This window comes from Monodelphis domestica, chromosome 6 (assembly GCF_027887165.1).
Source record: "Monodelphis domestica isolate mMonDom1 chromosome 6, mMonDom1.pri, whole genome shotgun sequence".
Classification (NCBI taxonomy): Eukaryota; Metazoa; Chordata; class Mammalia; order Didelphimorphia; family Didelphidae; genus Monodelphis; species Monodelphis domestica.
Genome location: NC_077232.1, coordinates 135,111,792 through 135,183,372, shown reverse-complemented (window position 1 = coordinate 135,183,372; position 71,581 = coordinate 135,111,792). Strand labels below are relative to the sequence as shown.

The window sequence follows — 71,581 nt, the reverse complement described above, 5'->3', positions numbered from 1 at the left end:
TCTTTTCAGCAGCACATGGCAAATTCACAAAGATTGGCCATATACTATGTCATAAAAACATGGCATACAACTGTAGAAAAGCAGAAATAATGAATGCAAACTTTTCAGATCATAAGGGAATAAAAATGATCAATAAGGGAACATGGAGATCCAAATAAAAAATTAATTGGAAATTAAATACTATGATACTCCAAAATCAACTAGTCAGAGAACAGATCATGGAAAGAATTAATAATTTCATTGAAAAAAAATGAGAATGATAAGACATCCTTTCAAACTCTATGGAATGCAGCCAAAGCAGAACTGAGGGGAAATTTTATATCCTTGAGTTCATATATTACCAAATTAGGGAGGGCAGAGGTCAATGATTTGGACATGCAAACCAATGACTTGAAAGTGAACAAATTAAAAACCCCCAAAAGAAAACCAAATTAGAGATCCTAAAAATTAAGGGAGAAATTAATAAAATCGAAAATTACAGAACTCTTGAACTAATAAATGACTAGAAGCTGGTATTTTGAAAAAAAACCAAACAAAATATAGGTCAATCTAATAAAAAAGAGGAAAGAAGAAAATCAAATTAACAGTATCAGGGATGAAAAGAGAGAACTCACCTCCAATGAAGAGGAAATTAAGGCAATCACTAAAAACAATTTTGCCTAATTATATGATAATAAATATGCCAATATAGGTAATATAGATGAATATTTACAAAAATATAAATTACCTAGATTAACATAAGAAGAAACAGAATTCTTAAATAATCCCATATCATAAAAAGAAATTGAACAAGCCGTCAAAGAACTCCCCAAGGAAAAATCCCCAGTGCCTGATGGATTCACAAGTGGATTCTATCAAACATTCAAAGAACAGCTAATCCCAATACTATACAAACTATTTGACATAACAAGCAAAGAGGGAGTTCTACTAAATTCCTTTCATGACACAAACATGGTACTGATTCCAAAGTCAGGCAGATCAAAAATGGAAAAAGAAAACTACAGATCAATCTCTTTAATGAACATAGATGCAAAAATTTTAAGTAGAATACTAGCAAAAAGACTCCAGCAAGTAAACATGAGGGTTATTCACTATGATCAGATGGGTTTTATACCAGGAATTCAAGGATGGTTCAATATCAGGAAAACCATTCACATAATTGACCATATCAACAAGCAAACCAAAGAAAATCACATGATTATCTCAATAGACACAGAAAAAGCATTTGACAAAATACAACACACATTCCTATTAAAAACATTAGAATGTATAGGAATAGAAGGGTCTTTCCTAAAAATAATAAACAATATCTATCTAAAACAATCAGCCAACATCATCTGCAATGGGGATGAACTAGATGCATTCCCAATAAGATCAGGAGTGAAACAAGGATGCCCATTATCACCTCTACTATTTGACATTATACTAGAAACACTAGCAGTAGCATTTAGAGAAGAAAAAGAAATTGAGGGTATTAAAATAGGCAACGAGGAGTCCTAGCTATCACTCTTTGAAGAAGACATGATGTTCTACTTAAAGAATCCTAGAGAATCAACTAAAAAGCTAGTGGAAATAATCAACAACTTTAGCAAAGTTGTAGGATACAAAATAAAACCACATAAGTCATCAGTATTTCTATATATCTCCAACACATCTCAGCAGCAGGAATTAGAAGGAGAAATTCCATTCAAAAACACCTTAGACAATATAAATTACTTAGGAATCTATCTGCTGAGACAAACACAGGAACTATATGAACACAACTACAAAACACTTTCCACAAAACTAAAACTAGATTTGAGCAATTGGAAAAACATTAAGTACTCATGGGTAGGATGAGCTAATATAATAAAAATAAACATCCTACCCAAACTTATTATTATTAGAATAGCACTCTTAGTGCCATACCCATTGAAATTCCAAAAACCTTTTTTACTGAATTATAAAAAAGCCCATAACAAAGTTCACTTGGAAGAACAAAAGATCAAGGATACCCAGGGAAATAATGAAAAAAAATAAAATGGAAGGGGGCCTTGCAGTCCCAGATCTCAAAATATATTATAAAGCAGTGGTCATAAAAGCAATTTGGCACTGGCTAAGAGACAGAAAGGAAGATCAGTGGAATAGACTTGGTGTAAGTGACCTCAGCAAGGCAGTCCATGACAAACCCAAAGACACCAGTTTTGGGAACAAAAATCCACTTTGGATTCCCACTGCTGGGAAAATTGGAAGACAGTATGGAAGCGATTAGGTTTGTATCAACACCTCACTCCCTACACCAAGATAAACTCAGAATTGGTGAATGACTTGAACATAAAGAAGGAAACAATAAGAAAATTATGTGAACACAGAATAGTATACATGTTAGACCTTTGGGATGGGAAAGATTTTAAAACCGAGCAAGACTTAGAAAGAGTCACAAAATGTAAAATAAATAATTTTGACTACATCAAATTAAAAAGTTTTTTTTACAAACAAAACCAATGTAACTAAAATCAGAAGGGAAGCAACAAATTGGGAAACAATCTTCATAAGAAAAACTTCTGACTTCTGGTCAAGATGGTGGCTTAGAGAAAGCTAAAGTTCAGATCTCCAGAAACCCTTCCCTACCTATCTCAAACTATATGCTCCTAGGGCGCTGAAATTCAAAACGATCAACAGCATAGACCCTGGGAATCCTCCTCCTGGACCTGGACCTGGATCAAAATGTACGGCCCCCCTCAAAATCCAGAACCCGAGATCACTCTGACCTAAGGGGTAGGGGTGCTGAGTCCAAGGCTACAGAGGGAAACTTAGACCCGAGATTGTAACCCCCTGGCCGGATCTTTCCATCCAAGTTCCAGTGAAAGTCACTGCCCTCTGAGTTCCAGGAAGCCACGGCCCCTCCCCCCTCAGAGAGCAGGGTTGTCTGAAACAACAGTAACCCTCAGGGCCAGCAAGACAGCCTCATGGCCAGCTATTCTGAAGGAAACTTCTAGAAAGCAACCCAACCCAGTCGAGGGGGCACCCAATCATCAGGGAAACAGAGAGAGGCAGGGGAGAGTGAAACCCCCTGGCCAGATGCTTCTATCCGAGTCTCAGTGAAAGTCACTGCCATCTGAGCTCCAGGAAGCCTCGGCCCCTCCCCCCTCAGAGAGCAGGGTTGTCTGAAACAACAGTAACCCTCAGGGCCGGCAAGACAGCCTCATGGCCAGCTATTCTGAAGGAAACTTCTAGAAAGCAACCCAACCCAGTCGAGGGGGCACCCAATCATCAGGGAAACAGAGAGAGGCAGGGGAGAGTGAAACCCCCTGGCCAGATGCTTCTATCCGAGTCTCAGTGAAAGTCACTGCCATCTGAGCTCCAGGAAGCCTCGGCCCCTCCCCCCTCAGAGAGCAGGGTCTTCTGAAACAACAGTAACCCTCAGGGCCAAAAAGACAGCCTCACGGCCAGCTATTCTGAAGGAAACTTCCGGAAAGTATCCCGACCCAGTCGAGGGGGCACCCAAACAGCAGGGAAACAGAGAGAGCTGGGGTAGAGTGTAACCCCCTGGCTGGATCCTTCCATTCCAGTTCCAGTAAAAGTCACTGTCGTAAGGCATACTCAGTTCAACCCAGGGAAAGGTCATAGAACCAACAATCTGCCCAGGACTAAAACCTCTGAACACCAGACAGAGAAAAGAAAAGCTAATACTCCCCATTCAGAAAAGACAAACTGCAGAGAAGCACAGAAGCCCCAAAATCCCAAGAAAAATAAGAAGAAAGGGGAGACTTTGGACACATTCTACGGAGCCAAAATACAAAATACAGAGGAGATAGAAGACGATACACAAGAAAATGCTCCGAAACCTTCCAAAGGAAATGGAAACTCTCCACAAACCCAGGAAGAATTTGAATCAGAAATGACCAAAAGAATGGAAGCCTTCTGGGAGGAAAAGTGGGAAACAATGCAAAAGAAAATCACGCATCTACAAAACCGGTGTGACCAAACTGAAAAGGAAAACCAGTCTTTAAAGGTCAGAATCAGGCAACTAACTGGAAGACAATGACCGTGTAAAAGAGCAAGAATTAATAAAGCAAAGCCAAAATACCAAGAAATTAGAAGAGAACATAAAATATCTCACCGACAAGTTGACAGGTCTGGAAAATAGAGGGAGAAGAGATAATTTAAGAATATTTGGACTTCCAGAAAAGCCAGAAATAAACACCAAACTCGACATCGTGATACAAGATATAATTAAAGAAAATTGCCCAGAGATTCTTGAACAAGGGGGTAATACAGCCACTGACAGAGCTCACAGAACACCTTCTACACTAAACCCCCAAAAGACAACTCCCAGGAATGTAATTGCCAAATTCCAAAGCTCTCAAGCAAAAGAAAAAATCCTACAGGAAGCAAGAAAAAGACAATTTAGATATAAAGGAATGCCAATCAGGGTCACACAAGACCTTGCAAGTTCTACTCTGAATGATCGTAAGGCATGGAACATGATCTTCAGAAAGGCAAGAGAGCTGGGTCTTCAACCAAGAATCAGCTATCCATCAAAACTGACTATATACTTCCAAGAGAAAGTATGGGCATTCAACAAAATAGAAGACTTCCAACTTTTTGCAAAGAAAAGCCCAGAGATCTGTGGAAAGTTTGATACCAAAAAAACAAAGAGAAAGGATTACCTGAAAATGTAAATATTAAGGAAAAGGGAAAGGAGAAAAATGTTATCTTCTTCTTTTACTCAAACTCTCTTCTATAAGGACTACATTTATATCAATCTATGAATACTAACATGTGGGGAAAATGTAATGTATAAATAGGGGGTAAAGAAAGACCAAATAGAATAATCTTTCTCACACAAAGATTCACATGGGGAGGGGAGGGGAAGAAAACTCCTTTAAGAAGGAGAGGAAGAGAGGGTTTTTTACTTAAACCTTAATCTCAGGGAAATCAACTCTGAGAGGGAAAAACATCCAGATCCATTGGGATCTTGAATTCTATCTTACCCAACAAGGGTAGGGAGAAGGGAAAACCAAGGGGGCGAGGGGGAGAGGGAAAACAAAAAGGGAGGGAAAGAGAGGGGGGAGGGGAAGTGAACAAAAAGGGAGGGACTAAAAAGGGAAACATCAAGGGAGGGGACAAGGGGGACTGATTCAAAGTAAATCACAGGACTAAAAGGTAGAGCCAAAGAAGAAAAGGTTAGAATTAGGGAAGGCTATCAAAATGCCAGGGAGTCCACAAATGACAATCATAATTTTGAACTTGAATGGGATGAACTCACCCATAAAAAAGCAGAGGATAAACTGTGGGAGTAGAAACACCAAGGAAAAGCAACTGCTTGAATACAGTGGTTGAGTGGACATGACAGAGGAGAGACGCTAAATGAACACTCTAATGCAAATATCATCAATATAGCAGTGGGTTCAAATCAAGAAAACATGTAATGACCAGTGGATTTACGCGTTGGCTATGGGGGGTTGGGGGGAGAAAAATAAAATGATCTATGTCTTTAATGAATAATGCTTGGAAATGATCAAATAAAATATTTAAAAAAAAAAAGAAAAAACTTCTGACAAAGGCTTAATTACTCAAATTTACCAAGAGCTAAATCAATTGTACAAAAAAACCAAGCCATTCCCAATTGATAAATGGACAAGGGACATGAATAGGCTATTTACAGTCAATGAAATCAAAACCATTAATAAGCACATGAAAAAGTGTTCCAAATCTCTGATAATCAGAGAGATGCAAATCAAAACAACTCTGAGGTATCACCTCACACCTAGGAGATTGGCTAACATTACAGCTATGGAAAGTAACGAATGCTGGAGGGATGTGGCAAAGTCGGGACATCAATGCATTGCTGGTGGAGTTGTGAATTGTTCCAACCATTCTGGAGGGCAATGTGTAACTATGCCCAAAGAGTGCTAAAAGACTGTCTGCCCTTTGATCCAGCCATAGCACTGCTGGGTTTGTACCCCAAATAGATAGTAAGAAAAAAGACTTGTACAAGAATATTCATAGCTGCGCTCTTTGTGGTTGCCAAAAATTGGAAAATGAGGTTATGCAGTTCAATTGGGGAATGGCTGAACAAATTGTGGTATATGTTGGTGATGGAATACTATTGTGCTCAAAGAAATAATAAAGTGGAGGTATTCCATGGGGACTGGAACAACCTCCAGGAAGTGATACAAAATGAAAGGAGCCAAACCAGGAGAACATTGTATATAGAGACTGATACACTCTGGTACAATCGAACATAATGGACTTCTCCACTAGTGTCAATGCAATATCCCTGAACAATTTGCAGGGATCTATGAGAAAAAAAAAAACTATCCACAAGCAGAGGACAAACTTTGGGAGTAAAAGACGCCAAGGAAAAGCAACTGCTTGACTACAGGGGCCAAGAGGATATGATTGGGGATGTGGACTCCAAATGAACATCCTAGTGCAAATACCAACAACATGGAAATGGGTTCTGATCAAGGACACATGTAATACCCAGTGGAATTGCAAGTTGGCTATGGGAGGAAGGGGTGGGAGGGGAGAGGAGGGAAGAAAAGAAAATAGTTTTTGTATCCAATGAATAATGTTTGAAATTAAACAAATATAAATAATGTTTATTTAAAAAAAAGAAAGAAAGTTGCTTGAGCTACTGAAGTGAGGTGACTTTCTGGGAGTTACTCAAGGAAAGGAATAATGGTGTAAGCACTTATGTAACATCTACTATGTGGCAGGGACAGTAGTATAAGTTTTTCCTTTGACATATTTGCTCTGTCGAGAAATCAAATGAGATAATATACGTAAAAGCATAAAGTATTGTCCCTACCAGGAAAATATTCTTGACTCAGGATAGGGAACTTTAATTATCACTTCTCTTATCTTATGATCCTCATTATCAACTGGGATTTATTAAGTATTTATTATATTACACATATGTAGTAGGCATCTAGTAAATACCTATTGAATCACAAATCAATGGTGAATTACTCTGTGCACTGGTGGGCTTCATTTTCCATTTTACCATTTGTAAAATTTTACATTTGACATTGTAAAGTAGGAATCTTTCAATATTTTTCACCAAAAGATAATTGCATTTCTGCTTTTCCTTTTATCCTAAAAAAGAAAGAAAAAAGAATAAAAAAAGGGAAAATCACCTCTAATGAAGAGGAAATTAAGGTAATCATTAAAAACTATTATGCCCAATTACATGGTGGTAACATGGCAATGTAGGTAATAAGGATGAATATTTACAAAAACATAAATTGCCTAGATTAACATAAGAAGAAATAGAATACCCAAATAACCCCATATCAGAAAAAGAAATTGAACAAGCCATCAAAGAAATCCCCAAGAAAAAATCCCAAGGGCCTGATGGATTCACAAGTGGATTCTATCAAACATTCAAAGAACAGCTAATCCCAGTAGTATACAAACTATTTGACATAACAAGCAAAGAGGGAGTTCTACTAAATTCCTTTCATAACACAAACATGGTACTGATTCCAAAGTCAGGCAGGTCAAAAATGGAGAAATAAAGCTACAGATCAATCTCCTTAATGAACATAGATGCAAAAATTGTAAATAGAATACTAGCAAAAAGATTCCAGGAAGCGATCACAAGGATTATTCATTTTGATCAAGTGGGATTTATACCAGGAATGTAAGGATTGTTCATTATTAGGGAAACCATCCCCATATTTGACCATATCAATAAGGAAATGAACAAAAATCACATGATTATCTCAATAGATGAAGAAAAAAACTTTGACAAAATTCAACCCTAATTCCTATTGAAAACACTAAAACCATTAGAATGTATAGGAATAGAAGGGTCTTTCCTAAAAATAATAAACAATATCTATCTAAAACAATCAGCCAACATCATCTGCAATGGGGATGAACTAGATGCATTCCCAATAAGATCAGGAGTGAAACAAAGATGCTCATTATCACCTATATAATTTGACTTTGTACTAAAACACTAGCAGTAGCAATTAAAGAAGAAAAAAGAAATTAAAGTCATTGAAATAGGCAATGAGGAGACTAAGCTATCACTCTATACAGATGGTATGATGGTCTACTTAAAGAATCCTAGAGAATCAACTAAAAAACTAGTAGAAATAACCAATAACTTTAGCAAAGTTGTAGCATACAAAATAAGCCAACACAAGTCATCAGTATTTCTATATATCTCCAACACATCTCATCAGCAAGAATTAGAAAGAGAAATTCCATTTAAAATCACCCTAGACAAAATAAAATACTTAGGAATCTATCTGCCAAGACAAACACAGGAACTATATGAGCACAACTACAAAACACTTTCCTCATAATTAAAACAAAATCTAAATAATTGGAAAAAAACATTAATTGAGCTAACATAATAAAAATGACAGTCCTACCCAAAATAATTTACTTATTTAGTGCCATAGCCATTGAACTACCAAAAAACTTTTATACTGAATTAGAAAAAAAACAATAACACAATTCATTAGGAAGAACAAAAGATCAAAGATATCCAGCAGTATCAGATATCAAACTATACTATAAAGCAGTGGTCATCCAAACAATATGGTACTGGCTAAGAGACAAAAAGGAGGATCAGTGGAATAGGCTTGGGGTAAGTGACCTCAGCAAGACAGTCAATGATAAACCCAAAGATCCCAGCTTTGGGGACCTAAATCCACTATTTGGCAAAAAACTGCTGGGAAAATTGGAAGCCAGTATGGGAGATATTGTGTTTGAATCAACATCTCACACTCTACACTAAGACAAACTCGGAATGGGTGAATGACTTGAATATAAAGAAGGAAATTATAAGAAAATTAGGTGAACACAGAATAGTATACTTGTCAGATCTTTGTTAAAGGAAAAATTTTAAGACTAAGCAAGAAGTAGAAAAAAATATAAAATGTAAAATAAATAATTTTGATTACATTAAACTAAAAAGTTTTTGTACAAACAAAACCAATGTAACCAAAATTAGAAGAGAAGCAACAAATTGAGAAACGTCCATAGCACTATGGGATTTGTACCCCAAAAAGATAATAAGGAAACTAATATGTACAAGAATATGCATAGCTGTACTCTTTGGAGTGGCAAAGAATTGGTAACTGAAGGGATACCCTTAAATTGGGGAATAGCTGAACAAATTGTGGTATCTGTTTGTGATGGAATACTATAGTGTCCAAAGGAATAATAAACTGGAATAATTCCATGTGAACTGGAACGACTTCCAGGAATTGATGCAGAGTGAGAGGTGCAGAACCAGGAGAACATTTTATGAAGAGACTGATACACTGTGGTACAAACGAATGTAATGGACTTCTCCATTAGTGGCAATGCAGTGATCCAGGATGATTCTGAGGGACTTAGGAGAATGAACACTATCCACATTCAGAAGAAAAACTGTGGTAGTAGAAACACAGAAGAAAAACAACTGATCAATTACATGGGTTGATGGGGATATTATTAGGGATGTAGACTCTAAATTATCATCTTAGTGCAAACATCCACAACATGGAAATAGGTTTTTATCAAGGACATATGTAAAATGCAGTGGAATTGTGCTTTGGTTTCAGGAAGATGTTGGGAGTGGAGGTAAAGAGTATGATTCTTGTAACTAAGGGAAATATTCTAAATTGACTAATTAAATAAAATTTTCAGAAGAAAAATAATAAATTGGTTCAAGAGAAAAATATAACTGTATATAAAAGAATATGTATCTATTTCTATATATCTTTATCTCTACATTCAAATGGTGATAGAAATCTCTCTTGCACCACAACAAAATAGGAGGAAAGAGAATAAGCGGGAAATGGGGTAATTAAAGAAAGGATAGTAGTTAGAAGACTTTCAGACTTTCAAGGAGGAATAGGATAAAGTGAGAGAGAGAAGGCTAAACAAAAGAAAACTGGGTGGAGAGAAATTCAATTAGAAATTATAACTAAATGTGAATGAGATGAACTCACTAATAAAATAGAAGTAGATACATTAATAGAATAGAACACAGAATTCAATAATACATTGTATAGAAAAAATCATGTATGAAACAAAGACATAGTTGAATTAAAGATGCTGAAGTAAATAAAATTATAATTCATCTAAGGATAAAAAAATACACAGGAATAGACTACATAATCTCAGAAAAAGAAAAAGCAAAACTAGACCTATTAAAATATTCAAAGGGAAATCACATAAACAGTGGAGTCATATCAACAAAAAATAATGTTGGTGTTCAGTCATTTCAGTAATTCCCCATTCTTTGTGATCCCATGTGAGTTTTTCTTGGCAAAGATGTTGGAGTAGTTTTTATTGCTTCTAATTCTTCTAGTACTTCAAATACTTCATTTCTGCAACTCATTTTATATCTGAGAAAACTTAGGAAAACAAGGTTAAGTAACTTAGCCAGGATCACACACTTAGAAAATGTCTGAGGTCAGATTTGAACTAATGGTTCCCTGATTCCAAGGCTGGCACTCTAGCCACAGCACTACCTAATCGTTCAATACAAAACATAAATGTCTCAAATGGCAAAGAATCCCAGTTTTTAGAGGAAATGTTAAGTGGAATACAGGAGAAAACAAATAAAACTATATTAGTGGGAGACCTCATCTTTTGCCTCTCTGAGCTAGGTAAGTATAACCACAAATATATATAAGAACTTTAGGAAATTAATAGAAAATGTATATACAATAAGGTTCCTTTATTCAATATTTATTGCATTCACTAATTTCCACATAAGTTTTCCAAAATCATATGATCCATATTTTCTCCCTCTATACTTCCCTTCACACTCCAGGAACAAACAAGCAATTCAGTCTGGGTTCTACATGTATTATCACATAAAACATGTTTCCATATGTTAAAATTAATTGTGTTTGGACTTTGAATATATCATTATGTGGTCACCAGGGATTTAATTTCTAAATCCCAAAATGAATTTCTAAAGTAAATGGAATTTATGGTAGTTCATTTATAATATTTAAAATAGAAGGAAGATATTAAGGAATGAGAGGGAGAGAAAAAAAAAAACCTCTGGCTTCTTCTGTCATCAGTTAGAATTTCTAAGCCTCAGCCAGGGGAAGAGAGTCTCAAGAAGATCTGCCTTACCTGGAGACTTCATGCCTGAATCCCTCTTTTTGAAGATCTTTTTCTCTTGTGTCCCATCCCTAAATTTCACATCTACCAATCAGAATAGACACTTTTCTCCAGGACTGCACATTCTTTAGTTCTCACCTTCTCTGGTTAGATTATATCTTTTTGGGTTACTTAATACCTCTTTTGTTAAGTTCACCTTTTGTAGTTAACACCTTTTTGTGATTAATGAACCTTTTGTAGTTACTTAACACCTTTCTGTAGTTAAAATCTAGAAATAGATTGTATCTTACAATTCTAGCTTCACTATAAAGGAAGAGCTAAGTATCTTCATTGTTACAATCAGGAGATAGCTAAATCCAATCTTCACACATATTATTCATTTTTGTAAGCAAATAATCTTATAGATCCCAAATTCCAAAACATATACCCAAAGAACTCCACTGTTTATTTGTTTTCCTTTGAATCTCTTTTAAATTTATTAAAATAAATGACAACAATTAGACAATATTCCAAAATTGGAAGCATAAAGCAAAAATAGTATTTAGGAGAAATTTTATATCTCTAAATATATACATCTTCAAAAGACAGAAAGAACATGTCAATGAATTAGATATGTAACTAAAATAATAAAACAAATTTAAGTTTTCTAATAAGATACCAAAATGAAAATCCTGAAAACCAGGAGTGATATTAATAAAATTAAAATAAAATAAAATATTGAACTTATAAAAATAGGTGGTTTATGAAAAAAAATTAAATAATTTAAATTGGTTAACAAGGAAAGGAAACCAAGTTAATAGTATAAAAAGCGAGAAAAGTGAATGTTCCAGCAAAGGAGATGAAATGAATTATCATAAATTATTTATTTGCCCAATTGTATGGAATAAAGCAGACAATCTTATTGAAATGGATGAATATTTTTATGAGTTTAATTTTTCCAAACTATACATCAACATAATTTAAAAATATTTTTTCTCATGTTTTGCAATTCATGCCTTCTGTCTCTCTCCCACCCATTCCTTCTACTCAAGAAGACAGGCAATATGATATGGGTTGTACATAAATATATTGAAATATATATGTATATATAGTTGTATGTATGTACGTATGATAATATATACATATCTCCATATTTGTCATGTTGTGAAAGAAGACAAATGCTCTTTACACTAGAGAAAAATTCATAAAGGAAATAAAATAAAGTGGTATATTTCAATTTGCATTCAGAGATCATTTGTTCCTTATATAGCAATGGATGAAATGGATGGATATTTATAGCATATAAACTGCCCAGATTAAGAGAAGTAGAAATAGAATACTTAAATAGTTATATCTTGGAAAAATAAACTGAGCCAAGTATCTAAGGAAAAAATTCCCAGGATAAGATAAATTTATAAGTGAAATTTTTGTAATAATTTTTATTCACCCCAATTATAGTAAAAAGAAGTTTAACCTTCTTTTTTTTTAATTTTGAGTTCTGAATTTTCTTGCTCTCTTCTTTTGCCTTCCCTGAGATGGTAAGTAAAGTTATATAGAATTTACATATGCTTTCATGTAAAACATTTTACCACATTAGTCTTTTTGTATAAGAAAACTAAAAAAAGGAAGAAAGAAGTGAAATATCATGTGTTTTCATCTTTATTCAGACTCCATCAGTTCTTGCTTTGATGTCAGGTGACATTTGTTTGTTATGAGTGCTTTAGGATTGTCTTGGATCATTGTTTTGCTGAAAATACCAAACTTTATTGCTGATACTATATACAATGTGCTCTTGTTTTCTTCATATCACTCTACTTAAGTTCATATAAGTGCAGGTTTTTTTTTTCTGAAATCATCTTTCTCATCATTTCTTAAAGTATTCCATTTACATATACTATTACAAGTTCAGCCATTGCCCTATCGATGGTCATCTCAGCAGTTTACAAATCTTTGCCACACAAAAAGAGCAGCTATAAATATTTTTGTACAAATAGGTCCTTTTCCTTTTTTTTTTATCTATTGCTAGATGGAATCATATGCATGTCTTTATAACCCTATGGGCATAGTTCCACATGTTCTCCATAATGACCAAATCAGTTCATATTTTCCCCAATAGTGCATGTGTCTCGATTTTCCCATGTACACTCCAACATTTGTCATTTTCCTTTTCTGTCATAATAGTCAATCAGATTAGAATGAGGTGGTGTCTAAGAGTTGTTTTAACTCACATTTTTCTAAATCAATAGTACATTAGATCATTTTTCAGATGGGTATAAACAACTTTCCTTACTTTATCAAAAAACTACCTATTTGTATCTTTTGATCATTCACCAACTGGACAAGAACTTGTTTTTTTTTTAAATACATTTGGCTCATTTCTCTCTGTATTTGAGAAATGAAGCACTTATTAGAGAAAATTCCTATGATTTTTTCATAGTTATGGTTGCTGTATGTTCCTATCCATCCCATTTCCACCTATTTACCCTACTCTCTCTCATTTATTTCTTATTGACCAGATTTATGATCTCATCTATCTATGTACAGGATCTAAGTAAAGATCATCTTCCAACAATGCCGATCAACAAATGAGATAATAGCATTTAGGGAGATTAGACAGAAAATAGATATTCAGATCCTCTTTCATTTCTCAGCATTTCATGGTTCAGTGTGTCAGTCACTACTGGAAAATAAGAATAGAATTTTCAAATCAAGTTAGAGGAGATATATTATTGAAATTGAATTAGGAATGAGAGCAGCATGGCATAATGTATCCTCAGTTTCATGAAGACCTGGTTTAAAGTTCAGCTTCTACAAAACATTGGCTGTGTGATCCTGAAAGTGGCACTTAAGCCACAACTCTAAGTTCTAGAGGCAATTTTTTATTATTTCTAATATAGAGAATATCTGTTGATTTTCATGGGTTGAAAAAGTTTTTTCTAAGACCCTCTAGATATATGAAATCACAATTCTGGCTTTTTAAAAAGGGAATAAAAATAAAATGTTAGGTAAAGGCTGGAAATATCTATTTGAGAACCATCTCCATCCTGATGGGATTTGAAACCACAAGAAGAGATGCAAATTCTGAGACAATGTTGATCAAGGTAGAACTAAATTCAAGAAAGTATTTTATATTTGAGCAAGATGAGCATTAGAACCTCAGAACTGTAGTGTATCTCAAGATATCTATCTAAAAATAAACATCTAGAGACACCTATAATCATATAGACAGATGTCTACCTATATATATATATATATACTATATATAATATTTTATGTATCTTTATCTGTGTTAATAATGTGGTCAAGGAATATTCTAGAAAGACAATATAATCTTTTTAATGTAATTTTTTTTTGTAACTCATATTTGGTGATTTTGTGAATGAGAAAAGGATGAATTTTGGGTTATGGTATGTGCTTCCTCACAAGTTGCCCTGTTAGAATAGGAGCTCACCTGGAACATAGACAGGAAAAAGGAAAGACACAAAACTGGTTAGATTAGATAAAACAGGATTGAAGACACAAATCATAGACTCAGGATCAAGAAATAGTGATGAAAAGCCTTAAAAAAATCTGTTAGCTTTTTGAAATTTGCAACAAAAGAGAAAAAAAGTGAGTATTCACTGAAATGAGAGGTTTTCCCTAACTATAAAAATCAATCCCTTTTGCAAAAAGTCCGAACAGAACAAAGGAAAAGATTTTAAGCAAATAATTTTCAGGCCCATTGAAAAGATAATGGACTGTGTAGTTAGTTGTCTCTTGGCACAAACAACAGCTCACTCTGTCCAGAAAATTATAGGGCAGCTATACAGAACACTGGGGCTTCGTTAAGAGACACACATCACCCTGTGATTTGAGAAATAAGTAGCTACGTGAAAGTAAAACTCATTACATCATCTCAAAAGTCTTTTACCCTTCCTCTAAAAGTCAGTCTTAAAATATTGACATTTTGGGGGCAGCTGGGTAGATCAGTGGATTGAGAGCCAGCCCTAGAGATGGGAGGTCCTAGGTTCAAATCTGGCCTCAGACACTTCCCAGCTGTGGGACCCTGGGCAAGTCACTTGACCCCCCATTGCCTAGCCCTTACCACTCTTCTGCCTTGGAGCCAATACACAGTAATGACTCCAAGACGGAAGGTAAGGGTTTAAAAAAATATTGACATTTCAAAATATTTCATTTAGTGTTTCTGAGTTTTGCAAGGTAGTTAGCCACAATAATGCCTTCTTTTAGGAAAGGTATTTTTTAAATTTATGTTATTATTTTTCAGTTAACAAAAATCATAATTTTTCTTCTTTCAATCCACTCAAACCTCTGCCCTTTAGAAGGAAAAAAGGAAATAAAATTCCTGTAATACATATGCATAGTCCTCACACAATAGAAAGGAAAATATAAATATTAATGTCTTTTGTATTTCCTCCTCTCAGTTCATTCTCTGGAGATGAACATTCACAAGTATTCTTAAATCCATAGTTGTATATAATGTTGTTTTGGTTGTACTTGTTTTAATTTACATTATCTCATATAGATCTTAACAAGTTGTTTCTTTTTTAATTAATTTGCTCATTGTTTCTTATGGCACAAAAGTTCTATCATAATCAAGTACTATAATCTGTTTGGTCATTACCCAGCTAATGGACATTCCCTCAATTTCCAGTTCTTTGCCACCACAAACAGAGCTGCTCTAAATATTTTTTAACATATATGTTCTTTTCTTTTTTCCCTAATGTCCTTGGGAAATAGACTCATTAATGGTATTACTGGGTAAAAGGATATACATAATTTTATAGCTCTTTTTGTTATAATTTTAAATTGCTCTACAAAATGGTTGGATCAGCACACAGTTCCACCCACAGGTATTAATGTCCACATTTTTCCACATCCCCTCTAATATCTGTCATTTTCCCTTCCTCATTTTAGCCAATCTGATGGATATGAGAAGATAACTAAGAAAATTTTCTTTGCATTTCCTTAATTAGAAATGATTTAGAGCATTTTTCAAGTTCTTATATATGGTTTTATTTTCTTTATCCAAAAAGTATTCATGTCTTTTGCCCATCACTTCCTGTTTCTTACATGTACCAATGGTGGCTTAACTTGGCTTTGGATGGCCCAAGGGGTCAGTCAGCTGTTTCTGATTTGTCACTTGCTAGCACACACAGGTCATAGACCTTCCTCCCCCACACTTAATCTTTAAGTAGAGGTGTATACTTTCCTAATTGCTAGAATTCTAAAGACTAAGCAGGGTGGAGTAATTTAAAATTCACAGTGGAACAAAACAGACATACAACTTGACTTTTCTGGAATCACTAAAGAGACCCCTTGGCTGAGGCCTCTTAACTCCTGCCTGTTTCAGATCAGGCCAGGGCAACTATCCTTCCCTTTTTCCTCTCTCTCATTCTTAATATTTTCCTTCTAATGTAAATAAACCACTATAAAATTCCATTCTGATCTAAGTATTTCATTGGGATTTAGAATTTAAATCCCTGGCAACCAACTAAAAAATATATATATATATATATTCAGTCCAACCATAAAATTTACTCATTATACCACTGATAAATCTTTCTATCCATTGGACAATAGCAGATACTTTTCATAATTCCTTTTTATAGCACAATTTTAAGTCTGGTACAACTAGAACACCATCCTTTATATAAATATATACATATATATATATATTTCTTTTTTATAAATCTATTTATTGAATTAATTTAAAATATTTTTCTGTGCTTACATGATTCATGTTCTTCTCCTCCCTTATTCCCCCTCCCATAGGCAAAGAGTAATTCCACTGGTTTTTACATGTATCACTGATGAAGACCTATTTCCATATTATTAATATTTGCAGTGGAGTAATAATTTAGAGTCTACATCACCACTCATATCCCCATCAAACTATGTGATCAAGCAAAGGTTGTTTTTCTTTTTTCTTTCTGTGTTTCACCTCCCATAGTTCTTCTCTGGATGTGGATAGCATTCTTTCTCTTAAGTTCCTCAGAATTGTCCTAGATCATTACATTGCTGCTAGTAAAAAACTATTACATTCAATTGTGCCACAATGTATCAGTTTCTCTGTTCAACATTCTTGTGGTTCTACTCCTTTTTTGTGCTTCAATTCTTAAATGTCATTCCAGTTCACATGGAATTACTACAGTTCATTATTCCTTTTAGTACAATAGTATTCCATCACCAACAGATACCACAATTTGTTCAGCCATTCCCCAATTAAAGGGCATACCCTCAGTTACCAATTCTTTGCCGCCACAAAGAGCGTGACTATAAATATTTTTGTACACATATTTTTCCTTATTATCTCTATGGGGTACAAATTCAGCAGTGGTATGGCTGGATCAAAGAGCAGGCAGTCGTTTAATGCCTTTTGGGCATAATTCCAAATTGCCTTCCAGAATGGTTGGATCAATGGACAATTCTATCAGCAATGCATTAATATCCCACCTTAGCCATATCCATTCCAACATTCATTACTTTCCTTTACTGTCATGTTAGCCAATCTGCTAGGTGTGAGGTGGTACCTCAGAGTTCTTTTGGATTGTAACTCTATAATTATAAGAGATTTAGAACTCTTTCATGTGCTTATTGATAGTTTTGATTTCTTTATCAGAAAATTGCCTATTGACATCCCTTGCCCATTTATCATTTGGAGAATGGCTTGATTTTTTGTACAAATGATTTATCTCTTTATAAATTTGAGTAATTAGACCTTTGTCAGAGGTTTTTGTTGTAAAGATTTTTCCCCAATTTGTTGCTTCCCTTCAAATTTTGGTTGCATTAGTTTTGTTTGTACAAAAGTTCTTAATTTATTGTAATTAAATTATTCATTTTTAATTTTGTAATATTCTCTATTACCTGCTTGGTCTCAATATACTTATAGTTTCCTTCTTTCCCATTCTGAACTTATCTTGGTATAGTATGTGAGATACTGATCTAAACCTAATCTCTGCCATACTGTTTTTCAATTTTCCCAGGAGCATTTGTCAAACAGCCAGTCATTTTCTGAAAAGCTGGGATCCTTGGATTTATTGTAGACTATCTTGGAGAGGACATTTACCCCAAGTCTATTCCATTGATATTCCCTTCTATCTCTTCCCCAGGATCACATTGTTTTGATGACAACTGCTTTATTTTTTAATTTTATTGTGGGCACTATATTACTTTTTAAATTTTATTTAATTGAATAATTTAGAGTATTTTTCCTGGATTACAAAAATCAAGCCCTTTTCCTCCTCTCCCCCTCACTTTCTCCCAAAGCTGATGCATAATTCCACTGGGTTTTAAATATGATATTGGTCAAGACCTATTTCCATATTATTGATATTTGCACTAGCGTAATCATTTAGAGTTTATAAATCCAATTGTATCCCCATTGACCCATTTGATCAAGCAGTTGTTTTGTTTGTTTGTTTGTTTGTTTGTTCCTACTCCCACAGATCTTCCTCTGAATGTGGATACTGTTCTTTCTCCTAAATAATTCACAATTATCCTGGATCATTGCATTGCTATTAATGGAGAAGCCAATTACTTTCGATTGTACCAGAGTGTATCAGTCTCTCTGTATTATGTTCTGGTTCTGCTCCTCTCACTCTACATCAATTCTTAGAGGTCATTCCAGTTCACATGGAATTCCTCCAGTTCATTGTTTCTTTGATAATGATAATATTCCATCCACCAAAAGATACCACAATTTGTTCAGCCATTCCCCAATTGAAAGGCATCCCCTCATTTTCCAATTCTTTTCTGCCACAAAGAGCGCAGCTATGAATTATTCTTTTACATGTCTTTTTCCTTATTATCTCATTGGGGGTAAAAACCCAGCAGTGCTATGGCTGGATCAGAGGGCAGACAGTCTTTTAGTGCCCTTTGGGCATAGTTCCAAATTGCCTTTCAGAATGGTTGGATCCTCCACCAGCAACACATTAATGTCCCAATTTTGCCACATCCCTTCCAACATTCACTACTTTTCTTTGCTGTCATGTTAGCCAATCTCCTAGGTGTGAGGTGATACCCTAGAGTTTTTTTATTTGAAATTCTCTGATTATAAGAGATTTAGAACATTTTTTTCATATGTTTATTGATAGTTTTGATTTCTTTATCTGAAAATTGCCTATTCATGTCCCTTGCCCATTTATCAACTAGAAAATGGATTTATTTTTTTGTACAATTGATTTAGCTCTTTATAAATTTGAGCAATTAGACCTTTGTCAGAATTTTTACTTATGAAGTTTTTCCCAATTTTTTTTGCTTCCCTTCTAATTTTAGTTGCATTGGCTTTGTTTGTGTCAAAACTTTTTAATTTAATGTAATCAAAATTATTTATTTTACATTTTGTAATTTTTTCTAACTCTTGCTTGGTCTTAAAATCTTTCCTTTCCCAAAAATCTAACTTGTATACTATTCTGTGTTCAATTAATTTACTTATAGTTTCCTTCTTTACATTCAATTCATTCACCCATTCTGAGTTTGTCTTGGTGTATGGTGTTAGATGTTGATCTAAACTTAATCTCTCCCATAATGTTTTCAATTTCCCTAGTAGTTTTTATCAAATAGTGGGGTTTTGTCCCAAAAGCTGGGATTTGGGAGTTTATCATAGACCATCTTGCTGAGGTCACTTATCCCCAAGGCTATTCCACTGATCCTCCCTTCTGTCTCTTAGCCAGTGCTATATTGTTTTGAAGACCACTGCTTTATACTATAGTTTAACATCTGGTACTGTTAGGCCCCCATCCTTCATATTATATTTCATTATTTCCCTTGACATTCTTGATCTTTTGTTATGCCAAATCAATTTTGCTATAATATTTTCTATTTGAATAAAAACATTTTTGGTAGTTGGATAGTTATGGCACTGAATAAGCAAATTAATTTGAGTAAAATTGTCATTTTTTTAATAATAGCTCATCCTACTCATGAGCAATTAATGTTTTCCCAATTATTTTGATAAGGTTTTAATTAATGTAGTTAATGTAAATTAATGTAAATCAATGTAATTATTAATGTAAATTAATTAATTATAAAAATAAATAAAAATAAATTAATGTAAATTAATGTAAATTAATGTAAAAATGTAAAAAAATAAATAATGTAAATTAATGTAAATAATGTAATTAATGTAAAAAGAATTAATTTAATTAATGTAATAAATATTAATTTAATTAATGGAAAGAGTTTTGTAATTATGATTACTGCATTCCTATGTCTTTCTTGGCAAATAGATAACTAAATATTTTATATTATGTAAGGTGATTTAAATGGAATTTCTCTTTCTAACTCTTGCTGCTAAGATATATTGGAAATATATAGAAATGCTAATGATTTGTGTGGGTTCATTTTGTATCCTGCAAATTTGCTAAAGTTGTTGATTATTTCCACTAGCTTTTTAGTTGATTCTCTCGGATTCTTTAAGTAGACCATCATATCATCTGCAAAGAATGATACCTTAGTCTCCTCATTGCCTATTTTAATACCTTTAATTTCTTTTTCTTCTCTAATTGCTACTGCTAGTGTTTCTAGTACAATGCTAAATGATACAGATGATAATGAGCATCCTGGCCTTCTCCTGATCTTATTGGGAAGTCTTCGAACTTATCCCCATAGCAGATTTTACTTGCTGATGGTTTTAAATATATATTGTTTATTACTTTGAGGAAAGCCTATCTATTCCTATACTTTCTAATGTTTTCAGTAGAAATGAGTATTGTATTTACTTAAAGGCTTTTTCTGCATCTATTGAGATAATCATATGATTTCTGTTAAATTGGTTGCTAACATGGTCAATTATGAGGGTGGTTTTCCTAACAATAAACTATTCTTGCCTTCATGATATAAATTCCACTTGATCATAGTGAATAATCCATGTGATGACTTGCTGTAATCTTTTTGCTAGTATTCTATTTAAGATTTTTGCATCTACGTTTATTAGGATTTCCAATTTAGTTTTTATCTGGGAATTTTTAATTTGTTCTCTTTCTAGTTTTTTTTTAAGTTGCATGCCCAATTCATTGATCTATTCTCTCTCTGATCTGTTGATATATGCACTTAGTGAAATACATTTTCCCCTGAGTATTTTTAACTATATCCCATAGATTTTGATATGTTGTTTTCTCATTGTTTGTCTTCAATGAAATCATTATTTCTATGATTTGTTTTTTAACCAACCAATAATGAAGAATCATATTATTTAATTTCCAATTAACTTTTGATTTACCTCTCCATGTATCCTTACTTATTATAACTTTATTACATTATGAACTGAAAAAGATCCATTTATTATTTCTGTTTTTTGCCTTTTTTCTCAGTGTTTTTATGCCCTAGTACATGGTAAATCTTTGTGAAGGTACAATGTGCTCCTGAAAAGAATATGTGTTCCATTTTTCTCCCTATTTATTTTTCTAGATACATCTATTAACTCTAATTTTTCTAAGATTTCATTCACATTCCTTATGTCTTATTTTTTTGCTTGACTTATCTATATCTGATAAAGGAAGGTTCAAGTCTCCCACTAGTATAGTTTTACTATCTATTACCTCCTTAAGCTCCAATAGTTTCTCCTTTTAAAATCAGGATCCCATACCATTTGGTGCATACATGTTGGGTACTTCTATTTCCTCATTGTCTATACTGTTTTATTTTTAAATCAGGATGCAATTACCTTCCCTCTTTCTTTTAATCAGATCTATTTTTACTTTGGCTTTCTCAGATATTGTGATTGTGACTCCTGCCTTCTTTTTCTCAGTTGATGCCCAATATATTTTGCTCCAACCTCTTACCTTTACTTTATGTGTGTCTACCTGTCCCATGTGTGCTTCTTATAGACAACATATGGTAGGATTTTAGTTTCTAATCCACTCTGCTATCTGCTTTCATTTTATGGGTGAATTCATCACATTCACATTCTCACATTCAGAGTTATGATTACTACCTTTCTATTCATTTTGATTTCCTCTTTGAGTCCTGTCCTTTCTTCTTTCACTATCACCAGATCAGTTTAGTTAGAATTGTAATCTTAATTATATTGACTCTGACCATCCATGAACCATCAATATTTCTCTAATTATTTATATTTATTTTATTTATGTAAAAAGTGGTTTATAATTAGGTTCATATATTTCCTAGGTTTATTTTTACTTCCAGGTGTTTTATTTTATCTATGATTAATTTAAGTGGAGTATATCTTTCTATTTATTTCTTCTTGCTGGATTATTTATTAAGAATATATATATATATATACACATATATATGCTGGAAATTTCTGTGAATTTCTTTTATATACTTTTTGCTAAAACTACTATAATTTTACTTAAATTTTAGTCAAATTAGTAATTTTTATGTTAGTCTATCTCAGTGTAAGGTGCTTATTATCAGTGATCATGTAGAAAATAATCATTTTCTAAGTGAAATCATGGATTTTTGAAGTTTGAAGTAATAACTATAGTGAGCTTCATACAAATACAAAGGATGTTTTGCTCTACAAAATTTGCATGAGTTCATATTAAGGGATTTGCACTTGTCATATGACATCTTTTACTAAATTGCAGTTTTATATTTACCAGTTACATGGTGATGAGCAAATCATTTAACCACTGTTACTTTCATTTTTATCATCTAAAAAAAGGATAGTAAAATAAACATTTTTCTAGAACTGTAATAATGAAAATACTTTGAACCACCATGTCATCATCATTACTATAATGATAAAGATTTTTTAATATATTGATTTGTTATGGAAATCAGGGTAGCATATAGGAGAAAACTGAGACAAAATAAGGAGTAACTGGAAATACAGGATTAAGAAAATCTGACATGCTTGGACAAGTGTATGTATTTCTCTGTGTGTATGTTTGTTTGTGTGTGTTGTGAATTTTAGATCTATTCCACCCTGCTTAGTCTAACAAAACAGGAATGTCTATACCCCTACTTAAGTATTAAGTGTTGAGAAGGATGACCTATGACAAACATGTGCTATCAAGTGATAAATCAGAAACAACTGATAGACCCCTAGGCTGTCCTAAGTCAAGCTTAAGCTACCATTGGTACATTTGAGTTGCAGGAAAGTGATGTAAAAACGGTCTATATATTTCACATCACTTCCTTTCTCAGGCCTCTTTTGGCAGAGAAATGGCTTTGTTTGCAGTGTGCTGAGCATCTTGGAATCTTGGCATGGTAACAGCTATTGGCCGCGGTTGGTGGTGAGTTTCTTTGATACAATACTGGGAAAAGATTAGCAGCCTAGTTCAGGTGAGGCATCTCCACTGATCTCTCTTGGAGTTTAGGCTGATTCTTTTTTCCTTTACCTTCCAAACACTATCCTCTTAGGAAAGCCTCTAATCTTTTCCAAATACTTCACAGTGGAGGTCTTTGAACTCCCCCTGGCACAGGCCAGGCTGGAGAAATCCTATACCCTCTCCCTCTCTCTTCTCCTTTATTCCTTCAATCTATATTAATTAAACAACCATAAAATTTCCAAACTGAAGGGTATTTTATTTGGGATATACTCTGGTGACCAAATTAATTTAGATTAAGTCACAATCCTAAAATTACCCTTACAGTGTGTGTGTGTGTGTGTGTGTGTGTGTTGTGTTTGTAGTCTTCCAGTACATTAGCACTAGAAGTAGCTAAAAATTTCCCATTGCTTCTTTTTTAGTATATTTGGAAATTTTCCCCTGCCTTGCCAGTGTTAGGAGAGAAGTAAAGTGAGAGATTACAGAATAAATGGAAAGAATATAGACATCTTTCCTTTAGCCATTGGATGCCAAGGAATGCACTGACATGAGTAAAAACACCAATTTCTCTTGATGCAGTAGAAAAAGAAGCTAACTTTCAAGTTATTCTAAAATTACATGGAGTTGGAAACAGAATTATTTTTGAATTCAAAATAAATCATTCCTTTAGCCTCAAAAGATCTTTGATAGAAGAGATCTAAATTGTAAGACTGAGAGGCTCAGAATTGTAAGAATAAAAAAAAGGAATGAGTGGGGATATTTAAATCTAGCCTTTAATCACTATTAAACAAAAAGAAAAAAGAGGAGACTTGTATAAGGGTAACGGTGACTAAAAAAGAAAGAAAAGAAATAGCATGTTTACAAAAAATAAAATAAGGAACACTAACAGTGAGTATGGGCAAATGAATGTACCTTAAGACATATTATAACATTAACTAAGTGTTTTGAAATTTTCCCTCCCCATCTGTAAAATTCTTCAGTACCCTTAAAGCTTTTGGATTTGTCTAGGCCTATGATGGCAAACCAATGGAAGGAATGCCAATGATGGCACACAGACACCTCTCTGTGGTCATGTGGAGACCCCTTGCTTAGACAGTTGGGAGCCTGTTCCCACCCTGAATGCATGGGGCGGAGCATTCTAGCCTCCGTCTACCATCTCACGTGTAAAGATTAAAATTAGGGAATATGGGGAGACTGAGGCAGGTAGATATTAGTTTCTCTCTGCAAGGAGTATTATATTTTTTAGAGGTTTATTAAGGATTAAAGATTAAAGAAAATACAGAATAAGAAAAAACACATGCCTAGGCCTAGAAGAGATGCATCTGCTCCAAAACAGAAGTCCAAATGAGCACCCAAAAACCTATGCCACCAGCTTAAATCCTTCCTCGATCTCGGCCCACCTCAGAATTCCCATGAGATTACAAAGCATTTTGGGGAAGTAGAGCAAAGGCTTGTGGGGATTGTAGTCCTGTATTCGAGTCTATTTTTTACACAGGGCCAAAGTAAGACATCCCTCAGAAGCCCCAGGGACTGATCCCGACAGGTTTGCCAAGCTCACAGCAGCATAGCAATGACTACCCTGCACCCAGATTTTGCCAGCCAGAGTAGCAGTGTGGACATGCTTGACCCACCTCTTACCAGAATAGGCCAAACCCCAAGCCTATAGTCCAGCTTTGACCCCTGACCCCTCCCAAGTTTTCCCTGATATTATTTGTAATATGATGTGCAGGCATTTTTTTAATTGTTGTTTCAGGTATTCTGATGATTCTTATATATCTTTTCTGGATCTATATTTAAGACTGGCAATTTTTCCAGTGAAGCATTTTACATTTTCTTTATTTTTCTAATTTTATTATTTTGTCTTATTGTTTCCTATTGTCTTACAGACTCCTTAGCTTCTATAGGTCAAATCTACTTTTTAGAGTTATTTTCTTCCTTCCGTTTTTATGTTTTCTTTTCTATTTGGCCAAATTTGCTCTTTAAGAAGTTGGTTTTTTCAAAGTTTTTCCCTCTCCATTTTCATTCAGCTTATTCTATTCCTTATCAATTTGTTTTCTACAATGTATTTTGGTGCCTCCATTTCCTTTTTTCTTGCATTAATTTTTAGAGGATGGATTTATTTAGTGAGTTTTTCCTGATTCTTGAATTTTGCTGTCAATTCTCTTATTTTTTAATGTTTACACTTTTTTTTCAAGTTCTTCCAGGAGTTCTTTTGAGGCCTGACATCCTTTAATACTTTTCTTTCAGGCTTCATACTTCCTTTTTTAGGCATTGTCCTTTAAGTTCACATTTGGGTCTTCCTTATCACTAAAGTAACTTTCTAAGGTCAATTTTTTGAAACTTTTGCTCATTTTTCTAGTTGCTCCTATATTCCCATCTCTAATCTATCTGTTAAGGTTATTTTGTGTTCCTGGTGTTCCTGGAGCAATGGTCCAAGCTTGCAGAGTACTCTTTTCTGTTAGGTGAAATAGGTCTGAAAGCCTTTGCTTCCAATGATATAACTATCAAGAAGATGACCCTTCTGACTTGCTTTGGAGATACTTGCAGCTATTTTGTCCTGCTAGATTCAGTACCCTATGTTAGCAGTTTCCCTGTTGTTTTGTGGGCTAGGAAATCCTGTTTCACTACTTTTCTGCCACTGTTAAGTGGCTCGGTCTGAACAAGTCCCCTGTTCTGGGCTCTGCTTCCTTAATCACTCTGTTGCCATGTAGGAGTGCAAAGGTTGTTTCTGTTTGATAGTCCCTTTTCTGCTGCCTTGTTGCCTCATGCACACTGCTGTCACATAGAAGTCACCTCTGCTTTCACTGCCCCAATTGAGTAATTAAGGCTGGAATAGTCCCCCATTTTACTACTTTGATGCTCTGTGCTCTGCTGCTTATGGATCTCTGCTGCCTCATGGGAGTGCATAGGTTCCTATTTTTCACTGGTCACCCACTGTAAGATTTAAAATAGTGAAGCCCATAAACTGTAGTGAGTTAAAATGGTGGAAGATATAAATTGTGATAGATATAAGAGAGGGTGAGTAAATTTGACCGCAGAAAATATGTTTCACTACAGTGTCTTGGTTTTTAAATCAAATATAAGGTGGTTGCCAGGGAAATATTCCCAAATATTCAAATACCCAAGTCAACTGGGTTTTATAAAGATTTTAATTAATACAAATGTGGAATTAAAGAAAAGAGAGAAAAAAGGAAATAAGTCTGAAGGGCCTTAAGCCAACATGGCCTAGACCTGAGTCTTAAGAGAGAGAGATCAGTCAGTCAGTCTTTTAACACTCACCACAAGGTCTGCCTAAGCAAGGATTCTAGTGACACCAGCCCAGCATCATCTCAGCTGCTTTCAGCAGCTCCCTCCTCAATCTGAATATTTCAGAATGAGTCCTCCTCAATCTGAATGTTTCATAATGACCTCCAGCTCTTCTCTGAGCTCTTATTTTTAAGGGCAAAATCTCCTATGTCACCTCCCCTAAGTTCTTCCATCTACCAGTCACTGTAGATGTTTTCCAAAAGATAGCCCATTTTGAATTCACAGCTGAGTAGATTAATCTCTTTAGTAAGTCAGAAAAAAATGCTGCTGTGTCAACTAATTTCATTAAGAGAAAACCTCTGAGTAAGTTTTCACCTTTTAGGTCTAAGTAGTTTACAAGTTGCCCCACCTTTATATGCACCTAGCATCCCATTGTATCAATTCCAAAAACAGGCATGGCTCAAAGAACTCCTTTCCTTTAAAAGTATGGTTTTCAAGTACTTTCATTGTTTAGCAAGGAGTTTTCTGTCCTAAAGCTGTCTTAAGTAGGGGTGGAGTAGGGATACTCTCATAGCAAGGAGTTTTCACATTCAAGTAGAGGGTTCTCACTATCTGGTAGGGAATTATTTCAAGTTGGGAATTGGAGGATTCTTCAATGTGGAGTAAAATTTTTAACATTCATAAGTCTGTGAAATTTTAAGGTTTACACCACTCCACTAGCTTGTTGACTTGGGTGCTCTATTGCCATGTGGGAGTGAGCAGGTTCTGCACTTCTCAGTCACCCACTCCATTGATTTACTGCCTTGTGTGATCTATTGCCACCTAAGATTTTGTAGGTTCTCTACTTTCTCTGCCTTCTGCCTGTGTTGAGTCATACATATACTGGGTCAGTTCCCTAATCTGTCTTCCCTTCTTCCTACACCTGTGTAAGTGATACAGTCTGGCTTTGTTCCTATGCTGCAACTTCATTGTCTCTGGGAGAATTGTAATATGTTGGGCTGATGTAAATTCTGTTGGTGCCTACAGATGCTGTGCTGCTTGGGCAAATCTTTCTTTTTTCCACAGTGAGACATGCCCTCCTGTTTCCTTTGTTTAAGGTGATTTATTTTATATTTTGAATGTGGGAAGGCATTGGTAGAGCAGTGCCTTTTACTGTGTCATTTTGGCTTCTAGCATATAACTAGACTTAGAAATTTTAAAGAGGATTTCATGGAGATAACATAGTTTTTTATCAGAATTTGGAGAATTTTAACAAAGTTAAGAGGCTGAAAAAGTATGAATGCAAAAATGCACTGAAATATTAAAACAAAATCAAAACAAGCAAAATTGGATGGAAATTAACTACAAAGCAATGGATATTTCTTTGAATAGGGACAACTGATGTAGATAAAATGCAAGGTTTGAAAGCTATACTTCATGAAATTTAAATCATTAATACTTACCAGAAATATTAGGAATGAAGGGCAATGTTTTAGTTTGTTAATCTATGGGGCATTATCATATATGAACTGCAAACTTAACTGACCTTAAGTAATGTGTTTGACAAGTTCCAGGCTAATACCAAAGAACAATCCTACTTAGAAAGGAACAACTGCTTCACATATTAAATAGAAACAATGTGAATAATGCAATAATGGTTAATGAATTCAAAGTCATATATTTCACAGAACAAAATTTAAATCAAATTATTTACCATGTATTGGAAATTGGATCTTAAAACTGTTGCATAATTTCTAACCACAGGAACACAATTAAGAGAAATTGAGTCTCCAAGTCAAAAAGAAATAGGTTTATTGAGAGATGTCCGATCTCACAATAAAGCCAGACTTCTGGTCAAGATAAAAAGACCCAGAGCACTATGATAGACTTTCCTATATACCCCAAAGAACATTTCAGTGCCATATTAAAAATAGAGCAGGACATACTTCTCATTGGTAGAGGAAGTCAATTGATGGTGACTTGATAGTCACTTGATAGAAAAGAGTGGAATGGGGAATCCTGAACTAGTGACACAAATGATAAGAGTGGGTGGTGTTGGGTGGTGCTAGGCTTCGAAGTCAGGGTCAGACCTAGTAATATATATTAGATCACAAGTTCAAGACCATAATTATTGCTGATGGTGCATGATATAGCAAATTTTAAAGGGTGAGGCTGACATTAAGACCTATGCTAAAAATAATTAAGTATATATTAATTAAGTTATCTTACTTAATTCAGCCTTAATAATTATACTAAAATAATCACAAATGGCCTACTAAAATTGTTAGTTATGCTAACATTAGTTACCTATCTTAGAATTACTATTATGGTAATCTAAAAGCTATTACTAACATTAAAATATAATCCTCATCTAAGGGGGTTGGGAATTTTTCACTCACAAAACTCCATTTAAAGTAAGATATTTAGTCAAAATAAAAGAATTTTAGTCCCTCTTACTAAAGATGACATAATTAGCAGGGCATTTGGTATAGCAAAAAAAAAAAGTAAAAATGAGCATACTTGATGAAAAGACCAAGAGAAAAATCAGTATTAACATGTTGTAAGAATAGAAGACTATAATATTTCAAAAGACTCATCTTGTCTGAAGATTACAGAAAAAATAAAGAAGATGAGTTAAATGGATCATAAAAGATTGAAATAATGGACATATGGAAGAAGTGAGTTAAAATTCATCAGAATAGATGTAATCAGAGTTGACCTAAAATAATCTTCTGGTCAGGAAAGGGAAGAAACAGGGCTAATTTTGAAAGTTTAAATGAAAATATCCTTGATAAGGGAAAGAAATGATGAAAAGAGAATGCTTTATATAGTATTTTCTTCAATAAGTCATTAAAAATAAAGTAAGTTAGACAAAGCAGTATGGTAATGGTGAGCAAAGGGGTACCCTGAATCATAAATTCTTCTATGGGGAATATTTTTCTTATGAAAAATAATGGAAGGAAAAACAAGAAATCAATTTTTGTTCTGAAAATGGTAGTGGTAAATGTTTTGTGTGGGTGGAGATTTAGATCAGACCACATACAGAGTAGACACCTATTACAGTTGTTTGTTGGTTTTCTTTTTTTAAAAGAAAATAGAAGTTTACAAAAAGGTGAAGCTTCAGCATAGGATCTTTTTTTTTTTCCCTGTGGAAGAATAGAAACTAAGGGCATACTACTTCAATCTAAACTTACTTCAAGGATATAGTGACAATTTTCCCCATAAAAGTAACAGCGGTATTTAATGGAAGCAAATTAAAATGAACAATTATATGATTGGGTTTTCATGAATTTCTTACAAAATACTGATAGGGAGTGGTATACCAATTATGAAAACAGAATACAATAATTTCCTATATACAAGAAGCACCATACCAGGAAGATGTTTAGAGGATAAAAAATGAATGGTCAGAAAAGTAGCACTTATACTTTTGAGTAATGTATATAATGTTTGTCCTAAAATCTAGGCTTTGAAATCTTTTAGAGGAGTTTTAGGAGAAGAGACTCACCAGCTCCTGGAATCAGGAAGATGAATTTTTGGAAGAGGGTGCCATGGAGATGCCTGCAGAAACCACACACTGCATCAAGAGATCCAGAATGAACTGAACTGAAGGGGATTGTACACATTTATTGTGAATGTAAACGCTTATGCCAAAGGGGAAAGCCCCCCAATTGGCTTTTTGTCATTGCAGCTATTAATTTTTAATAAGGTTTGCTAACTTTGAGAGTTATAAAAATAAGATTGTGGTTGTTGTTTATAAAATATTAACCCTTGTCAGAAAAACTGTTAGCCACTTTTATTTACAAGATAGAGGTATGAAATATAGGAAAGAGGTAGGAAAAAATAGCCTAGCTACAAATACCTTAATCCTAGACTGTGAAGGCAGATCTGAAAGCAAGTCTCACCAGAATCCAAAGTCCTAATTAGTAAGCTGAAATCCAAAGAGGCAGGAGATGCTGAAAAACTGCCAAGATACCTCAGTGCACATGAGGCTAAGACCTCCAAGAATCTCACCAGAGCTCAGGCTGAAGAGAGTGTCCTACTGAAGCACCAACCAAGAGAGGGTCTCCTACCTGAATATCCAAGGAAGCAAAGAGTGAATTTTGTCCTTCAGTTTCACCTTTTATAATCCTTTTTCCATGTCACTTCCTGTCTCTCTCCCACTTCATGGGAACCAATCACAGCTTCCTAATTTGCCTAGCACTGTGGGGGGGGGGGGCAGTGTTTATGGCCTTGGGGTGGTGAACTAGTAAGTGATTTGTGATCTCTCTTACTTAATGATTAGTTAGTGTGATAGGGAAAGGATGTTTTGCAACAAACTGCATGTTTCAGGGTGACTGACAGGAGCATGTGACTCAGAGTCACATGGGAGCCTAAGGGTGAAAATCTGGGGAAAGGTTCTAAAATCCCAACTGTCTGGGCACTTCTCTCCTGAAGGTCCTTGGTTGGAGGTTTGAAAAACAGGTTTCTGGCTTTTCCTGATACCAACTGAAGAGAAGAATCTTTTGAACTGGCTGCTGGCAGCTTGAACAGAAGATTGAGGACACACTTCTCCACTGGACCTGTTTGGACAGTTATCACCTGAAGATCCTGGCCCATTTGATTGGACTACACTTGTGAAACTTGTTATTGGGGAAACTTATTGTTTAACTTAGAATAATATAGGATTAGATAGATTTATAGAAATATGAGTGTAAGATAACTTGTAATAATTCTCCTGACCCCTTTTCCTTCCTCCACTTTCCAACCAATAAATCTGAATTTTTTATCTTTCCCTCTTTTTTATTCCTCACCAAAATCCTATTATAATACTAGGTACTAAGTAAAGGTACTTTAAGTTCTTGATTTGATTAAATAAAAGTTTGCTGATTGAGTACACATTAAAAATAAACTAAGAGAGTCTAATTCTCTCTTTATATTTCTATCCCCTTCTTGTTCCCAGGATGCTGCAATTTCCCTTTAAAAAAAAGTGCAATGTTTTATTTACCTGTTGTGGGTATAGATTGGTTATTTGAAATGATTCATTGGGGACACTTGGCATGTTCATCTCCCAAGACCCTTAGTTGAAGAGATTTCAACTAGTTCATCTCCTAATAGAATCACAGGGGAGATTGTGAGAAGGGAATTTGTGTGTTGATTTGATCATTCAGAGATTTGAAATTCCCTTCCATTTATTTTGAATTTGAGTCAATCAGCAACCATGAAATTGATCCCACAGGCATTGCCTCCCTGGGTGGTGCCAGGCTAATTGTAAAACCAGGATTGGTTCCTGGGGAGTGATGTAAGAAAGCTAGTGGGTGTAATGAAGACTTATAAGATGAAACCCAGCAGGAAAATGGGGGTGGGGTTGTTGTTTTCCAAGGCTGAGATTTGGAGACGGACACTGAGTTGTTAGGCTCTGGATTATTAGACTAGGAAATTCCTCACCTCCTTTTTTTATTTCTCTTATTTACTTTTTCTTACAAATTAATCTAGCTATTAATAGTCTTGTGACATAGGGGTTAATTACAATTACAACCATTCTAATCATTACAAATGCAGTAGTAAAAATAAATATTGTTAAAAATCATTCAGGGGAAATACGTTGTTTAAAGATATGGATTATAGAACAATTTATTATATAAATACATATAATGCATAATGTATTAGTTTATTATTTAACATATAAGTAATATATTACTATATTATTATCTTATATATAATGTTATATATTATTTTAACACTATATTTTAATATACACTAAATAACATATTGTCCATTTATTTTAAACAAATGTTAAGAGAAATGGCTTTTTGAGTGTATACATAATATTTATTAAAGTTTAAATTTAAATCTTTGTCAATTTTATTTAATTTTTTAAAATTAATTTTTATTTTAAAATATTTTTCCATGTTTACATTATTCATTTTCTTTCCTTCTCCTCTTCTCTTTCCCCTCCCAGAGCTGATAAGCAATTCCACTGGGTTGTACAAATGTTATCACTTGATACTGTTAGGGTCCGTTTAGGGGCCAAAGGAACAGAACAGACGCTGCAATCAGCACAGAGAGGTGGTTTATTGTAACACAGTTACACACGCGTGGGGAGGAGCCCAAGGCAGGTCCTCCCCGAAGCAAATTTAAGGCAGGCTTATATACCCATGGAGCTTACCAGGGGTCCATGTGGTTATCACACAAGGTGGGGGGATCAAGGTGGTTATCATGTGGGGTGGGGAGGTCAAGGTGTCCATCACTCAGGGGGTGCTTATCTATGTTGGGTGCTTATCTATGTTGGGTATGTTGGTGGGGTGGGGAGGTCAAGGTGTCCATCACTCAGGGTGTGTGGGTTTAGAGGGGGTGCTTATCTATGTTGGGTTCGTTGGCCTAGGAGGGGTGTTTATCTATGTTGGGCTCGTGGGCCTAGTCGGCCCAGTTCCCTTTCATTCCACACTTTTTTTTTTTTTCAGTGGCCTGGGGTCCCTGAGGCCCATGGTTGTTGGGTGATTACCATGGCTGGGGGTGGTTGGGCCTGTGAACCTTTGGGCAGTGCCTGTGTTAGGAGTAGTGGTATCTGTCTTTTAAGGAGGTTGAGTATCAGAGTGACCAGGGGTGGACCCCCAATGAGTAGGATTAGGATGACGAGTAGGACGCCTCCGATCGTGACAATGAGGCTGGTTAGCCATGGGGAGAAATCGAACCATCCATGGGGAGACAGTGTAGCCCACGATTTAGACTCTCTATCTCTCTGCCTCTTTTCGAGGTTCTTTCTGATGGTGGCTAAGTTGCTCCGGATAACTCCAGAGTGATTAGCATAAAAACAGCACTCTTCCCCCAATGCGGCACAGAGGCCTCCTTCCTTAAGGAAGAGGAGGTCCAGTCCCCGTCTATTCTGCAGCACCACCTCGGCTAGGGAGCTGTGGGATTGTTCTAGAAACTTAATGGAGTCCTCAAGGCGTTTAATGTCGCTGTCTATTGAGGTCAGGACGGGTTGCAACCCAACCTCCTGGTAGACGAGGGCCCCTATTCCTGTGGCTGCTCCCGTTACCCCTAAGATAGCTGCTATAGTCAGGCCTACGACTGCTCTTTTCTGGCGGTGGGTTGCATGTTCCAGGGCCCCGGGGATCTCGTCCTCTGAGTGGTAAAGGACTCTAGGGACAATAACAGCGGCTACGCAGAACTCCTGGCTCGTGCTCAGGTATGCGACGGAGACACATCGTAATAACATACCCATCGCGTGCCAGTGGGAGGGCGGAGATATGAGTCGGCAGGTACGGAACCCAAGGCCATGGTGGTGGCGCAGAGGGAGGTGTAGATCTTCTGGTCGGTGGGTTTGGGTTGGCCCACACAAAGTCCTTTTCCTTCCATTTCAACAGTTACCCCGACGGTGGTGTCCATCCAATTGCAATTAGAATCCAGAGTGGAGCTTTCTGGGTCGAGTATGGACAGATTGGAAGGGGCTAGGTTATGGCCATACCCCGAGAGGTACGAGGACGGGGTGAGGCACAGCCAGCAGGAGGAGGTGAGATTTGGCCGGGTGTTGTTCAGGGCTAGAAAGGTGCCGTCGAGTAAATCGAGGTACGGGTCCAGCCTGGGGTTCGAATTCCCAGCTGCGTGGGCGAGGGATAGGGGGAGAATCAGGATGATCGGGAATCTGGTCTTGGTTAGGGCAAGGAAAGGGATTGCCGCAAGGAGCAAGGGGGGTAGGGAGCCGATATCCGTGGCGGTGGACCTCGGGGGGGTGAGGGTTAGTGGGGGGGTAGGGGTAAGGGTCAATATCTTGGGGAGCTTTTGGCTTGAGTCCAATGGGTCTCCTGTGTAGGGCTGGATGTAATGCCCCGTAATGTTCCTGCTGATGGCCACAGCAGTCCCCGCGCAAGAGGAGTTGGTGTACTGATGCCATATGACTACCCCGTGGGTCGGGGCGGGCGTGGTTGGGTCCGGGGGGGTGGGTGTTATCCTAAGCTTAGTCTTGGGCTCTGGTTGCTGGTGCAGATTCTGCAGTGGTCCTGCGCTGTGCGAGGCGGGGTCCGGCCTTTTCGTAATCCTGAAGGTGGTCCCAATGTTTCTTCTCCCTTTAATATATTTCCTGAGGCCCCAAGTTCGTCCGTGCAACCAGGTCCCGGACGTCGGTTGGAGGACCGTAAAGTTGAGGTGGGTGCACTGGTGGGGTGAGGGGTGGCAGGCAAGTCTGATAAAGGGGTCCTGTTCTGGAGGGGCCCAGGAGGGATTGCCCGTTACTGCAGTCTCGCAGCCCCAGTGACGACAGTAAAATTGACCCGGGGAGTTGCAGTAGGACTTCTCCGGGTTGGAACTGGGGCATGTGTAATATGATCCACCGGTGCCCCACTGGTTACACGGGGGGCCCTTGGGTCCACTGATTCCATAGGGGAATAGTCTGCATACCTCGATTGTAAGGGTCGGGGCCAGTGGTGTGGTGGTGCTGGCAAGGGTGATCCACTTGGCGTGGGTGGTGGTCCACCCGGCTGGCTGGTAAGAGACATATAAGCACGTTAAGGTCCAAGTGGCCATCCTGTGGGGGTTCGTGTCCCTCCATGGTCTGAAGGTTCGGGTGGCTGTGGGTTCGACAGGAGCAGTGGTATTGGCAGGAACAGTGGTCTCGGCAGGAACGGAGGTCTCGACTGGAACGGTGGTCTCGGCAGGAACAGTGGTCTCGGCAGGAACGGTGGTGTCGACTGGCACGGTGGTCTCGACAGGAACAGTGGTCTCGGCAGGAACAGTGGTCTCGGCAGGAACAGTGGTCTCGGCAGGAACAGTGGTTTCGGCCATCCAGGAGACGCAATCTCCTGAGTCGCCCCAGGCCAAGCAGACTGCATTGGGGAAGGGGGTCCATGGGATTAAGGGGGGGGGCATATTTCTGGGTAGCGAACAAGTTTTACGGAGTTCCGGATGCTGCACCACAAAACGCAACTGGAGCCTTGGTCTCGACTGCGTATGAAAGTGTATCCCTCTGGGCATTGCATCAGAGATGGGGAGGTGAATGCAATGTTACGGAGGAGGAGAGCTAGGGTTAACGAGAGGAGGTAGGGCCTCCCAGCCATTAGATTCGGCTAAGCGTCAGCTTCAGAGGGTTGTGGGGGTGGATCTTGGCTTGCCACTCCGGGTTAGGTGCTGCGGTGGGTCGAGCGTGCGAGTGGTGGATCCAGGGGCCTATCCCGTCCACCTTGATAGCTGAGGGGGTAGTCAGCAAGATCACATACGGTCCTTTCCACCTGGGTTGGAGAGTTTCCTTCCGATGTCTCTTGACCAGCACCCAGTCGCCTGGCTGGAGGTTGTGTGGCTCAGCAGGGGGTGGCTGGAACCTGGCGCGAAGACGTGGCCACAGGTCCTGATGTATCTGAGACAGGGAGAGAATAAAATCTCGAAGGTGGGGAGGTGTCTTCTCCGGGGACGGTGTGGAGGGGAGTATCGGGGGTAGGGAGCCATAAAGGATTTCGTAAGGGGTGAGGGATAGGGGGCCTGGTGTATTACAGGTTTTAAAAAGGGCCAAGGGAAGGAGGGTCACCCAGTCCCGGCCAGTCTCCCAAGTGAGTTTAGTAAGAAACTCTTTTAGGGTCCGATTCATTCTCTCCACTTGCCCTGAACTTTGGGGTCTATACTCGCAATGCAATTTCCAATTTACCCCCAAGCCTTTCGCCAAAAGCTGAATGGTTCGGCTAACAAAGGCCGGACCGTTGTCCGATCCTAGGGAAGCGGGTAACCCATACCTGGGGATGATGTCTTCTAAGAAGTGTTTGGCCACTACCTGGGCGGTTTCAGTTTTTGTAGGGAAGGCTTCCGGCCACCCTGTGAAGGTGTCGATCATGACGAGGAGGTACCGGTACCCGAATTTTCCTGGTTTTACCTCTGTAAAGTCGAGCTCCCAGTGCTCGCAGGGTCGCGTTCCTCGCAGGCGGGTTCCTGGGGCCGGGGTCGGTTTCCCAGGCTGTACAAGCTGGCAGGTGGTACAATTGCGGGCAAGTTCCTCAAGGAAGGAGTCCATTCCGCGGAACCTTATCCGCCCCTTGCGCAGAAGCTCCCGGAGGTTGCGGTGTCCTAAGTGGGTGAGGCAGTGGAGGTGGGTAGCCAACAGGCAGCCTGCCGAGTGGGGCAGGAGGAGGTTGCCCTCCCTGTCTCGGGAGTATGTCTCGTGGTCCCTTGGAGCTGCTCCCTCTTGTTTCCCTACCCATATCCGGTCTTCCTCTGAGTACGGGGCCGGTTCTGAGGGAGGGGTCGGGACCGGGAGGTCATCAAGGGATGCGGTTAGGGTGAGGACTGAGGGCATTGGGGCTTGGATTGCTGCCTTCCTGGCGGCTTCATCCGCCCATCTATTTCCCAGCGCCGGGTGGGAGTCCCCCTTCTGATGGCCTGGTGTGTGTATAACGGAGACCTGGCGGGGTTCCCACACAGCCCCTAACAGTTCCTGGATGTTACGTAGGTGTGCTATCGGTTTCCCGGTGGATGTTACGTATCCCCTCTCGTGGTAAATGGGGGCATGAACGTGCAAGGTGGCAAATGCATAGCGGCTGTCTGTGTAAATGTTTACACGTTTCCCTCTTGCCGCTCGTAGGGCTGCTTCTAAGGCGAGAAGTTCGGCTCGCTGAGCTGACGTCCCTTCCGGGAGCTTGGCCGCCCAAACAACGATTCCTTCATCATTGACTACTGCTGCCCCTGCTACCCTGGCCCCGGAGGGAGTGATGAAGCTGCTCCCATCAGTAAAATAAACAAGTTCTGGGTTGGGTAATGGTGTATCCTTGAGGTCTGGCCTGGCCGAGATTGCCTCCACCAGTATCTCCTGACAGGAGTGGAGGCTTAGTTGCTCCCCCGAGGGTAGCAGGGTGGCTGGGTTTAAGGCTGTTGTAACCTTGAAGGTGATTTGGGGTTCATTGAGAAGCAGGGACTGGTAATGGGTGAGTCTGGAATGGGAGGGCCATCTGACCGGAGGCTGTCGTAGGACCGTTTCTATGGCGTGGGTCGTGGCTACCGTCAGTGCCTGGCCGTGGGTCAGCTTGTCTGCGTCTTTGACCAGTAAGGCAACTGCCGCAATTATGCGGAGGCACGCTGGCCACCCTGACGCAACCGGGTCCATCTTTTTGGACAAGTAAGCGACCGGCCTGTCCCATGGTCCTAGCCTCTGGGTGAGGACTCCCTTGGCCACCCCTTGCCTTTCATCCACAAAGAGGAGGAAGGGCTTCTCAGGGTCGGGTAAGGCTAAGGCTGGTGCCTTCAGCATGGCCGTTCGGAGCTTCCGAAAGGCGGAGTCCATTTCTGGTGTCCAGGTCCATTCTCTGGATTCCCTAGCAGCCTGGTAGAGGGGGTTCGCTATGGTGGCAAAGTCGGGAACCCATAGGCGGCAATATCCTACCGTGCCGAGGAATTCCCGGAATTTCCTTGGAGAGGAGGGGGTTGGGATTGCCAGAATAGATTGGGTCATTGCTGGTGTGAGCCACCGGAAGCCCCCCTTGAGGCGGTACCCCAGAAACGTTACCTCAGTCCGCGCTATGTGGGCTTTCTTGGCACTGACCCGGTATCCGGCATCCTGGAGGCACTGCAAGAGCGCACGGGTGGCTTCTTTACATTGCTCTTTGGATGGTGATGCAATGAGGAGATCATCCACGTACTGCAGGAGGGTCACGTCCGGATGGCTGGAGCGGAATTCTTCCAGATCGCGCGCTAGTGCGTCGCTGAAGAGTGTTGGGCTGAGTTTCAGTCCCTGGGGGAGCCTGGTCCAGGTCATCTGTGAGACGACCTGGGAGGTTGGCGAGCGCCACTCAAAGGCAAAAATGGGTTGGCTTACAGGGGCCAGGGGCAGTGTGAAAAAGGCATCCTTCAAGTCCAGAGTGGTATACCAGGCGAGTGAGGGGTGTAGGTTGCTGAGTAGGGTGTAGGGGTTGGGGACAGTCGGGTGGATGTCTTCCACTCGTTTGTTGACCTCTCGAAGGTCCTGGACTGGGCGATAGTCCCCGGATCCAGGTTTCCTGACTGGCAGGAGAGGGGTATTCCATAGGGACTTACAGGGAATAAGTATCCCGGTTTTCATAAGTCTTTCAATATGTGGTTGGATGCCCTGTCGTGCTGCTAGCGGCATGGGATACTGCTTAACCCGTACTGGTGCAGACCCGGCCTTCAAGGGGATTACTACCGGGGCGTGGTGGATTGCTAGCCCCACACCGGAAACCTCTGCCCACACTCCTGGGTAGGCCTCTACCCAGGGTCTGATGTGTGGAGGAATGTCTTTCGAGGTAGGGGCAGAGAAAAGGCGGTGCTCATCTTGGAGGGCCATTGTAAGGATAGTGAGGGGAGTCCCTTCGGCATCTGTGACTGATACTGAGTCCTGGTGGAAGTGTATACAGGCGCCGAGTTTGTGTAGGAGGTCCCGGCCTAGAAGGGGTGCGGGGCTATCAGGGACGACCAGAAAGGGATGGGAGACGGTGTGGGAACCAAGGTCCACTGTTCGTTCCGTGGTCCAGGGGTAGGGGCGAGAGCCGGCTACCCCTTGAACCACGGAGTACTTGGAGGTTACATCCCCAAAGGCCTGTTTGAGAACTGAGTGTTCTGCCCCCGTGTCTACTAGGAGGGGGACGGCAGTCCCCTCAATACGAGCAGTTACCCAGGGCTCGGGGAGGGGGCCCGAGTCCCGACCCCATCAGTCCCTATCACTAAAGGACAGGGCCGGCCTACCAGATCGGTTGTTCGTAGGTGGGGGCCTTCTCTGCCGTCCCCTGGTGCCGGAGACTTTCTGAGGGCACTCACGTTGCCAGTGACCTGGCCTCCCACAGAAATAGCAAGATTTCCCTGAGGTGGTGTTTGCCCGGGTTGGTGGGGGCTGAAGGACTGCTGCCAATATGCGGGTGGCATCTTGTTGGGCCCTAAGCATTTGTCTATGTGCTCGGTCTTCTCTGGAGCGTTGCTCAGAGAGTTTCTGGTCTTGCCTAAGTAAATCTTCCTGCCTGAGCCGTTCTGCCCTCTCTTCGGGGGATTCCCTAGAGTTATAGACCTTTTCTGCCACCTTTAAGAGCTCCTCCAGGGATTGTGCTGTGAAGGCATCCACCCTTTGCAGCTTTTTCCGGATGTCTGGAGCAGACTGGTTAACGAAGGCTAGCAAAATGGCGGTTTGATTGCTGGGGGCGGCGGGATCCATGGGGGAGTAGATCCGGAAGGCGTTCTGCAAGCGTTCTAGAAAGGCTGCCGGGGTCTCCTCTGGCCCTTGTCTAACTGCCCCAATTTTGGTCAGATTAGTAGGCTTTCGTGCTGCTGCACGGAGGCCCGCTAGGAGATTCTGGCGATAGGACTGAAGACGCTCCCTACCTTGTTCCGTGGAGAAGTCCCAGTCAGGCCGGTTAGAGGGGAAGGCGGCCTCAAGCCGCGCGTTGTCAGTGGTGGGGCGGCCGTCGTCTCCCAAAATCAGCTTACGCCCCTCTACTAGGATTCTGTCGCGCTCCTCGCCGGTAAAAAGGGTGCGAAGGAGCTGCTGACAGTCATCCCAGGTGGGGCTGTGGGTTAAGAAGACAGACTCCAAGAGGTCTATAAGTTTCTGAGGGTGTTCCGAGAAAGGGGGGTTCTGATGTTTCCAATTATATAAGTCAGAGGAGGTGAAGGGCCAGTATTGGTGCATTAATGGTCCTCCCGGGACCATGGGCCCCACCGCCCGGACAGGGAGGGCCACCGTGGAGGATGGTTGGGCGGCTCCCTCCTGCGGGGGGGTGCGCCCCCTTGTCCGGTGGGCTGGGGGAGGAGAGGTTGGTCCCAGGGGTAGTGCTTGGGCTTCCCCTGGGGGATGGGGTAAAAAGGGGGCCGGTGGATTATAGGGAGGTGGTAGGGGAAGATCCAACAGAGGTTCTTCAGGGGCTGGGAGGACAGGGGGTGCCGAGGGGTCCGGCTGTTTGCCTCCAGAGGTGGCGGCGGCTCGTTGGTCTAGGGTGAGTGCCAAGGCCTGAACCAGGTCCGTGTAGGGCTGGAGCCAAGGCGGGGGATCTTGGGCTAGGGATTGCCATGTGAGGATGTACGGCATTTGGTCAGGGTGCCCCTCCTTTCCGGGGAGGAGGATTCTTGCCCTCACAGCTGAGATTATGGCCTTATCCCATGTACCCCCAATGGGCCAGCCTACTCCAAATGTGGGCCACTCCGCATTAACAAAGGTTTGGAGTTTCCCTTTCTTCACTTCTAAGCCTATGCTTGCTGCCCTATTTTTAAAATCCCCGAAATGGTGGAGGACCAGGTCGATAGGCTGGCTTTGAGAATTACCCATTCCTGTGTAGTGAAAGTAAGAAGGAAGATGAGAATACAGATAAGGAGAGAAAGGAAGGTAAGGAAAAGAAGACCACGCGTGGTGAGGAAGAAATCAAGGGGACCGTCAGCCGAGTTAGTGTGTCTGCGACGGGGGGGGGGTAGCCCAAACAAATTAAGGTTAAATTTGGGCCTACCCATGTGCCGGCGGCCGAGTGAGGCGTCCCTCAGTCGGTGCACCGGCGCGGGACTCAAACCCACACGGATGGGACTCAAACCCACCTAACAACAAGTGGGACCCTAGCCCACCTAACGGCCAGTGGGATTTGTAACCCACTGAAAGACTGTGGCCTCAGGACTTGAACCTGGGGCCAGTAGCGGGACTGTAACCCACTGGTAGCCTCAGGACTCGAACCTGGGGCCCGTACCTGCAGGATTTTGTGGGGTATGCGTTGGGGAGGGAAGGGCGCCTCTTCCCGTGTCCAACACCCCGTTTATCGCAGTGTCGAGCTGAGACTCGAACTCAGGACACTGCGAAAGGACTCGAACCTAGATTTGGTAGAAACCGAAACTAGTGGGTAGGGTTGGGAGAGGGCAGGGTAGGGAGAGGGGTGGCGGGAGGGGGTGAATGGGATGGCATTCGCTTCCTCGGTTTCCCGGCTGGGCCCCTGCTGGGGAGACAGAACCGCGGTACCGCCAAGTCCACACTCAGAAACAGGTCTGGAGTTCAACCGAGTCGCGGGCAAGCCCTCACCCCGGAACGGGATGGACCCGTGACGCTTAGGACAGGTGTGTCGTATAAACCCCGACCTGGAGCACAAAGTGCCACCCTTTGCCTGTATGCGTTTCACGGGGTTTCCCTCCAGCCAGAAAGAATGTCACGCTCCCTCATTCACTCACACACTCAAACCATAACCCAAGTTTCGGTTTCAAAAAAAGCCAATAGGGGTCCCGGAGGCTTACCTGCTCGGCGTAGGTCTCTTGCTCTCCGTCTGTGGTTCCTGGACACCCTTGGGACGAGCCCCCATATGTTAGGGTCCGTTTAGGGGCCAAAGGAACAGAACAGACGCTGCAATCAGCACAGAGAGGTGGTTTATTGTAACACAGTTACACACGCGTGGGGAGGAGCCCAAGGCAGGTCCTCCCCGAAGCAAATTTAAGGCAGGCTTATATACCCATGGAGCTTACCAGGGGTCCATGTGGTTATCACACAAGGTGGGGGGATCAAGGTGGTTATCATGTGGGGTGGGGAGGTCAAGGTGTCCATCACTCAGGGGGTGCTTATCTATGTTGGGTGCTTATCTATGTTGGGTATGTTGGTGGGGTGGGGAGGTCAAGGTGTCCATCACTCAGGGTGTGTGGGTTTAGAGGGGGTGCTTATCTATGTTGGGTTCGTTGGCCTAGGAGGGGTGTTTATCTATGTTGGGCTCGTGGGCCTAGTCGGCCCAGTTCCCTTTCAATACCTATTTCTATATTATTCATTTTTGGTACAGAGCAATCTTTTAAATCCTAAATCCCAAATCACATACACATATCTACATGTGATAAGAGGTATAATGTTTTTCTTTTCCATTTCTACTCCCATAGGTCTTTTCCTCAATGTGGTTAGCATTCTTTCCCATAAATCCTTCAGGAGTATCCTGGCTTGTTACACTAGTAGCAAAATCCATTACATTGAATTGTTCCACAATATTTTACTTTCTGTGTATAATGTTCTTCTTGTTCTGCTCATTTCACTCTGCACCAGTTCATTGAGGTTCTCCCAGTTCATACAGAAATCCTCCATATTTTCATTCCTTACATCACAGTAGTATTTCTTCACTGCCATGAATCATAATTTGTTTAGCCATTCCCCAATTTATGGACAAATCTTCATTTTCCAATTTTTACCACCACAAAGAGTGTGGCTATGAATATTTTTGCATAAGTATTTTTCCTTATTATCTCTTGATGTATAAACCTAGTAGTGGTATTGCTGGATCAGTGGTTATGCATTCTTTTAAAGCCCCTTGTGCATAATTCCAAATTACCTTCCAGGATGGCTAGATTAATCCACAACTCTACCAGCAATGCTTTAGTATCAAGATTTTGTCACAACCCCTCCAATATTTATTATTTTCCTTGTAAGGGGGAGAAAAGGGATTTTTGTAAAGGTCTGACTGGCTTATTCAAGAGTAGGGTCACCAGGAATTTTATGAAATTCCAAAGAGATTAATCTTAATGATTTATTTACAAAATATAGAAAGATTGAAGTAAGAAAACAGAGAAAGGATAGGGTAAGATATGTAGACCATGCACTAAGTATTTTGCTCTGGACCCTGGCTCAACACAGGCAGGGGCTTAGCCGGAGAAGCATCAGCTTTGAGCTGAGGACCTGGAGATTCAGGGAGCCTCTCTCAAGAGGATAGGACCCTCCTGAGGCTAGTCTCTTCAGAAAATCCAGGAAATGAGTCAGCTCTTTTCACTCACCACTTGTCAGTTCAAAGGGAGAGATCCAAGGACAGTCTCACCAGGGAAGGTCTCAGGTCCAGTCATCAGATTCTTCACCAACCTCCAACTTGAACTCAGAACTCCAGAAGCCAAAGTTCTTTCCAAAGATCTCTCTGAAGAATATCTCTGAAAAACTCTCCACAGGAAGTTGTAGTTCCCATTTAAAGAAAATTTATTTTGCATCACTTTCTGTGCCTTCCTTCATTCTTATGTCTAGGAATTACTGTTGAAGCTTTGCTTAGGACTGCCCAGAGGGCAGTCAGTTTGATTCTGATCTGTTACACACTATGGCACACATGGGTCACAGACCACCTCCACTCAGTGATTAAGTGGGATATTTACACTTTTGGGGATTAAATCTAAAAATGGACAGGGGAGTTAATTTAATCTTCATAATCAGGGGAGAGTTAATTTCATTTTCAAAATCAAGAGAGAATTAAATTTAATCTTTACATCCTTTACTGTCATATTGGCCAATCTGCTAGGTGTTAAATGGTACCTCACCATTCTTTTGATTTGTATTTCTGTAATTATGAGAGATTTATAACATTTTTTCATATGCTTATGGATAGTTTTGATTTCTTTATCTGAAAACTGCCTATTCATGTCAATTGACCATTTGCCAATTGGGAAATGGATTGATTTTTGTATAATTGACTTAGCTCCTTATACATTTGAAAAATCAGACCTTTGACAGAGGTTTTTGTTATAAATTTTCCCCAATATGTAGCTTTCCTTCTAATTTTGTTCCATTGGTTTTGTTTGTACAGAAACTTTTAAATTTAATATAATCAAAATTATTCATTTTATATTTTGTAGTGTTCTCTTTCTCCTGCTTGTTCTTAAATTCCTTCCTTTCTTATAGATCTGATAGGCATACTATTCTATGTTCACCTAATTTGTTTATGACTTCCCTCTTTATATTTAAGTCATTCATCCATTCTGAAGTTCTGAGGTTTCTGCTGAGGCTACCTTCCTTAGCTGCTACTTCCTTTCCTGCTGTACCATGGAAGCAAGCTTCCTGCTATTCCTTGAGTCTCACTTACCAGGTCTGGCACTGCCCTGAGGGATGATATTGTGTCAGGTCCTAAGAATTTGGAGGTTTCCCTCGCCCTGGTTCTCACTGGAGTGGTGTATGGGGGAGGAGTAGTCCCTTGTGCAGTTTTGCCCCTATAAAGCATGGGAATCCTCTCTCTCTGCCTACCTTTCATTCTTCATCCTTTGCTCATTCCGTTTTGACCTCTGTTCTTTTGAGACACTTTGTAATTAGCAGTTTGGAAGAAATTTCTGAGAGGCTATATGTTTTTCTTGCTATTGTATACTGGGCTTTTGGAAATTCCACTTTTGCCCTTACCCCCTGAGAACTCACTCCAGTGAATCCCAGACTGACAAGTTTCAGACTAAGCAATAGACCTTAAAGTATTTAATGATCTCAATTTAGGCAAGACTAATAGACATAGTCAAAAGATAAGTACCCTTTTTATGTCTTAGTAGTTTATCCCATTGTAATTAAAGTCCTCTCCCAGGTAGTCAAACCCTTGGATGGACCCTTTCCTTTTTTATTGATTGTAAAGCATCAGCTTCTTCCTGATAATAAAGTCCTGGACTTCTCATTTCCTTGTAGCCATGGTAAAGCCATGTCTTTAGTTCCCCAAAAGGTATATAAGATCCCAAAGTTCTATTATTCTTTGGAGAATTATCTCATGAGGTGATGGTATTCTCATAGAGTCCTAGATTCCAGTCCTAGAACCCTTGGTTTTGTGTGTGTTTTTAGGTGCTTCATTCTGTGTAGTGGGTAAATATTGAACACTATCTCTTTCCTGATTTCATTTTGCTGACTACTTTAGTAGTTCTGTGTTTCTCCAAGTTGGCACTACTAAGCCACCATCTTGGCTCCACCTGCAAGAGAAATGTTTTTTTAAAAGACCTTATATAGGTCTCTATGTGCTATTTAATTGATATATTTTGAATTTCAGCATAGAAGTTTCTTTATTGTTTGCATATTGGGGACAAATGTACCAGTCTACATAAATAAATCTGATAACTAAATAAACTTGTCCTTACAAAATCATGAATATTTTTCCCAGTATTTATTTAAGAACTTGATGAGTCTGAAAATATTCTTAAATAAATACTGGGGAAACTCTTCATGACTTTGCTTTGCTACATGCTGCCATCTCCATTTTTCTTACTGTATATGCTAGATGCATACCCTCCATGATGTATATCAATAGTCCAGGTGACATATGAGAAGTTTGTTCCAGTTAGTAATAATGATTGTCTTTGATTTTAGTTACATTGAGGTAATGATCATAATTATAATAATAATATTTGTATAATGTTATGGCTTGCAAAATGCTTTATAAATATTACCTAAAGTTAGATGCAAAATAGCCCAGGGTGGGTTTGATATAGTTATTTTACTTATTTTATAAATGAGAACACTATATGAAAGAAGGATGGGTTCTACTTCCTTCCCTTAAAATACTAACATCCTGGGGAAGCATGCTTCCTCTCCAAAAAAGTTCTTCATGCCCCAGATTTATTGTGGACTCTGTAATATCCTCACTGATATGTCCACTTGGGAAAGACATAACCCCAATTCCTGTCATCAGTATCCAAGGAAGCAAAACCCAACCTACTATATGTGGAAGCCTTGTTTTGTAAAATTCATCATACTGTGTCCACACATTGAATGTTTCTCACCATGAGGAGCTAGTGAGATAAAAAAAAACAGTTAGAATTTACTTCTTGATTATAGAGATGTTACTAAAGAAGCCCTTGACAAGGGAAGAGCTGGGGAACGAATATTCAAAATTATATTTCTGAAGTCTCATCCTAATACTTCTAGAAAAAAAATACATTTGGGCATATTTTCTGGTCTACTAGGAATTTTCCATTTTGAAATGAACACAATATATAAAAATTCATTAACAAGAAAATTCCAAGTAACTTAACAATATAAAAGAAGTTATTAAAGCCCATAAACTCTGGAACTTGGTCATTGGGGCTTGTTTTTTTTCCTACATTTTTTCAAACCTAGATTCAAGATTTGATCTTCATTCCATTCCCTTGGGTACAAAAAGCCATAATAAATGTCAGCGTCTGGGAAAATAAAACAGAAATTCCTAATTGGTTTCTCTTTCTTTTTCAATTTGAAGTCTTATCATTCTTAATTAATCCTTTATATGTGATTTACCACACTACTTCTGAGATTTTAATTGGCTATCATTTCTTTTTATTCTCAAATCCTAAAGGCTTTAAGTTTTTCTCAATCAACATATGCTTCTATGGTAATATACATCTTGACAGTTCAATTAGTTTGTACAGTGCAATGGGCTCTAACAGTTATTCTTATGCACTGTTTTCAGAAAAATAACAATTAAGCATGTGCCCAATAAATTTGTTTCCTATATAAAAAGTATATAAGTATTAATTTACTTATATCAAATGTTTTAAAATATATAAAAATGCATTTTAAAAATGAGATAAACCAAAAAATGCAAAAAGTATATTTAATTTCATTTGTAAAAGTATGTTTGATTTCATTAAATATTTTAATATTAATAGTAATACTAATATTAGCCATTGCTAATAATATAATTGCATGAGGCTTCCAGATAAGCATGGAGGCAGTCTAGATGCGGGACACTTCCTCTTCAGCACTACTGATAAAACTACCTAACTCAAAAGACACCAAAAAACATTTTCATAAGAATGAAGGGACTCGACAGTAGGGCACAACACTGATGGTATGCAGGATTGGGGCATTTCCACACTACAAGGGGGTGAAAAAGCTCCTACCCAAACATGAGCTGATATACATACACTTCCCCACACCATCTATGGAGCCAGAGTCAGAGCCAGCAAATGCCAGAATCAGCAAGTGAGAGAGGGACACCTCTGAAGTGATCAAGGGGCACCTCTAGGTCCTTGAGAGCTGACTAAAAATACTGAGGACCTACCCCTGAGAGCAGCTACCCTTGAAACCCCAGTGGTCTAGGGAGTTCAGACTGTGGGCACTCTCAGCAAGGAAATGCAGAGAAGAGCAGTGAACAGCAGAAGCCACTGAGATTCGAGAGCTTGACTTAGGCAAAACCCTTGCTCCTTGACTCCATACACAGAGAATCTACCCATCTCACTCAGATCTCTGAATAAAAAGGGAAGGAAAAACACCCACTGTGATTGTAAATTGCTCTCAGGAACCAAAACCTCCATCCACCACCAAAACAAACAAACAAACAAACAAACAAACAAACAAACAAACAAACAAAGGGCATTGACTCTCGAAAATTTTTACAGAGGAAAAACCCCAGGCTACAGAGGAAATACAGGAGGAAATTCAAACAATGCCAATACCTTTAAAAAATGGAAATTTTCCACAATCTCTTGAAGAATTTAAATTAGAGCTTATCCAAAAGATGGAATCCATCTGGCAAGAAAAATGGTAAATAGTTCAAAGAGAAAAAAAAAACAGTTTGAGGGACAGGAACTCCCAATTGGAGAAACAGCTGGAAGCCACAAAAAGCAGGATAAGCCGAACTGAAAAGAAAATTCAAAACAATAAAGCAGAAAATGAAATGATTGTAACAAAAAACAAAACCAGGCCTTAGGGAGCAGATTTGGACAACTGGAAACCACTGATAATGCAAAACATCAAGAATTAATAGAGCAAAGTCAAAAGACTGACAAAATAGAAGAAAACATAAAATATCTCACTGACCAGATGACAGATCAAGAAAACAGATCACGACGAGACATTTTGAGAATCACTGGTCTACCTGAAAAGCCAGAAATAAACAGAAATATTGACATCATACTACAAGAAATCATCCAAGGAAACTGCCCTTATGTTCTTGAACAAGGGGGAAAAATAGACATTGAAAGAGTTCATAGAAGACCCACTACACTAAATCCTCAAAAGACAACTCCCAGGAATATAATTGCCAAATTCCAAAGCTTTCAAGCTAAGGAGAAAGTTCTATGTGAAGCCAAAAAGAGACAACTCAGATACAAAGGAGCACCAATCAGTATCACACAAGACCTGGAAGCTTCCACACTAAAGTACCACAAAGCCTGGAACATGATATTCAGAAAAGGCAGGAGAACTGGGTCTTCAACCAAGGATCACCTATCCATCAAAACTGACTATATACCTCCAGGGGAAATTATGGGTATGCAACAAACTAGAAGATATCCAAGTATTTGTAAAGAAAAGATGAGAACTAAGTGGAAAGTTTGATACCCAAACATAAAGAGTAAGAGAAACATAAAAAGGTAAATTAGAAAGAGAGGGAAAGGCGAAGAATATTTTAGTTTTTTTCATTCAAACTCTCTTCTTTAAGGGCTACAATTAGATCAATTTATTTATATTAATATGGGGGGGAATGTTATTTGTAACTCTCAAAAATTGTATTCATTATTAGAGTAATTAGAAGAATCATGCATAAGAAAAGATTGGGGCAATAAGGGCTATAAGATGATATGCAAAAAAAGAAAAAGGGTGAGGTGAATCGAGGATGGTACCAAGAGATACCTGAAGAAGTAAAATAAATAGGGTGATCTTTATCACACAAAGATACACATGGGAAGGTGAGGGAAAGAATAATCTTATAAGAAGGAGAGGAAGAGGGTGCTAATAGGTAATACTTAAATCTTACTCTCAGTGAAATCAATTCTGAGAGGGAAGAGTATCTAGATCCATTGGGATCTTGAATTCTATCTTACCCTACAGGATAAGTGAGAAGGGAAGACTAAGGGGGTAGGAGGGAGGGAGTACAAAAAGGGAGGAAAGGAGAGGGTGAAGAAACCTTAGACTCTAAAAAAACAAGAAGGGAACAAAAAGGGAGGTACCAGAAAGGGAAGCATATTAAGTGAGAGGATTAGGGAGATTGATTAAAAGTAAACTGCTGCTTTCAAGGGATATAGAAAAAGAAAAAAGGACAGAACTAAGAGAGGATATCAAAATGCTAGGGAATTCAGAAGTGACAATCATAACTTTAAACGTCAATGGGATAAACTCACACATAAAACATAAATGAATAGGAGAGTGGATTAGAATCCTACTATATATTGTCTACAAGAAACATACCTGAGGTGGGTAGATACTCAAAAGGTCAGAATTAAAGATTGGAGCAAGACCTATTGGGCCTGAACTAATAGAAAGAAGCCAGGAGTTACAATCATGACATCTGACAAAGCCAAAGTAAAAATAGATCTGATTAAAAGGAATAGGGAAGGTAAATACATCCTGATTAAAGGAAATATAGACAATGAGGAAATATCACTAATTAACATATATGCATCAAATGGTATAGCATTCAAATTCCCAAAGGAGAAACTAGTGGAATTGAAGGAGGAAATAGATAGTAAAACTATACTAGTGGGAGACCTGAACCTACCACAATCAAATTTAGATAAATCAAATAATAAAATAAATAAGAAAGAGGTAAAAGAAGTGAATGAAATCTTGGAAAAATTAGAGTTAATAGACATATGGAGAAAAATAAATAGGGATAAAAAGGAATATACCTTCTTCTCAGCACCACATGGCACATTCACAAAGATTGACCATACATTAGGTCACAGAAACATGGCATACAAATGCAGAAAAACAGAAATAATAAATGCAACCTTTTCAGATAATGAGGAAATAAAAATAATGATCAGTAAGGATACATGGAGAGCCAAATGAAAAATTAATTGGAAATTAAATAATATGATTCTCCAAAATTGGTTAGAGAATAAATCATAGAAACAATTAATAATTTCATTGGAGAAAATGACAATGATGAGACATCCTTTCAAACTCTTTGGGAAACAGCCAAAGCAGTACTCAGGGGACAATTTATATCCTTGAGTTCATATATTAACAAATTAGGGAGGGCAGAGGTCAATGAATTGGGCATGCAAATCAAAAAACTTGAAAGCAAACAAATTTAAAAACCCCAGAAAAAAAAAAACTAAATTAGAGATCCTAAAAATGTAGGGAGAAATTAATAAAATAGAAAATGATAAATGTATCGAACTAATAAATAAGACTAGAAGCCGGTATTTTGAAAAAACAAACAAAATAGACAAAGTACTGGTCAATCTAATAAAAAAAAGGAAAGAAGAAAATCAAATTAATTATATCATAGATGAAAAGGGAGAGCTCACCTCCAATAAAGAGGAAATTACGGCAATCATTAAAAACTATTATGCCCAATTATATGATAATAAATATGCCAATCTAGGTGATATGCATGAATATTTACAAAAATATAAATTGCCTAGATTAACATAAGAAGAAATGGTAGTAGTAGTAGTAGTGGTAGTCTCTTGGTGATCGAGAATGACTATTGTCTTTGTGCAGTTTCATATATGGTGTACCCTCATGTGGCTTTGGAGTCCAAAGGCTGAGGCGCAAAGTTTGTGGCACATGGGGCATGAACTCCAGTTGTTACGGGAGGTGCGGGTGTGGCCTGGTGTCAGTGTTCACACGCAGTGGCAAGACGTCGACATCGCTCATCTTCAAAGGTGGTGGCGGCATGGTTAATGTGGGTTCGCCAGCTGCTTCTGTCAGAGGCAGCGAGTTCTAGTTGCTTTGGTGTGATGCCAGCCCACTTCAAGTTGGACTTTAGCTGATCCTGGAATCTTTTCTTTGGTTGGCCTTGTTTCCTGAGTCCAGCTGACAGTTCACCATAGAATACCTGTCTTGGTATTCGCTGTGGGTCCATGCGGATGACGTGTCCAGACCATGATAGCTGAGTTTTGAGGACCATTACTTCAATGCTGGTGGAGTTGGCTCTGTCGAGGACTTCCTGATTGGTGATTCACCATTGGATCCTCATTATTGACTGGAGGGAGTGTTGGTGGAATTGCTCCAGCTGTTTCATGTGCTTCTGGTACAGTGTCCATGTCTCACAACTGTACAGGAGCGAGCTGAGGACCACTGCGTTGTACACTTTGAGCTTCGTCGCAGTGCTTACACCTCTGTGTTGGAGGACTTTGCAGTTCAGCCGCTCAAGTGCTGGCTGGCCTTTTGGATCCTGGCATTAATCTCGTGGTCTAGGGACCCGTCATTGGTGATGGTGCTGCCCAGGTACTTGAAAGTGTTGACATTACAAAGCTGCATGCCATCCATTGTAATGCAGGGCTGGTTAGTTGGTCTCCCTGGTGCAGGTTGGAACAGCACCTCTGTTTTGCTAAGGCTGATAGTCAGGCCAAACAGTTTTGTTGCAGTGGAGAACCTGTCCACAATGGTTTGGAGATGATTTTCTTGGTGGGCCATGAGAGCACAGTCATCTGCAAAGAGAGCTTCCAGGATGAGTCTCTCTGTTGTCTTTTTTTTTTTTTTTTTTGCAGTCAGGCAGCAAAGGTCAAATAGTGAGCCATGCAGTCGGTATTTGATGTAGATGTCCAGGTCTAGATCCATCACAGCATGTCATAATACTTGGGTGAAAAATAGGTTGAATAGTACCAGAGCGAGGACACAGCCTTGTTTCACGCCATTGGAGATGTTGAAGCGATCAGAAGTCTCTCCACCAGATAGGACTTCCCCTGTCATGTCGACATGAAAGAGCTGGATCAGTTTGATGAATTTTGCTGGGCAACCAAGCTTGCTGAGGATCACCCACAATGCACCCCTGTTCACTGTGTCGAACTCCTTTGTCAGGTCTATGAAGACAATGTAGAGACTCAGGTTCTGCTCAAGGCATTTTTCCTGCATTTGCCTCACCGTGAAGACCATGTCGATGGTGCTGCGATCTGGTTGGAAGCCACATTGTGATTCAGGCAGGTTCTGCTCTGAAACAGATGACAGGAGTCTGTTGAGTATAACACAGGCGAGGATCTTTCCAGCAGTGGAGAGTAGTGAGATGCCTCTGTAGTTGTCACAGGCTACTCGTGAGCCTTTGTTCTTGTATAGGGCTACGATGGAGGCATCTCTGAGTTCTGGGGGCATGTCTTCCTCTTCCCATATGCTGGTCAGCACTATGTAGAATGCCTGGAGCCCCTTTCCATTTAAGGCCTTGTACACCTCGGTTGGGATCCAGTCTTTACCGGGTGCCTTTCCTGCACTCATTTGTTTAATGGATTTTTGGACTTCCTCTATTGAAGGAGGGACATCAAGTTGTTCAATGGAGCAGTTTTGGTGGATCTGGTGAAGGGCGCTTTGGTCGACTGAAGAGGGTCAGTTGAAAAGCTGACTGAAGTGTCCTTTCCACCTGTTGCTGATGCCGTTTTTATCTTTTATGAGAGTGTCACCTTCAGAGGATAGCAAGGGAGTGGTGGTGGGGTTTAATGGCCCATAGACAGTCTTGAGGGCACTGAAAATTTTTTGTAGTTTTTCGTATCAGAAAACCACTGGATTTCTTCTGCCTTTTTTTCCCACCATCGGTCTTGCATCTTCCTGATCTCATGCTGAGCCATTGCTTGGAGAGACTTGAATCTGTCCTTTTTAGGAGCAGAGTTTGGGTTATTTTGCCACTCCATAAAGGTTTTGTTCTTGCTCAAGAGGTCTTCAATAGCAGTGTTGTTCTCATTGAACCAGTCCTGATGGTTGCGTTGTTTTGGGCCTAGGACTGCCTTTGATGTTTCCTTCACTGCATCTCTCAACTGGTTCCATTTCTCGGTTGAGCTTCCAGTGAGTGGTCCCTTAGCAGACAGCTTGTCGTCCAGGCAGGACTGGAACATTTGCAAATAAGATGGATCTCTAAGACGACTCATATTGTAAAATGCGCAAACTGTCTGGGTGCGTTTTGGATGGCGAGGCGCAATGTGCATTTGAAGAGTCACTCTAACCAATTGGTGGTCTCTCCACCATTCATCTCCTCTCATGGCTCTGGTGATCTGTACATCCTGGATGTCTTGCCGGCATACAATGATGTAGTCAATTAGATGCCACTGTTTTGATTGTGGGTGTATCCACGTTTTTTTATATTTGTTCGCCATTCTGAAAACAGTGTCCGTGATGGTGAGTTAGGACTCTGAGCATTAGCTGAATAGCAGTAGGCTGTTGTTGAAGAAATAGAACTCTTAAATAATCCCATATCAGAAAAAGAAATTGAATAGGCCATCAAAGAACTGTCTAAGAAAAAATACCCAGGGCCTGATGGATTCACAAGTGAATTCTATCACACATTCAAAGAACAGCTCATCCTAATACTATACAAACTATTTGACATAATAAGCAAAGAGAGAGTTCTACCAAATTCCTTTCATGAAACAAGCATGGTACTGCTTCCAAAGTCAGGCAAGTAAAAAATGGAAAAAGAAAACTACAGATCAATCTCCTTAATGAACATAAATGCAAAAATCTTAAATAGGATACTATCAAAAAGACTCCAGCAAGTAATCATGAGGGTTATTCACTGTGATCAGGTGGGATTTATACCAGGAATGCAAGGATCGTTCAATATTAGGAAAACCATCCACATAATTGAACAATAAAATACAAGCAAACCAACAAAAATCACATGATTATCTCAATAGATACAGAAAAGGCATTTGACAAAATACAACACACATTCCTAATAAAAACACTAGGAAGGATAGGAATAAAAGGGTCTTTCCTAATAATAATAAAAAGTATCTATCTAAAACCATTAGCCAACATCATATGCAACGGGGATAAACTAGATGCAGTCCCAATAAGAGTAGGAGTGAAATAAGGTTACCCATTATCACCTCTATTATTCACCATTGTATTAGAAACACTAGCAGTAGCAATTAGAGAAGAAAAAGAAATTGAGGATATTAAAATTGGCAATGAGGAGACCAAGCTATCACTCTTTGAAGATGACATGATGGTCTACTTAAAGAATCCCAGAGAATCAACTAAAAAGCTAGTGGAAATAATCTACAACTTTAGCAAAGTTGCAGGTTACAAAATAAACCCTCATAAGTCATCAGCATTTCTATATATCTCCAACACATCCCAGCAACAGGAATTAGGAAGAGAAATTCTATTTATAATCACCTTACACAATATAAAATACTTAGGAATCTATCTGTCAAGAAAAATACAGGAACTATATGAACACAAATACCAAACACTTTCCACACAACTAAAACTAGATCTGAGCAATTGGAAAAACAGCTTACATAATAAAAATGACCATCCTACCCAAACTTATTCATTTATTTAGTGCCTTACCCATTGAACTTTCAAAAAACTTTTTTTTACTGAATTAGAGAAAAAAAAAACATAGCAAAGTCCATTTTGAAGAATAAAAGAACAAGGATATCCAGGTAAATCATGAAAAAAAATGGAAAGGAAGGCAGCCCTGCAGTACCAGATCTCAAACTATATGATAAAGCAGTGGACATCAAAAAAATTTGGTACTGGCCTAGAGACAGAAAGGAAGATCAGTGGAATAGACTTGTGGTAAGTGACCTCAGCAAGACAGTCTATGACATGCACAAAGATCCTGCCTTTTGGGAAAAAAATTCACTATTTCATTAAAACTGCTGGGAAATTTGAAAGGCAGTGTGGGAGAGATTAAGCTTGGAGCAACACCTCACACCCTACACCATGATGATCTCAGAATGGGTGAATGACTTGAACATAAAGAAGGAAACTATAAGTAAATTAGGTGAGCACAGAATAGTATACGTGCCAGACCTTTGGGAAGGGAAAGATTGTAAAACCAAGCAAGACTTAGAAAGCATCACAAAATGAAAAATAATTTTGATTACATCAAATTAAAATGTTTTTTGTAGAAACAAAAACAATGTAACCAAAATTAGAAGGAAAATAACAAATTGGGAAACAATCTTCATTACAAAAACCTCTGACAAAGGTCTAATTACTCAAATTTACAAAGCACTAAATCAATTGTATAAAAAATCAAGCCATTCTCCAATTGATAAATGGGCAAGGGACATGAATAGGCAATTTTCAGTCAAAGAAATCAAAACCATTATAAGCACATGAAAAAGTGTTTTAAATCTCTTATAATTAGAGAGATGCAAATCAAAACAAGTCTGAGGTATCACCTCACACCTAGCAGATTGGCTAACATGACAGCAATGCAAAGCAATGAGTGCTGGAGGGGATGTGGCAAAGTCAGGATATTATTTCATTGTTGGTGGAGTTGTGAACTGATCCAACCAATCTGGAGGGCAATTTGGAACTATGTGCAAAAGTCACTAAAAGACTGTCTGCCTTATGTCCCAGCCATAGCACTGCTGGGTTTGTACCCCAAAGAGATACTAAGGAAAAATACATGTACAAGAATATTCATATCCATGCTCTTTGTTGTGGCCAAAAATTGGAAAATGAGGGGATGCCCTTCAATTGGTGAATGAATGAACACATTGTGGTATATGTTCGTGATGCAATACTATTGTGCTCAAAGGAATAATAAAGTAGAGGAATTCCATGGAGACTGGAACAACCTCCAGGAAGTGATGCAGAGTGAAAGGAGCAGAACCAGAAGAACAATGTACACAGAGATGGATACACTGTGGTACAATTGAATGTAATGGACTTCTCCATTAGTGGCAATGCATTCATCCTGAAAAACCCAGAGGGATCTATGAGAAAGAACACTATCCACATCCAGAGGAAAAACTGTGGGAGTAGAACACCAAAGAAAAATAACTGCTTGACTAAGTGGTTCAAGGGTGATATGAATGGGGATGTAGACTCTAAATGAACATCCTAGTGCAAAAATCAACAACATGGAAATGGGTTCTGATCAAGGACACATGTAATACCCAGTGGAATTGTGTTTAGGCTATGGGAAGGGTGGGTAGAGGGGAGGGATGAATAGAAAATGATTTTTGTAACCAAGGAATAATGTTTGAAATTGGCCAAATGAAAAATGTTTAAAATTAAAAAAACAAAAACAAAATAAATAATATAATTGCATGTAAGCTTACTATTTTTACAAATTCTGTTTTTATACTTTGTAATTCATTCATATCATGTTCTGGTTCTAATTTGAGATTATTTTAATAATTGATTTTAATGGTGGCATGTTCTGAGAAACACTTTATAAAGACAAGATCCAAATGGAAGAAGCCAATAACTGGCTAAGTTTATAATTAATGATTTTTCCCAACTATCAACAAACATCAAAGTTTTTTCTTAAGTTAGGTTATTAATTTCCTCTCTTCTCTGATGTCAAACAATTGTTCAAAAAAACTAATAATTGACTTTTGTAATTTTTAAAAATTACTAAAAATTTGGTTAAAAAGTCAATAAATGCCCACTTGGATATTGTTAAATTTTTTGAGAATTATTTTTGAGTCATATAACTATGCAGATGTGAGGTTTTATAGATGGCCCATCATTTACTCACAAGGGTGGAGGTTTTTAAATGTAAATCCATACTTCAAATTCCTTTTTTTGAAAATTTGGAACAGATCCTATTGATTTCTAGTCAAATGTGATAAAAATTACTTTCTCAATGCCCTTGATAAAGAATATATACTCTGAAAACCACCTTATGGATATGTTTAAAAACTTTTTTGGTAATGAACAATAATGTTCAGTTAGCATTTGTGCAGAGAAGATAGCTCATTTATTTTGTCTTTCTCTTCATTTTTAAAAATAATTTTCTTCTCTTACCTAACAAATTGAGCAATTCTTGCTTTAAAACTATTAACCTGATGAAATTTCTTATACTCCATATTTTTAATTATATCCCCTTTCTAAATTATATTATCTAAATTATAGTGAGGTGTGTAGTTGCTATATACTGTTTTGTCTTCATGAAATTCTTGAACAAAAATATTTCTGAATATAATTTTAAAAAGTTATTATGAAGACAAATGGGTACTATTTAATATTAATTCATAATTATTAATCATATTATTAATTAAATTACTAATAACTTAATAGCAATAAGTTATATGTATATATATTGTAACCACCAAAATGTGGTTTGCTAAGACTATGAATTGCCAAAACTGTAAAGTGTTTTGGCCAAACTGTAAAGATAATTTTTAACGTCTTGATTTAAAATCTAAAATTAAGTGGTCACCATGGGAAAATTCCCAAATATGAAAATACCTAAGTCAGCTGGGTTTTATGGAGATTTTAATTAATACAAATGAAGGAATTAAGGGAAGGAGAGAGAGAGAGAAAGAGAAAGAGAGAGAGAGAGAGAGAGAGAGAGAGAGAGAGAGAGAGAGAGAGAGAGAGAGAGAGAGAGAGAGAGAGAGTAGCCAAGCAGTAGGAAAGGGCCTAGTCAAAAATGGCCTAGGCCTGAGCCCAAGGGAGAGCGAGTCAGTCTTTATCACTCACCACAAGATCTTCTCAAGCAAGCTCCAGTCCTCCACTGAATTCCTGAACTCCTCAACTGAGTTCAGAGTCTCAACTGAATTCAATTGACCTCCTTTTAAAGAGAATTTTCTCTTATGTCACCTCCCCTAAATTTTCACATCTACCAATAATAGTACATGCTTTTTCCCAGGACTGCCCATTGTTAGTTCTCACCACCCTTTAGTTCTCACCTTCTCTGGGTAGATTATATCTTCCGAGTACTTCATACCTCTTTTGTTAAGCTTGACTTTTGTAAGTTGGTTGACCTTTTAGTGATTAATTTAACCTTTGTAGGTATTTAGCACTTTTTTGTATGAGATCTAAAAATAGGCCTAGCTTAAGGTTCTAGCTTTACTATAAGTTAAGGACTTTTCATTGTTCAGTCAGGAGTTTGCAACTTTATCTTCCCCTAAGGCACTATCTGAGTAGGGTGGAGTAATTTTTAAAAGTTCTCAATACATTCCTGATCACGTACCTCCATTGTTAAAAATGGGGAATGGCTTAATCAAATCTTCTGAAGTAGAGTCTGAGCAGTTTTAAGATTCACAATATTCATATGTGGCAATATATATTATATATGTAATTTTTGTGTATAGTACTATGAACCAACTAGTGATTTTATTATGAAAAAAACATTCCCACTCAAAAATATATTAATAGAACTAGAGTGTCAAAAACAATGGGACATAGAGGGATGAGGTTAAAACAGGAATGCTTAAAAACTATATAAATGCATATGGATTTATTGAAAAATACAGATTTGTCTTTAAAGAGATACATGTAGAGTATGGAAATAAGGGGAAGCAATTAATTTTGAAATTAAAAAGTAAAATAACCTATCATTAACCATCCAAAGATTAGAAAAGCCCAGAACAAGTCGATGAAGTGAAAAATATTAAACATATAAAGGCTTGGGGAGGTGAAACTATTGTATTAAATGGCAGGCATGGGAATTTCTAAATTTTCTGAGAATCCCCTCCAAACAATCTTAAAATAACACTTCAAAATAAATACTAGAGAGGCAGAACCATGAAGGGATGGAGTGAGGTAATTTCCTTGTAGAAAACAATTTTGAAGATAAGCAGAAAGTCTATTTCACTTGTTTGAGAGAGGAGTGCAGCCAAGACAGCACCAAGGAGCACCAGCACAAGGCAACAGTAAGCCCTTCCACCCCAACCCTACTACTTAAGTTTCTAAATCTGGGCCCAAGCAAATTTCAAGACCCCTAGACTCTTGTAAAGTCAACAGAAGAGCACTCCCACACTCACCCCTTAAAACCGAAAGACTTAGTGCAACTCTTCAGTAAGGCTTAAAGCCCTAGAACAATGTAGTTTAGTGAAAGTTTAAGGGGAGGCCTAAGGCATAGGCCCAAGAATGTAGTGTGGTCCAGAATCTTGGCACAAGATAATCTCAAACCCTGGAAGAGCACAAAATGGATTTCACATATCATATAAAAAAGTCACAGGAAAAATAGGGAAAATAAATGAAAGCAAAACAAAATGAGTCAACAGTTTGGAAAGGGAGACACAACAAATACTAATGAAAATAACACCTTAAAAATAAGAATTTGCAAAATGTAAAGGGACACAAAAATCCAAAGAAGAAAAACAAATTCTTAAAAAGTAGAATTGGCCAAATGGAGGAGGAAATTCAAAAACTAATTGAAGAATATAACATCTTAAAAATTAGAATTGGACAATGTTAAATTTAATATTATACACTAATAGTAAAAATATAGTTTAAGATGTTCATTAAATTATTATTAGAAATCAAGGAATAAAGAGAATACAAAATAAAAACCACATGCCCATGGATGGCTAGCCATTTTCAAAATCCCCAACTGTCAACATCACCACTGGCTATATGCCAAATGAAGAGAGGAAGAGCCTCAACTCCCACTGACTTTTTCCTCCATCTATAGGAAGTACGTAATGACAGGAAGTCAGTGGGCTCTCAGGAAATGTAGTCCTTTTTTTAGGGTAACAGATTTTCAATTATACATTCTCCCTGAGAATCACATAAGACTAGTCTTTCCAATGAATCTTGTAAACATACCAAGTTTGAAATTACAATAATTTGAGGATAAGAGGAAAAGTGATACAAAATATAAAGACAGTTCTTTACATCACTTCCTATGTCATACATGTACTAATGGTGGCTTAAACTTGGCTTTGGATAGCCCAGAGTGTCAGCCAGTTGTTTCTGATTTGTCACTTGCTAGCACACAATGGTCATAGACCTTTCTCCCCCACACTTAATCCTTAAGTGGGGGTATATACATTCCTTGTTGCTGTAATTCTAAACACTAAGGAGGAAGGAGAGAAGCAAATGACTACATGAAAGACCAAGAAATAATTATACAACATTAAAAGAATTAAAAAATACAATATAATATGAAATATCTCATCAGAAAAACACCTGATCTAAATATTAAATTCAGGAGAGAAAATTTAAGAATTATCAGACTGCCTGAAAGTCATTATTTTAAAAATATCTAGATATGGTTGTAAAAGAAATGATCAAAGATAACTTTCCTGATATTCTTGAATAAGAGAGTAAAATAGAAATTGAAGGAATACATCATTCACCAAAAATAAATAAATAAATCCCAAAATAACAACTGTCAGAAATATTATAGCCAAATTCCTGAGATGCTGAGGCAATGAGAAAATACTTCAATCTTCTAGGAAGAAACAATTCAAGTTGGAGACATAATCAGATTTACACAGGATTTTGCAGCTTCTACATTAAAGGGCTAGAAGGATTGGCATAAGTTATTCTGAAAGGCAAAGGAACCAGGTTTACTGCCCAGAATCACCTACACACCCAAACTGTGTATATTATTTCAGAGAGGAAATGGTCATTTAACAAAATATAACTTTCCCAAACATTCTTGATGAAAAGATGAGACTTAAACAGAAAAAAATTGCTGTTAAAATGTAAGAGTCAAAAGAATCATAAAAAGGTAAGCAAGAAAGAGAAAATTTAAGGAATTAAATAAGATCAAATTGTTTATATTTCTTTGTGGAAAGATTATGCTTTCCATACTTATCTCTTTATAATAAAATTAGATGATTATAACTGTTAAAGAACTCGTCATTATTAACGCAGTTGGAAGGAATATAAATAGACAGAGTAAGAGTAATGTGAAGATAGAATTGACTGTCTCTATTTTTAGTTAATCAAATCAAGAACTTAAAGTACCCCTAGCTAACCACTCCGTTTTGGGCAGAGCTAGGCAAATTGAAAGACTACAATTGTTTTCTGTGTATAGGGGGAGAGACAGGAAATGACATCAAAAAGGGAGTGTAAAAGAAGAGACCAACATGTCCTGGCTCTCTTGAGTTCCTTGGTTTTGGAAAGACTAGTTCCTTGGAGAGACTTGGACTCCACATTGATGAGTAGAGCTGGAGACACACTTTTCCTTGGAGTCATTCTGTGTTGGTGGAACTCTGACTGAAGACACATGGAGATTGGGACTTGCGGAAGCCCCACATGGGAGCTGAGTTGAACTTCACCCTAAGCAGCACTTAGGGTTGGTAGGCTGGATCAAGCTTTGTCTCCTTCGTATATTTCCCATTTTCACTGTTTTATACCTTGCTGTAAATAAAAGCTGCTAATAGTCATTTTGATTTAGGGGCTAATATTTTTTAAACAGTGACCCCAATATTATTTTTAACTCTCATATTGAGTCAAAACCTAAATTTAATGGTTACATTAATTGGTTAACCAAAAAGTTGGAAAACTACCTTCATATTCCTAATTAAACTATCCCTAAGTCAGTTCTGAGTAGCTAATTCTAGAGTTGAAAACCTACAGCTGTTGATCTGCTTGATGAGCAGAAGAGTAAGTTCTAAATCTTTTTTTTTTTCTCTTTTCCCTTTTAAACTAAAAACAGCCAAATAACTGGTAATTGCTTGCTGCTGCTGGGTAAGCTGGGTGTTTTTTTCTTAACCAATAATTAGTAGGCCCTCGGGGCTTCACCTGGGGAGATGCTTCCACCCCCAACCCCACACCCACTCCTTGCCTCAGGGGGGAAGCAACCCTTCCCCCACAAGCTTCCATCTGAAAGCAGAATTCTTTAAGGTCTTTACAAACCACTGGTGTCTATAACATTAGCTTAAGTGGGAGGTGGGATGCTAGATACTGTAATCAGAGAATCAGCAGTAAAAAATAACTTAAACTGCTCCTTTGACTCTCAAAGGCTTTCAGAGCCCACTAAGGTCAAAATCCCAACAATCCAGCAAAGCCTTTTTTGATCCCCCCCTTACCCACTGGCCAGCTTAGAGAATTCACTTCCTGTCCATATGCCTCCACCTAGTGGTAGAAGCATGTGGCCCTGGTATTTTTACAGCTTTTATACACAACAAGGTAGAGACAGTGAAAGTGGGAAATATAGGAAGAAGACAAAGCCTGGTCTAGCCTACAAGCCCTAAGTGCTGCTCAGGGTGAAGTCCCGCTCACCTCCCAGGAGGGACTTCCCAAAATCCCAATCTCCATGTGAATTTCCCAGTAGTCCTAGGTCAGAAGTTCCAGTGGTATCTTCAGCCAGAGTTCTCCAACACAAAATGACTCCCACGAAAAGCATGTCTCCAGCTCTACTCACCAACGTTCAATCCAAGAGTGTGAATTTTAAAATCTCCATCTTGCTTGGTCTAGCACCCAAAATTGTGCACACCCACACTACACGGGCATGTGCTAGTCAATGACAAATCAAAAATAACTAACTGCCCACCTGGGCTGTCCTAAGCCAAGCTTGAGCCACCATTGGCACTTGTGAGGCACAGGAAGTGATGGAGAAAGCAGCCTCTGGAATTTGCTCACTTCCTGTGGACAGGGCTAGACACCAGTTCGTGCTAGAAGCTTGAGCAAGGTGGAGGCCCACAGATAGCTTCCCTTCAGATCAGTCACATGAATCAATGACTGATTCCTTCTCTATATTGGCCTTTTGGGCCTAAACTCCCTCTGGTTCCCTGCCAGAGGTTGAGTAACCCCTTTCCCTTTTCTCCTCTCCTCTTCTCTCCCTCTCCCTTTTCTTACTCCCATTGTGATTAAACCACCATAAATTCCATTCTGACTTGAGTGTTTCATTTTAGGAATTTCATAAGTAAATTCCTTGGTGGCCATAGTTTTAATATTATAACAATCTTCAAAGGTGAAATTTTCACTACAATAAGAAAAGAGTCTCTCTAAGTAACCAGCCTCTCCAAAACCAAGGAAGCCAAGAGACTCATACAAGGGTAGTCTCTTCCTTTATACCCCTTTTTCCCCATGTCATTTACAGTCTCTCCCCCTCTTCACAGGAACTAATTCCAGTCTTTCAATTTGCCTATCTCTGCCCAAAGGGGTCAATGCTTGTGGTCTTTGGAGGTGTGAACTATTAAGGGACCTATGAGTTCTTGAGCCTAACGGTTAGCAAACTACTAAGTAGGGGCACTTTACATTCTTGATTTGATTAACTAAAAATAGACAAAGAGAGAGTTAATTCTATCTATTCAGTGGCATACCAATCAAACTTCCAAAACTCCATACTATAGAGTTAGAAAGAAAGAAGAGTGGGTCAATGTAGTAAATTAGGGGTAAATGACCTTAGAAATCTAGTGATTGGTAAATCCAAAGATCTGAGCTTTTGGAATAAGAATTCACTATTTGACAAAAAAACTCCTGGGAAAATTGGAAAACATTATGATGAAAATTAATTTTAGATCAATATCTCATACCCTATACTAAGAGAAGGTCAAAATGGGTATATGCTTTAAATATAAAGAGTGATATCATAAATAAATTAGGGGAATATAGAATTCACCCATCAGATGTGAGGAGAGGGGAAGACTTTTTGACCAAATAAAAGATAGAGAATAGTACAAGATATAATGAATAATTTTGATTATATTAATTAAAAAAGCATTTGTACAAACAAAACCAATGCAACTAAGAGTAGAAGGGAAACAACAAATTGGCAAATTTTTATAACAAATTTCTCTGATAAAAGTCTCATTTCTCAAATATATAAAGGATTAAGTCAAAATATAAGAATCCAAGTCAATCCCCAATTGATAAATGATCAAAGGATATCAATAGGCAGTTTTGAGAGGAAGAAACCAAAGCTACCAATAATCATGTGAGTAATGTTCTAAGTCCTTCTTGATTAAAGAAATTCAAATTAAAACACTTCTGAGTTGCCACCCCACAACTATCAGATTGACCAATAGGATAGTAAAGGAAAAGGATAAATGTTATAGGTTATGTGGCAAAATATTGCTTGTGGAGTTGTGTATTGATCCAATCATTATTGAGGGCAATTTAGAAATATTCACAAATGGCTATAAAAGAATACAAATTCTTTGATTCAATAATATGGCTTTTAGAGATAAAAACAATTGGAAAGGAACTGTTTGCACAAAATTATTTCTAGCTGATCTCTGTGGTTGCAAAGAACTGGAAACTAAAAGAATGTCCTTCAATTGGTGAATGGCTGAACAAATTGTGGTATATGATGATTATGGAATACTATTGTGCTATAAGGAATGATGAACAGGATGATTTCAGAAAGAGATGGAACAACCTGTGTGAACTGTTGCAGAGGGAATAAGCAGAACCAGGGAAACATTGCACACAGAAACAGCAATATTGTGGAATCATCAAATGTGATAGACTTTGTTATTAACAACAATACAATGATCCAGATTAATTCTGATGGACCTATGAGAAAGAATGCTATCAATTTCCATAGTAAGAACTATTAGAATAAGAATGAAGATGTAAGCATATGATTTGGGAGTAGATGTTTTAGGGTTTTGGTTTTATAAAATTAATCCCTTATAAAAATGAATAATATGGAAACATATTTTGTGTGATAATACATGTATAATCCATATTGAATTGGTTGACAACCCTGGGAGGTGGGAGAGAACTGAGAGAGATATATAGATCATATAACTTTGGAAAATTCATGTGGAAATTTATTAAAAATAAAAAAAAATTAGTCGTATAGGATGACATGCTATGTAAAAAAAATGAAGGAGCAAAGAAGAGAATTTCATTGAGAGAAAAGGGAAGGGAGAGGTAAGATGGGGTAAATTATATTACCTAAAGCGGTACAAAAATACTGTTATAGTGAAGAGGAAGAGAAGAGTGTTGACAACCTTACTCTCATCAGAATGTGTTCAGAGAGAGAATAACAAACATATTAATTTCGGTATAGAAACATATTTTGCTCTATAGAAAAGTAGGGAGGGAATAAGAAAAGGGGGAAGAGAAAGCAGGGAGGGTGCAATGACGGAGATAGTGGTTAAAAGTCAAATGCTTGAAAGAAGAAACAGAGTGAAAGGAGTAAGAGCAGAATCAAAAGGGAAAAGTAAGATGGAGGGGAAATAAAATGAATGGGATGAACTCACTCATAAAACGAAAGCAGATTGTATTACAAATCACAACACTATGATTATTTTTTAAGAGAAACATATTTGAAGCAGGCAAATACACCCTGTGACAAGGAAATCACTTTTAAAAGACTGATATATATTAATTTAAGGTCGCCAAGGAATTCAGCTATGTAATTCCTTAATGAAAACTCAAGTCAGCCATCAACCTTTTATGGAGTTTTAATTACAAACAGGAGGAAGAAAGGAATTAGAGATAGAGAGATAGAGGGAGAGAGAAAGGGGAGAGAAGGGAATAGGGCTTAAATACCCCTACTGTTTAGGCTGGGCCAAAAGGCCCAAGCCCTTAGATAGCTGGGGCAATGAAAGGAGATCAGTCCCTATTACTCATGTGACCAAAAATGGAGAAACAGTCTCAGGGGCCCCCACCTTCAGCTTCCTTCAGAGCAAGCTTCTCAGAGCACACCGCAACCACTCCGACAAACTCCTCAACCACACCCTCAAGTCTTCAGACCCCCCTATCCTTAAGGAAACCATCCAAGTTCCCTCCCCTCAGTCCTCACATCTACCAATCACCTGTCCATCAATTTCCCTGTGCCAATGGAGGCTCTAGCTTAACCCAGGACCGCCCAGAGGTCTCTGGCTTTGCACATGTCTGTTGAAGGTCATATTTTCAAATAATTAAATCTTTGATCCTTTGCTACAGCCCTTTCTAAATCCTGTTAACCTGAGTAGGGTAGAGATTGGAATAATTAAATTTTGATCTATGCTGCAGCCCTTACTCAATCCTGTTAGGACTGAGTAGGGTGGAGATTGATTCCAAGTATCTCCATTGTATCAAATCTAAAATCAATCATGACTCAAAGAAATTCCTGTTCTATGCTTAAGCATAGGTCAAAGTCCTTTCCATTGTTCAGCAAAAGGTTTCTGTCCTAAAGTAATCTTAAGAAGGGAGGAGAAGGAACCTCCCATGCCAATGGGGTTCACATTCCAATAGTCAAGACCCACTATCAATAGGAAATTTTTCAAGTATGAAATTTCCCAATGGTGAAATTTCCAACATTTATAAGTCTAAGAAATTTTGAGGTTTACAACCCAGAGTAAAGGTAATGGGCTGGATCGGAATTTATTATGCTTCAGCTGCAGTAAAGAAAAGCAGTGGTAGCAATCACAATCTAAGACAAAGCTAAATCAACAAACAGATCCCAACTAAAAAAAGACAAGAAATGAAATTACATTGTGATAAAAAGACATCATAGATAAGGAAGTAATGTCAATACTTAACATGTATGCATCAAATGACACAGTGTCCAAATTTTAAAAGAAGTTAAATGAACTCTAGGAGCATGTAGATAGAAATTTTTTGCAAGAGAGAAACCTCAAAATTCTTCTCTCAGAATTTGACATATCTAACCACAAAATAAATAAATAAATAAATAAACAAGAAAGAAGTTAAGGAGGTGAATGAAATTTTAGAAAAGTTTGATTTAGTAGATCTCTAGAAAAAATTAATGGGAGTAGGAAGGGAAAACCTTCTTCTCTGAAATACAAGGCACTTACATAAAAATTGGCCATATATTAGGACATAAAAACTTTATCATCAAATTCAGGAAAATAGAAATAAAAAATGCATCTTGGTCAGATCATAATGCAATAGAATTGTAATCAATAAGAGTCTATGGAAATACAAATTAAAAATTAATTGGAAACTAAATAATCTTATTCTACAAAAGGAGTTGGTCAAAAAACTAATTATAGAAACCACCAATAATTTATTGAAAATGAGGAAAAAACATATCAAAATGCATGGGATGTGGCCAAAGTGGTAATTATGGAAAAAAATTATATCTCTAAGAGAATTCTTTATGGGGTGAAAGTTAAATAGATATAATATTGGTTAATTTGTTTTTTTTTAAAGAAAATAAAATTACTACTATCAAAAGTGATATGGGTGAATTCACCACAAATGAAGAGGAAATTAAAGCAATCAGGAACTATTTTTCTTATCACACCAATAAATATGACAATCTATAAGTCAATTTTACAAGAACATAAGACATTCCTCAAATGACAAATGTTCTAAGGATATGAACAATAGTTTTTCAGAAGAAGAAATCAAAGCTATGAAAAATCATATGAAAAAATGTTCTAATAAATAATTCATGATTAGAGAAATGCTAATTAAAACAACCTAGAGGTACCATCTCACATGTATAAGATTGGTCAATATGCCATTAAAGGAAAATGATGAATATTGGAAATGATATGGCAAAATTGGGACACTAATGCATTATTGGTGGAGTTTTTAACTGATCCAACCATTCCAGGTGGCAATTTGGGACTCTGCCCAAAGGACTCTAAAACTGTTATACCCTTTGATCCAGTAATACTACTAATATATCTGTATCACAAAGATATTTAAAATAAAAGGAGAATGAGAAGGATTTATTTCTTCAAAAATATTTATATTAGATATTGTTTGTGGTGGCAAAGAATTAGAATTTGAAGTAATCTCTGCCATTTGGGGAATGGCTGAACAAGTTCTGATATATGATGGTGATGGGGTACTATTATATTTTAAGAAATGTTGAGCATGCTGAATTCAGAAATAGATGGAAAGCTTTACATGAACTGATGTAGAGTGAAATAATCAAATCAAGAGAGCATTTTACACAGTGACAGCAATATTATAAGATGTTTAACCATGAAAGACTTAGCTATTTGCAACAACACAATGATCCAGGAGAATTCTGCAGGACTTATGACAAAGAATGATATCCATATCCAGAGAAAGCACTATTGGACTTGGAATGCATATCACATCATGGGTTTCATATTATTTTTCACATTAGTTTACTTATGTTTCTATTAGAGTTATGATTATGTGGTTATTATCTTAAAATTACTAATATTGAAATATGTTTTGCATCATAGTACATATATAATCTAGATCAAATTGCTTGCTATATATGGGAGGAAGGGAGATAATTTAGATCGTGTAAATTCAGAAAATGTATATGGGAAGATTATTTTTTTTTAAAAAAAGAGACCCATAAGTTTATTTTTATTCTATTCACATTATTTCTTATCTTTCCAGATATATTTTACTCCCCCAATTGAAACATAGAGAAAGAAAAAAAATCTTGTAAAAAATATCTATATTCAGTCAGCTGCATGGGTGAGTGAATAGAGTGCCAGGTCTGGAGTTGGGGTGAACTGGATTGATATGTGGCTTCAGATATTTGCTAGCTATGTAATTTTGAAAAAGTTATTCAACTCTAGTTGCCTATCCTTTACCATTCTTTTGCCTTGGAACTTGTTCTTGTGTCAATTGTAAGACAGATGTCAAGGATTAAAAAATATTCATTGACAACAAAAACAAATGCTCAAACTGCCGGCGTCCAGAAGAAAAAAATGTGTCTCATTGTTTATTTTCACCTGAGGACTTCTCTTTTAGGAAGTGGAAAACATATGTCATCAATCTCCTGTAATTGCAGCTATTAATTAGTTAATTATCAATTATATTATTATTTTATAATATTATTATTTATTATATTTATTATATTGTGTATGATATATTATAAATTGCTATGTATTATTAATATATTATTTATATTATTTTAATCAAAGTTCTTAAATTTTTCAGTTACCAGCCTTTATATGTTTGTTGTTTACTATATAATTTTGTCTCCTCATTCTCCTCAGTCCTCTTAATTATTCCATAAAGTCTTCCCAGATCATTAAAAAATAATCTCTTTAACATTAAAGAGCTTTTTTCCCATTTCTTTTTAAACTAAAAAATTGTAGAAAGTGAAAAAAACAATATAGGAATAGAACTATTGGTCTGGAAAGTGGTGAAAATGAAGCTAGCCAGAAGATAAATCAGCCAGAGTAAGAAGGCCAAACTGTTTAAATTCTTTTCTTTTTATATACTTGTCTAATTTCCAAGGTAGAATGATCTTTGGAGGAGAATATGTGAATAAAAGATTTTAAGACGGGGACAGGATAAGGGAGAAAATATAAAATAAATGAAGTTAGTAAAAAAAATCTTGCTTTTATTAGTGATTTTAAATAAATAGATCCATAAAACTGAATAATAGAGTATTGAACATTTTAGTAGATGTGGTTGCTGAGGTTCTACAAAGATCACCAAAAGATCTTTCAGCCCCAACAAGGTGCCACAAATTTAGAAGAACAAAGAGAGAAAAATGGAGCCCATAAGCTATAAACCAATGAGTATGTCTGTTAATATTAAAATTCTAGAAAAAAGTTATTAATGACATTGTTTATGATAATTTAAAGGCAAGAAGTGGGAAAATAATGACCACTAAATGGCAGCATGGCTTCATCAAGAATTTCAGCTATCATTTACATAATACTTTATAGTTGACAAAATGCTTTACTTATATACTTCCATTTGATCCCTACGACAACCCTGTAAGGAAAATATTAATGATCATCTCCATTTTCTGCTTGAGTAATTTTAAAATTGTGTTTGATTATAACCTTATTTGGCATTATTTTGATAAAGATATGGGAGTAGATTGAAATGTCCATATCCACATCTTTTTACAGATCAGGAAACTAAGCCCAATAACGTTAAGTGACTTGCCCATATTCATACAACTAGCAACTGTCTGAGACCAGTTTAAACTCAAGAAGATGAGTCTATGTGATTTCAGATCTGAAACTCAATCTACTGCACCACCTTCCTACCCCATCTCCATTTTATCAATGAGGAAATGGAGGAAGAAAGAATTTATGATTTATCTGCTTTAATATAACTATAAAACTCTGAATCAGGAATCATTAAAATCCCATGTTCATTTTGCTTATTTACCTATATTTTATGTTTTTGAACATAAATATATGATTCATTCCTAGCTCTTTTCTTTGGTAGAACCAACATATATTCCTTCCCTGTTTTCTTCAAATTTCTTGTTCCATTATATGTGTTCCTGTTCCTGTTCCATTATATGTGTTATTTTTTGTAGCACCAGGCTTATTGAGGATTTTGTGAGCTATAATGGGAATAATGAAAGGTAGCTGGAAGATCTTTGAAGATGGTCTCTTAGAAACAGGAGGGTGTCTAGTCGGAGACTTCTGGTCAAGATGGCAGCTTAGAGAAAGCTAAAGTTCAGATCTCCGGAAACCCTTCCATACCAAACTCAAACTATATGTTCCTAAGGCATTGAAATTCAAAACAAACAACAGCATAGACCCCAGGAATCCTCCTCCTGGACCTGGACCTGGATCAAAAGGTATGGCCCCCCCAAAAGCCAGAACATGAGATCACTTGGACCTAAGGGGTAGGCAGAAGGAAGGTCCCAGGACCCATCCCCACAACCCAAAGTGATGAGTCCAAGGCAGCAGAGGGAACCGCAGAGCCTCAGGGCCGGCTATCCTGAAGGCCGCTTCCTGAAAACAACCTGACCTAGTCAAGGGGGCACCCAGACAGCAGGGAAACAGAGAGAGATGGGGGAGCCTGTAACCCCCTGACCAAATCCTTCCATCTGAATCTCACTCAAGGTCCCTGCCTCAAAGCATACTCAATTCAACCCAGAGAAAGTTAATCTTATCGGGAGCCCTTGGAGCTCCGGGAAGCCATGGTCCCTCCCCCAGCAGAGTGCTGGCTCTCCTGGCCAGCTAAGGCACAGAAACAAATACCCCAAGGAAAGGGCTGAGCCAGGCTCAGAGCGTGGAAGTAAGGCAACAGAGAAGCATCGGGAGGGAACTGAGGAGGGCAGTAACAGGGAAACACCAACAATTCCTGGCTTCCCCAGGAAGACAGAACAACAACTGCATAGAACGGACAATCTGCCTAGGGCTAAAACCTCTGATCACGAGACAGAAATAAGAAAAGCTAGTCCTCCCCACTCAGATAGAGATGGCAAACTACACAGAAACACAAAAGCCCCAAAATTCCAAGAAAAACAAGAAGAAGGGGGCAACTTTGGACACATTTTATGGAGCAAAAATACAAAATACAGAGGAATAGAAAAGGAAACAAGCAAATGCTCCAAAACCTTCCAAAGGAAATGGAAACTCTCCACAAACCCATGAAGAATTTGAATTGGAAAGGATCAAAAAGAAGGAAGCCTTCTGGGAGGAAAAGTGGGAAATAATGCAAAAGAAATTCACACATCTACAAAACCAATTTGACCAAACAGAAAAGGAAAACCAGGCTTTAAAGGTCAGAATTAGGCAACTTGAAGACAACGAGCAAGTAAAAGAGCAAGAATCAAAAAAGCAAAGCCAAGGTGGCCCAAAACTGGAAAATGAGGGGATGCCCATCAATTGGGGAATGGCTGAACAAACTGTGGTATATGTTGGTGATGGAGTACTATTGTGCTAAAAGGAATAATAAAGTGGAGAAGTTCCATGGAGACTGGAACAACCTCCAGGAAGTGATGCAGAGCGAGAGGAGCAGAACCAGGAGAACATTGTACACAGAGACAAACACACTGTGGTATCATCGAACGTAATGGACTTCTATTAGTGGTGGTGTAATGTCCCTGAACAACTTGCAGGGACCCAGGAGAAAAAAACACCATTCATAAGCAAAGGATAAACTATGGGAGTGGAAACACCGAGAAAAAGCAACTGCCTGAATACAGAGGTTGAGGGGACATGACAGAGGATAGACTCTAAATGAACACTCTAATGCAAATACTATCAACAAAGCAATGGGTTCAAATCAAGAAAACATCTAATGCCCAGTGGACTTACGCGTCGGCTATGGGGGGTGG

The 71,581-nt window shown here is 38.2% G+C and overlaps 1 protein-coding gene across 1 annotated transcript; it reads right to left on the bottom strand.

Moving 5' to 3' along the window:
* Positions 1 to 35,383: 35,383 nt before the first annotated feature.
* Positions 35,384 to 40,494, bottom strand: LOC103105672 (uncharacterized). The gene is made up of 2 exons (XM_056803799.1): positions 39,165 to 40,494; positions 35,384 to 39,053 (listed from the first exon to the last, which is right to left on the bottom strand). The coding sequence occupies exons 1-2, from the start codon at positions 40,492 to 40,494 to the stop codon at positions 35,545 to 35,547; spliced, it is 4,839 nt and encodes a 1,612-aa protein (XP_056659777.1). The 3' UTR covers positions 35,384 to 35,544.
* Positions 40,495 to 71,581: the final 31,087 nt, after the last annotated feature.

Bases quoted from the DNA above. Each gene is read 5' to 3' on its own strand.
- LOC103105672 (XM_056803799.1), bottom strand. From the start codon at position 40,494: ATGCCGTACATCCTCACATGGCAATCCCTAGCCCAAGATCCCCCGCCT. The intron at 39,054-39,164 runs GTAGGCCGGCCC...TCCCCCTCCTAG, and splicing joins ACCTACGAACAACCGATCTG to TAGACACGGGGGCAGAACAC.